General features: G+C 37.6%; 2 protein-coding genes and 1 pseudogene across 5 annotated transcripts; 2 read left to right on the top strand and 1 right to left on the bottom strand.

Moving 5' to 3' along the window:
• Positions 1-2,436: 2,436 nt before the first annotated feature.
• On the top strand, positions 2,437-5,394 carry LOC137711439 (uncharacterized). Of its 4 annotated transcripts, none has more exons than XR_011065057.2 (4): positions 2,437-3,279; positions 3,379-3,445; positions 3,537-3,636; positions 5,020-5,394. XR_011065057.2 is itself a non-coding variant. In XM_068450681.2 (3 exons), coding segments are annotated over exons 1-3 (675 nt in total). In that variant the 5' UTR covers positions 2,437-2,673; the 3' UTR covers positions 3,539-3,898. The 4 variants fall into 4 exon arrangements, 2 of the variants coding, with proteins under 2 accessions (XP_068306782.2, XP_068306781.2); XR_015963663.1 differs by having other exon boundaries at positions 3,379-3,450; XM_068450681.2 differs by lacking the exon at positions 5,020-5,394 and having other exon boundaries at positions 3,537-3,898.
• Positions 5,395-38,683: 33,289 nt separating this feature from the next.
• Positions 38,684-40,816, top strand: LOC137711054 (homeobox-leucine zipper protein HAT4). Its single transcript, XM_068450256.2, has 4 exons — positions 38,684-39,184; positions 39,504-39,820; positions 39,952-40,031; positions 40,125-40,816. Exons 1-4 carry the CDS (start codon positions 38,992-38,994, stop codon positions 40,468-40,470), a joined length of 936 nt encoding a protein of 311 aa, XP_068306357.2. The 5' UTR covers positions 38,684-38,991; the 3' UTR covers positions 40,471-40,816.
• An 18,678-nt stretch (positions 40,817-59,494) lies between these two features.
• On the bottom strand, positions 59,495-66,082 carry LOC148696406 (uncharacterized; annotated as a pseudogene).
• Positions 66,083-72,089: the final 6,007 nt, after the last annotated feature.

The raw sequence follows: 72,089 nt of genomic DNA, 5'->3' as shown, positions 1-72,089 counted from the left end.
CCGACGAGTTGGCATGCCCCGCATTCAACCGAATTACTTAGTTAGCTTATTAATTATTCGGCCTGCGCGCCGCGTAGACTTTGTAATTTTTAGGGTCAACAATGTGATATAAAAGCATATCTAACGCATTGAGCAAAATTTAGCCCCTCAAAATGATGATATAGCCTGCCAACATTGTTTTGGTTCCGATAGTGAATGGCTAGGGGCTAGGATTGTAAATCTATTATTCATTTTTTTATTATTTTATTCCTCACTGAAAATCGAATTTGGTGTCTCATTTGACTTTGTTATGTATGCCTCATACTTTTTACTTTTTCTAGTCGTCATGTGAAGCCAAAAATAATTCAGAAAATTTTGGAGTTAACATGTGAACTTCTACATACAAGAGACTGGAATGCCCCCTATAAAATTGGCCAGACCTACATTCGTTGCACGTGCAATTCAACTACCAAGAAGACCTGAACTGCTACTACAACCTTGTCAAGCTCCGCTGCCCTGACAAGGAGATAAGGTAAGAGAGTTAATGATATGATCAATAACTAATCCCTATCTGCTACTCAATACTACAGTCTGATGATATTCATCTTCACTTGGAAGTGAGATGTCTTAGATTCGAATCTTGTGGATAGCGAATTTGACACCAAATTAAGCTGCCCATTGTGTGGCTTTACGGAACTCCTCATCCCTCATCCCCTTACTGTAAACATATCGATGTACTCAAAAAAAAAAAAAAAAAAAAAAAAAACTAATCCCTATCTTTAAGCTTTCCTCATTAAAGACTAATTCTTTCGAGTAAGGAATCACGATCAAATCCAATAGATACTTCTAAAATATTATTAATTTATATCTTTGGGATAATTTTCTACTTTATCCAACGAATTACACACTTTAGCAAATTGGATGTCGACACATGGGGCAAGATTCCTCACCCACGGTTAACCCTAGCTCTTATAAATACATCTTTCTACACTTCTCAGTATGAGAGGATAAACTAATTCCTGGACATCTATCTGAGTATGCTCTTCTTTGAAAGGGTAACTGCTCGGATGGATTCGGCTGCCTAGCGGAATTGGACACACGACAACTTGCGATGGCATTTGCCCAAAATTAGCCACCATAGTCTTTATCAGGACTTAACTAACTAAAGGATTACGGCTCTTAACAAAATCAGTGGGACCCGAGCTTTTTTATTGAGAGAAGCATAATTGCAGTATGTTTCATGAACTGCTACCCACGAATTTTCACACAACTGGACACATCTGCTTTGACAAGTTAGCGATTTTCATGTCCACATGAAACTCAATTACGTTGTGCTATGGGCTATGCAACTCAAGGGATTCCTGGCGCTAAAAGTGCAAGTGTGCCTTTTGTTTTTGGGTTGGTTTGATTACATTGCGTTGCTCTCTGCAGATCCTCATTCGACTTGGTTTCTTCATGGTGTTTGCTTTGGTGGACATTAGCGAGAGACTTGTGGTGGCTGAGGGCTTTATTTCAGAGGAAATTTAACGAAAAAATTTCAATACTGTTCATTTTAACTAAAAATCACATTTTTACACTAAAAAGTCAATCTTGTTATTATTCACTTTACCCTTTATTTTGTGCTTATTGTTAAAACTCAAAATTTTCAAACTATTTTCATTAGTTTTCTTTAGTTTAGGGGATTAAGATCTCCTGTTTGATTATTTTATTTTATTGAATAAGCTTTTTGGCTTTCCCTCAACTTATCAGGGGGTGTTTGTCTCTTTTTATATTAGGCCTAATGTAATATTTGTTCTTGAGTAGTGTTATTCACAAACATATTTTTACTTTTCTCATATTCTTTTTAATTTTCAACCATCGAATCAATTGACAAAAATTAACAAAAATATGTGAAAAATAAATGTGAGTGTGAATAGCACTATCCTTTGTTGTATGATTGATCCTAGTTTGCAAGGATTATAAATCTTTTAAATTCCTCTACCCTTTTATTGAGTCAACCATACTACCGTATGCCTCCTTGCCCTAGATGAATTCGCCTTAAGTTAGTGGTATTTTTTTCACTTGTAAATGAGAGTTCAATTCTTGCTAAAAATGAATTTGAACCATATTACTATGGTTAGCCAAAAATGAATCGAAAACAAAAAAATAAATTAAAAAGCAAAGCCAAAATAGTAAATCCAAAACCGTAAAGTCGTATGTGGAAGACAGTTATAAAAAAGAAAAATTAATGAAAATGACTTAAAAACTTTGAATTTTAAAGATAAAGACAAAATAAAAGGTAAAGTAAATAATACCATAATTAATTTTTTAGTATAAAAATATAATCTTTCATTAAAATAAGCAGTACTGAAAACTTTCATTAAAATTCATTTAGAAAAAAACCGCAGCCCTTGCTCTCCGGTCTCCGTACTGTATTTGTACTCGTATAAATTAATAAGCAAGGTAAGCCTCCCCCGTCTCCTTTCCCTGTCATCACACACAACCTACTCTCTCTCTCTCTCTCTCTCTCTCTCTCTCCCCCTATCGCTCCCTCTCTCCTCCTCCACTTTCTCTCTCTAAAAACTTGAAGCACTAGCATACAAGATTGATAGATAGATAGATAGATATATATTATATATAGGTTGTTTTGTATGTATAGCCGCCTGGTGGGCTTGAAACTCTGAAGGCTTGAGCTCTGCGTGTTGATCAGGAATAATGGCGACAGCGCCAGAGAAGCCGCCGCTGCACAACTTCCCACTCACATTCTTGAAATGGGGGACTAAGAACGCCACTGCCAACAACCACAACCGCTACCGCCGACCCGCCTCCGAGCCAGACTCCGAATCAGACCGCTACAACCACGTCGGGTCCTCCCGCGCCGATCGCCGCCGATTATCGGTGATCCCGTGCTCGGAAAACAAGCGTCGCAGGAGCGAGGAGCGGGAGAGCGATCAAGAGGAGGAGGAAGCTGAGGTGCTACTTCAGAAGCCCTGGAATTTGAGGCCCAGAAGACCTCTGGCGACGGCGTCCTTTCAAAAGGCGAGTGGCCCGAACGCTGCGGCTACCGCAAACCGGGAAGCGCAGGAACCGGAGGGGCCAAACCGGAGTCAGAGCGAAATGATGCAGCAGCAGCAGCCGAAGTCGATGAGGTTGAGGGGTCTGGCGGAGGGGCAGAGTGTGGAGAAGAAGAAGAAGGTGAAGAGCAAGTTCTGGATCGCTTTGTCGAAGGAGGAGATTGAAGAGGACGTGTTCGTGATGACCGGGTCGAGGCCCCCCAGAAGGCCCAAGAAGCGGCCCAAGAATGTTCAGAAACAACTCGATGTACGTCCACTTTGCTCTCTTCCCTTTTGGTTGGTTTTAACATGATTTTTTTTTTTTTTTTTTTTATGTAATTTATTTCTGGGTTGAATGAATTTGCAGAGTATTTTTCCTGGGTTGTGGCTGGTTGGTGTCACTGCTGATGCTTATAAGTCTGCACATTCTCCATGTAAGGTGTATATTTTTTTATGTGTGAGTTTCTGCGAATTCATGTTTTGTGGGGTTTCTGGTGCTAATGGATGATTGGGTTTTTGTTGCAGAGGTAGATTTGTATGGTGACCCGAAGATTGTGATTTTCTCAAAACTGCGTAAATGGAAGTTGCTGCTGCACCTGTGGAGTGGAAGCCTCAATTTTTTGAGGTATAATGTGCTCAATTTTTACAGAAGAAGAATTATAATTTACCCTATACAAGGCTGAACAAAAATACATAAGAGGATAAAAAGAGAAAGGATATCTAATTTCCCTTTCTTTATGTTTAGTTTAGTTTACTCTTTTTCAGCCTTATTGTATTGCTCATTAGGGGGCAGGATGCAGGGTAAATCTAGTTGCTTTACATGGAAGTAGGTCTAATATGTATATGGAGTTTATATATATGTGCATGATATAGCGTCAATTTCACAACTTTCTCTAGTTAATGGTATTCAGCAATTAGGCTTGTGGGAGATTTGTTGTGCTTTCGTTTATTTTTTGAATGATTCTGATAGTTTTATTATTTGTAACATTTAACTGGCTTCCCTACATCGTTGGGGAGCAGAGTTTTGCATTGTTGTGCAAACCCTATTTCAATACGGGGTTTAGAGACTGCATCCTTCCTTGTTCTGGAAAAGCTCCGACAAGGCGAACCTTTTTTGACGTTGAATGTTAAGACATCTGCATGTTTCGTCTTTGAATTTTCGTTTCATGTTTTTACATACCGATGCCCGTACCCTTTGTAAGTTTTGCATTAAGGCAAGTAAATAGGTTATACATATAGGTTTGCACAATTAGTGTTCAGGCATGTGGGAAATTAATGTGTTTTATGCGTGTGTAGGAAATTTGATTCTTCTGATTCCTTCTTTAATGGCATGAATGAGTTTAATTATCTTGTTGTGCTTCAAGGTTAGGATCTTTTTTAGTATCTCCACGTCAGATTAATTAGTTAATGCTAATCATTGTACTCCTGATTTGTGTGTGATGTTAAATCTCTGGCGTGCGTGATTTCTGCCTCCTTTCTTACCAATCCCACCCCCCCCCCCCCCAACCACCCCTCCCTCCCTCCCTTTTTCTTCCTCTCCCCCTCCTTGGCATTGGCATTTGGCGTTATCTGAGAGATGAAGTAGGGAACTTGATTGGTTGCACATGAAAACGGTGTTTAAACAGGCCCTTGGCTCAATGGTACGACAGAATAACTTTGCCTTTAATTTGATAGTGGTATGAAACAGAAGTTTTGTGTAGCCTGGCTTTTTTGCCTAGTTTTATTCTCATGCTACAAAGGCATTGTATTACCATTCCTTGTGCTATTTTCAATTCGTTCTTAAAGTTTCTATGTCACAAAGAGTGTCATTAAAACCGATATCTGAGCGGAAGAGGCACTTGTGTTTTATTTAACTTGTTTTCTGTCATTGATTAATCAAGCTTATTTCTGCCTGACATTTGATATGCTATTCCTACTACAATTTATGATCTGATTAGTGACGGTTTGGTATTAATGCTTCTTCTATGAATACAAAGTATTTGACATTTATTTTGTGCTTCACAATCAGGATGGAAGTCAGCTTTAGCTGCTTCTTCAAGTATCAATAAACTGGTACAAATTATTCTGCAGAGTGTGACAGGTTTCACATCATAACAATTCCAAACCTTCGGAATCAAATGTTTTACTTTGCTGTTGTTCTTTGTGGCTGCAGCCTCACAGGGTGTTTGTCGACTGTTAAAATTGATTTAGTGTTCATATTTCTGTGCCAGTATGTAATTGCCTTCGTTTCAAAGGTAATATGATCGAAAAGTTAATCAGGTAGCAAGATTTTGCAGTATTTTAAGAACCTTGTTGCTTAATGTGTGAATTGTCAGCTTGAACTCTGTTCTGGAATAACAGGACTTGTTCTCTGATGAAGATAATAGATCTCGAAATTTTATGATCTTGGGTAACTTGATCTTTTATTTCCTTTTCCTTTTCGACCCGTTTTCTATTTATGTGTTAAACCGTGATTTGCATATAAGGAGAATGATTTCGTTTATTCGGTATATTCTTCTATTCATTTTTGAGACAAAAATATGAACATTGAGTTCCTGGTTGCTATATTCTGAGTTTCTCTTGGTTATTTATGGCCCAATAGAGGAAAAAGGTTGGTATCAATGGCTGTGCCTGAAATGTGATGATACCAACTTGAAAGGGACAAAAGGATGCATGATGATAGTATGAGGTGCTGTGGTTGTAAGCATGTTGGAGGAGAGGCGTCGAATTTTTATTTGAGTCGAAGTTAGGTAGAGTAATTTTTTAGACCAAATTTGCAAATCATTGTGATATGTCATTAATAAAAAAATAAAAACGTTAATCAAGACTTAAGTAATAATCTAATTATCATCAATTACGATATATGATTCACAAATATGGTTTAAATAGTTGGTTTCTTTGGCATTACCTTTTTTATATTCACCAAGTGACGTGTATGTAAACATGTCCAAGTCATATTAAAAGTAAACGAGGTCTAGGAGCATCTCTAGTGGAGTTTCTCAAGGGACAATCATGGTATAAAATGAGTACAAAGACAAAATGAATCTCTAATGGATCGGAGAGTGAGTGCCTAAAGTATATGGACTCATCGAAACCTAGCGTATGTACTCATTTATAGGGACACAACTTTGAGTGGAAAATAGGATCCCCAATCTTGATTGAAGCTTTTAATACTTTTAATTAATTAAAAAAAAGTTAACATAAACAAAAAATGTGCACCTAATCAAATTATCACATAAAATCATAAAAACTTCAAATTTAGGAATTCTACCATAAGAAATGTTCTATTGAAAGCAATATTCCACTAGGAGCACAAAAATTTCCTTTTAAGTCTTTAAACGAGTATTCAAAGGTGGTGGTGAAAGTCCCTAAATAGGAACTTCCATTGAAAATGCTCTAAGTGGCCTCAAATTTGAATAAATGATACACTGTCCCATTATTTGACGGAAAAATTCTCACATTATTTGACACTCCTAAGAACTTGAAGGACATCTGGGACACCAAGGATTGGAATTTAATCTTCTTTTAAACCTCCAAACAAAACTCCATTTCCACTCTAACAAAGTGGTAGTTAGTTTCTTTTTACCCAAAATAATCCAAAAAGGCTTCTAAAATTTGAATTTTGAAGTTTGCTCATTCATTTTAACAAGTTTTATGTTAAAGAACTTATTTTGAACAAGGAAGTTTTAGTGATTTCGACTAATGTGGATTAGTAAATAGCTTATTGAGAACTAATATCACTTATTTTAAAAATATAGATAATTTAGTAAACATCTTCAATAAATGTATGGATTTTGACTCATCAATTCGATTCCTTTTTGTTCATTATAGATAGATAACACATCTTACTGCATATGAAGTTTGTGTTAACTAATTCTTGGTAGATGTTAACTCCTTTTTTTTTTTTTTTTTTTCAAGTGTGGGTTCGATATCTCAAGTGCCTTCTTAACACAATAGATTTGAAGCTTAGTTCGTTAAAAAAATCACTATACATAAAAAGCTCACGTGCTCGATTCTCCTCTTCTCCGGTCTAACTTATAAAAAAAAAGTGCATGTGAAATAATTCCTTGATTTGTACTTGCCTCGGCATGCTTACCATGTCAATCCAAAATAAATATTGAAAAAGTCTAATGAACGACTTTAGGGTTTCTTTTCTTTTTGTTCTTTTTTCTTTCTAAAAGCCAATTCAAACATAACCATAATCCTAATATTTAAGCAGGACCTAATTAAAAAGTCACCTCAGCTAACACCTTAGCTCTGCTTTGGACTAAGTGGTCAAACATTTCAGCCTGCTCTAACTCGATATCGGGCCAAACCCTGTGTGGATGAAGCCCAACTGCCCATATACAAAAGCATTGTTATATTTTGACTTAATTGGATTACTAGTCCCGCGGTAATAGGATAGTTAGAAGTTAATTTATGTGATAAAAAAAAATCAGGATTTAAGCTCATTTGGTGAAGTCTGTTCAGATTTAGGTAAAAAATTAAAAATTTCATCAACTCTCCGTTAATTGTTAACACACGAGACTCATATGTGAACTAAAAATACAAAGTTAGCCTCACATATAACCCCACGTGCTAACAATTAACGGAGAGTTAACGGAATTTTCAATTTTGGGCCTAAATCCTAACAAACTTCACCACAGAAATTTAAATCCTAGTTTTTTTTTTTTTTTTTTTAACCACAAAGGCTATTTTCCAACTACTCTATCACCGCGAAGACTAATAATCTAATTAGTCCTTATAATTTAATAGTTAATTTGGGCTCTATTTGCACGAAATTAGCAATCTTCCTGACCAAACCAATATTTCACAAGCGAGGCCCAAATATACACAACTCCAGGCCAGTTCATTTGGGTCTTCAACAAAATCGTAGTTCATTAGCAAAATAGCAAACCATTTTCTCTAATTGAAGCGCGTTTTACAAAAAGAGAAAGCATGCTTTGGATAATACTTGGGCACTGACTATTCAATACTCAAAATTTACTGACCTCCTAATACCCCAATAAAATAAAGACACATGTCCATTTTTTAGTTTCTAATTCTTCTCCCACATCGAACACCGAATCCCCTCTCTTTTCCGGTGACCCCAATCCTTTTTTTCTATAGGACTGCGATCGTCGTCCTCCGTTATGGACGACGGCAATGATTGCAACTTGTCATCATTAATTCGAAGAGTCGTTTTTACCATTTGATCTCAACCTGTTGATGGTTGTGCGATGAGCAAGATCCTGAAGCTACATTTTGTGCCATTAATTAATATGGATCTACATAGTGGTTACAATCAGTGGGTGAAAAAGAACCTCAAGGAAGATTTGCAATGTTTTTGCTGGTCTGGAGAAAACTGTGGGCGGAGAGAGGGAGAAGAAGGATGTTTGCTTTGCAGAACTAGGGATGTTTGGTCGTGTGATAATTTCCTCAATACTCATTTGCAATGGCGGATCAATAGAGGTTGCGGTGGTGGATTTATAGAGGTGTATAAAGGGACCTAGGAGGTCTTAGTACTCATCGGCGACTCTGAATCCCTGCTTGAAATTTTTCGGGTACCCCTTGAACTCGAACATGAAAGCTTTGCTTTGTGGGCCTGCGATGGGCGGCTTCACGAAGAAGATGACCACGAAGTAGAAGAAAGGATTTGTTTTTCTTTTAGTACAATGAAGAAGGGAAATTTTTAAAAGACTTTGTCCAAAACGACACCGTTTTAGTCAAGTGGTTTAAAGCGCCCCCCCACCACCCCACAGTCCCAATGCCCAATCCCCCAATTCCCTAAACCCTAAATTCTCAATCCTAATCTCATATTTCAATCATACACCAATCTCATACCTCGATTTGTTTCAAAATTCTTCACTACACCACTGTTTGTTTCAAAATTCAAGTTAGTATTTTAGGATTCTAATCTAATCTCGATTGAATTATATTAGACATTGATGGAGATGTATAGTCTATTATTGATATGCTTTATGCTTGTATACTCATTAGATTTATTGGAATTCTTGTATACTTATTTGATTTATTGGAATTTGTATGAATATTTTTTGTTGGTTCGTAGGTATATTTTTTGTGTGTTTTTATTAATAGTGTAGTGTTGGAATAAGAATTACAGAAAGATTTTTCAAGTGAAAGCCAATAGTACCATCTATTAGTTCGGGTAGTTCAAGTTCAAGACAAAATCAGTGTCATATAGATTTGAATAATAAGAGAGACCTGAGAAAAATAATTCGAATGAAGGACTATCCTTCCAAGAAAGACCAAGCATCATTGTTACAAAGTGAAACTCTTTTTTGAGGTCATTGATTTTCAACTTACGGAATTAGATGATCATTTCATTGCAGGGAATACTAGATTGCATATTTGCTTGGCATGTTTGAATCTAAATGATTCGTTTTTAGTGCTCTTGACAAAGAAAAGCTAGCTCGTCTTTCTCCATTGTATTCTAAAGACTTCTAGGAACGAGATGGATTGGCACTTGAAGATCAACTTATTCCTTTTTTGCATTATGATAGTGATTTTTGTCAATTGTGGGGATTAGTGATATTTTTCGCAATTGCTTCAATGAAGAGGGCATTTTTTGCTATGAATATCATCAAGGGTCCACTCTACAATAAAATGAGAGATCAGTTGTTGAGTGATAGTTTAGTTGTTTACATTGAGAAAAATGTTTTTCTTATATTGGTAATGAATCTATGATGGAGATTTTTAGACTATGAAACCTAGTCGTGGAGGACTTGATTACGATTTGTAGATTGTAATGTTCTTTTGAGTATGATGATGAATGAAATGTATTATCATCAACTTTTCAATGTTACTTTTGTTTTCAAATTTTTCGGTCTTTATTATTGGGACCTCCCAATCTCAAAATCTTGGATCCTCCACTACTCATTTGATTCTTTGATTAACATGAATGATAAATTTAGCAACGGGGTCAAAACTTTATGCGTGAGAGGACCATAAGCAAAGCATATAAGAATAATGAACGATGTACAACTTGTGTAAATCAAGGAATGATGTAAACTTGCTCAAATGGTGCAAAGGAATCAAGGCGACCTGCAGTCCATGCATGGCTCCACTAAACCTGATGCGATGCATGCAACGCAACCAGTAGGAGCCTTCGTGATCAAGATTAAATGAATTATGCTACTTTTTCTTATTGCCAGCTTAAGACTGATTAACTAGTTATTATTTATAATTAATAATGCAAGTAGGCCATGTTTATGCTGAGATTAAAGCTGATCAACTCGACGTCTTAGCAACACATGCTCAGATTACAAAATGATGAAGGAACCCTAGAATTTATAAAAAGGGGAGATTCCATTTGTTCATTCAACTTGGCTGCTCTCATGCCCTAATCATTTTACCTTTTTTTTTTTCACTAAATCAAATCCCTTTAATAATTAATAATTGAACACTTTCATCATTTGAAGGAATGACGTGATTGAGTTGGAGAGCCAATTATTCGGAGTAAGATTCTTTTTCTTTTTATTTTCATCTCTTTTTCTTTTTTGTTCTCATAGTTTTTTTTTTTTTTTTTTTGGTTTTTTTTTTATTATAAAAAAATCAATATAAATGTTGACGTAACTTAATCATCATTGTTTAAATAAGAAGAGAGAAAATAAGAGAGATTAGAAAAAAAAGGAGAATCTTCCTGCGAGTTATATTTTATCAAAAGATTAATTAGTCTCAACTCAATCTTGTACCAAAACTAAAATAAAGTAAAATTAAAATTTAAAACGATTAAAACTATAATAGCCTAATATCCTCTGTCATTCCCAATTATTATATATAAGCCCCCACCAACAAAACATGCTTTTCCCAAACACAATCCTTTATAAAATCATATCCACTTTTCAAGTTTCCAATAGTGCCCTTTATTTATGCACGTAGACCACACCTCCAATTAAACGAAGTATGGGTATATTCGTTAATTCCGTTGTATTATAGCACTTCAGCATTATGATATTCGTATATCGTACGTGCGACGCACGTGCAGCCCCAACAGAAACATCGATTAACGGAAAAACCGAATTAAGCAACGATTCGTCCAACAGTTTAATCACATGGTGACCAACTCAGCAGGTCAGAGAACCGGACACATGGGACCCACCATAAATTTTCAAAGCCATCTTTGACGGCAACGGTCGCACGTGCAACATCGAACGGTTAGGGAGTGTTTGTGCGTGTAGGGGAACCCGCACGGCCGATCAAGAAGGTGAGAGGAGGTCGTGAGGGGCACGGTTGGGATATTAAAAAAATTGGAGGGGTGAGGAGGGATTTGACCGTTGACTAGATCCAGTAAAGACAGGGTAAGTTTGACCGGGATTGCACGTGTGGGTGGGCAGGTACACGTGTGCTTTGCTGTCCGTCGGCTCCATAGAAAACGCTGCGCCACATAGGATCCACATGAGAGGTAATAATAGAAGGCCAACCTATTCTGCTTTGCAAATTAATCAGTACAAGTGTAAAAGTAAAACGCATTAGGGGGAATATCTCGAGGAGGTTCGTAAAACTAAAAGGATTCATGCTATAAAATAAAGAAAAATTTTGGACAAGGTTTTGATAATTTTAAGAAAAACTAATGAAAAGAGTTTGAAAATTTTGAGTTTTAATGATAAGAATAAAATAAAAAGTAAAGTGAATAATACCAAGATTAACTTTTTAGTGTAAAAATGTGGTTTTTCGTTAAAATAAACAGTACCGGAAGCTTTTAGTTAAAGTTTCTTTAATTTTATCTAGTACTGGGCTGAACAGAGTGTGATCTGGCCAGAGACTACAACAACCTACACTAGTTAAAGAAAATCGGTCTCCCGACTAATGTGATCGAAAACCTTGTTTCCTTTAAATTCTTTTCTTCGTGTACAAATTTACATTTCGCACGAATAATGTCCCAAGTAAGCCCTGTAATTGCTAAACTAAGTATGTGAATGTGCATGTGTGTTGGTGCATTCATTTATAAAATGCACATTAATTTAATTGCGCAATAAAATCAGTTGTTCTTGTTTTCGTTGACAGTTAATCAAATATTTGATTCATTGATTCAAGAAATCATTTTTGGTTTCAGTATAATATCTATGGTCAGTTTAATATGAAATCAATCATTGATCGGAGCATGTTGATCTAACCAAAAAACTAAAATGATAGCTTGGAATCCATGAAGAGAGGCCCAACACGCTCAATTTATTGTTTTTGAACAACCTTCACTATGCAATTTAACTTATTTAAGAAAGAACATACACATTATAGGGCAAAAATTTTATTATGTTTCGGTGTACTTTATATATTTAATTTTTTTATTGTTAATTATTGGTCATTGATTAAATTATTATTTTTTACATAATATAGGGTAGTTTCCACTCTACTATTATTAAGTTTCGCAAAATTTGTACTTTACTGTATTTACTTTTTTCGTCTCACTTTCATACCTAAAGTTTAACTTTTATGTCACATTGGTACTTCAATTAACTTTTATGTTACATATTTTGTTAATTGATGACATGACATGTTTTGACACCTAAAATTGCGCCACATTAATTTTGACGTGGCTAAATGATTTTGCTCATATTAGTAAAATAAAAAAGAGTTTAACCTATAGAGACAAAAACACAAATTATATTCATGGAACTCCACTAGTTTTGAATGATTTCAAGGAAAGACAAAAGCCTAAATCCCAACAAACCTAGCCAAAAAACAAGTAAACAAAAATTTTAAAATTCCCTTTGTGCCCCCAATAGGTTACGTAACCAAAACTATAAACTGATTTTTTATCCTTAAAAATTAGTTCATGCACTTCTACAAGTTTAGTTTCACAATGCATGCACTAGTAATGCTAACTTTAGCAATTAAGAATGATTCGGGACATGATGACCAAAAGTCAACCCTCGGTCAAAGTGGTTTCCGCTAAAGTCAACAACCCTAATTATTCTATTCAAAAGATTCCCACATTGAATTTCCAGTCCACCAGTTCCTAAGAGCATCACATTACGTACACAACAACATAATAAAATTTCATAACGATTCAACACTTTGATCCCCTCCTACTACAAAGGTCAAATGGTCGTCCATTACGGAACTAGGCTAAAATGGTGCAATCTTAACAAACGTATATAAAAACGGATTCAGGGCATCAAAATTAGCTTAAGAAGCCAAGGTCTGGTCACTGGCCATGCAACGCGACGACCAAGCTTCGCTAAATTTTATGGCCAACGCCAAAATGGCTTAAATTTTACTAGAAGATGGCTTACAACAAGTAGAGTAACATTCATACCTTCACCAGAGCTTGATTATGGATGAAAGATGGTGAAAACCACCATGGAAGTCATGGATTGCTGGAACTTCGGGGCTTCGCACTGATGAGTGATTGGGACCCATAAATATCATCTTGGGTTCCTGTGATGTTGATTGGTAGTGGTGGTTGGCGTCGAGGTGGATAGAATGACGAGTTCGTCATCGAGAAACTCACAACAAGCGAGCTCAATTCGTCGTGAAATAGAAGCCAAACGGGGTCGATTTGGAGCGGGTTATGTTCATGATGGTGAGAGGAGTTAAGTAGTGGTAGTGGGGACGAACCTCGACAGGGATTGCTCAGTCCAGGATGTGCTTTGAATTTGTTCGAAAAATTATGCATGAGTCTTCTTCCGCATTTGTTGCGCCCTCATCTCATTTTCCATGACAGGGTTACGAGTAACATGCACTCGACCCTCAAGCAAAGTAAGGTCTGCCCTGATAAACCAATTTGCCTTCTCACTCATTTTTTATTTTTTTTTGGTAAAAGAAGATTTGGAAAGTGAACAATAAATATAGGAGATTGTAGTATAGGATAAAAAAAGAGGGTGAGGTATTTATAATGAAAAAAGAAAGTGTTATTGGCACTTCAAAAAAACTCATTATACACTTTTCACAAGTGTATTTTTCTTTCTAATTGTAGAAAGTTTGGAGTGCAAAATGAGATTTTTGGAGTGCCAATAACAATTCCCTAAAAAAATTTATTCTTTTTTTTTCCTCTTTTTCTACCCTTCGATTTGTTCATACCATACTTCACCAATCTTGAAACTACCGAGTACCAGTCAACTAATTACCTTCAAATACATACTGAAAGGTTTGTGTTGAGGCACCTTGCCGAAACACATGAGTTCCTCTCCAATTAAAAGACCAATCACAAGTGACACGTGTCAACACCAGAATAAAGCTCCTAGGGTCCTAAATCGACCGCGAATGAAAGTATGAGACTCTTCTCAACTATAAAATGAGTTATTCTCCCACAATTGATCCCTAATGCTATTATTCTAGTTAATCCATTATTAGAACTTAACGATGATGATTATGCTTAAACCTTTGCATCATGTAAACTCTACATTATTAATGAAAACTCCTCTACCATCATGGACGTAGCCCAACTTAAAGTGAACCATGTACATCTTGTGTTTGCTTCCTTATATTTATCTCTTTACATGATACCTTCATTTAGTGATCGAAGCAACCTTGTGAAGGTCACACCTTGACACTTTGCGTTGTTCTAAAGTCAACATAGTTTTGTGCACCAACATTATTAGTTTGTTGTTGATTTCTCTACTCTTCTGAAATTAGACGCACCTAAACTAGAGATGGCAACGGTTCAGTTTGGGGACGAAAATACTATATCCATCCCCATAACCATGAAAACTAACCATATCCATAACCGCAAATTAACCATCGAGTATTATCCATAACCATACCCACAAGGTAACGAATTCGCCATTGGTTAACAGTTATATCCATTTTCATCAATAAAAAAAATATATTCATTCAATTGATGCATGATAATTTAGTAAATATTAATTTCGTCATTAAATATTTGATGTATAAAATGATTTAATGAATGGATCTTGTGAAGCATAAAAATTAAAGCTAAACGTTGATAATGTTGGTTTGATCTTTTGATATCTCCCATAAGTACCATTGAATTCTCATAGATTTTGATTCATATTAAAATTTTTGAACTTTTCCACAAAATGCAACTCACACAATGCAATTTTTGTATTCTCAAGATAATGGATTTGGTGAATAATATATATATATATATATATATATATATATACATTTTTTTTATTTTAATACTTTAATATTATATATAATAAATATTATTCGGTTTGGATTTGGGGACGGATACGGATTGGGGACCCCTACAACCATATCCAAACCATAATCGAATAATAATCACGGTTTTTCCCCATACCCAAAATATACCCGGATTTTCATACCCAAATCCAATCCATTCGGGCGGTTATCCACGGTTATCAGGTTTAACGATTATAATTGCCATCCCTAACCTGAACGCCACATGGCACAACGGTAACTTTTTCAAATTATTTGAACCGTTGGAAATCTAACAGTTTAGATCATTAGGCCATTGTGACACGTCATAGAGGCATTTGGCTCTTCTTTAGAGCTATTGTAGTAGGGCCCATGACAACATATGTTGTCGACCAACTCTCCTCTCTTGCTCGTGTATTACACATGCCACACACAAAAAATATGAAATATGGCTGACGTCATCCGTGTCTGTTGGCACAAGATCGGGCTTAATTGCATGGGTAGTTAGGCGGGTTTTGCATGGCCCACCAATTGCCCTTGCCCCTTGGCAATGGGTGAAATTGCTCTAATGGAGTCGAGGAGGGAGAAGAAGAGAGAAGCGAGAGATTTTTTTTTTCCTCTCAATTTTAAGTTATTAAAAAATATTTAATTACCTATTAATATTTATTAATTAATTACTCCATGTGACATAAATTGGCAAGTCAAAAATTAAGAGCTACACCACGTCATCAGTTAACGTAGCATTTGACTGAAAAATTAAACTTTATATATAAAAGTGAGACAAAAAAATAGGTGTACTAAAGTGCAAATTTTGTGAAACTTGAAGGTATTAAATTGAAAATTACCTAAAACTGTAAGTATAGAAATGCAACATACAAAAATGGAAGGAGGAAACAATTGTGACGATGTGAAATGCAAAATATCATATCGGAGAATGACCAAATTTTGCAATAGCTTCTAAGAATTGATAACTCTTCATATTGTCAATCAGTTTTATGTTGTGACCTCAACATCTATCATCAACTAGGCTATACCATGGCAAACAAATTAATTTCTATATTTATTTTAATATTACTTCTTTGGGGCTATGTGTTTCTCCTTCTTGAAAGGAGAAACAAGTAATAGATTTTTTAATGTACACGAATCAAAATATCATTGTGAGGAATGTAGAAATTACTACTTCCAAGATAGGGAGTCAACATGAATGGAGGCAGCATAAGCATATTTCCCTGTGCATCGAGCCTACTTGGTAGTTTGGAGTGCGACATACCATGCATTCGTGTTTTAAGAAGGCAAGTCATATTCACAATTATTGAGTTGCCTCGCACTTGCTTATTTTGTTGGCATTCATTTTTTTTTAATTAATTTAATTCGACGGTCAAAAATTAAAAAATATGTTAAAAATAAAAATAAGTATGTGAATCACACTATCACTTAACGACAAGTTGAACTCAATTCGATTAGACTCGTACTATTATAGCGATAACGTTATAAAAATCAAATTATGTATGTCTAATTTATATATGGAGAGGAATGAAGCTTATCTAAACGACTTCTGAATTTGAGCCATCAAGAAAGCAACATCGATAAAAAAAGTATCGTCAATAAATAATTGAGATGAAATTCGGTCCGGTCATTTGATCTAGAAACTGACACAACATATCGTTTTGGGGCATGAAATCAGCAACATGACTAATCAATAAGTTTGTAGCAAACGGGAGAGGGGAGCAAACAAGCTCCTGCCACGTGGCCCAGATAGTTAGCTCAAATTATTGAGGAGCCAGATGGGTCCAGACCCCCGTTGCATCATAAACATCTGGAGGTCACCTTGCACATATTAATCAGGCAGACAAGACCAAAGGAAGGAGGGGGTCTCGCGTCACGTGCCATTCACATGGGGATAGAAACCTTGTACGGATAATATGAACAAAATGAAGCCAACCTATGATTCTTGCTCTTGCATCATTCCCATGTTTGCTAAAAACTGATATTGGAAAATACTTTTTGAACAAGGATATTGGAAAATATTAATATTATGACAAATTGCTAAAAACTTTACTCCTTAGTTTTCTCCTATATAATTTTTTTTTCAATTTCTAACTAATTTGTTGTTCAGCAACTTAGTACTACAATATAATAGTATTCATTTTCATTTGTAAGTAAAATGTTATAGGTTCGATTCTCGCAAAAAAAAAAATATTTAAACCGCATTATTATTGCTAGCCTATTTAATGGCTTACTTACTTTCACATCCCGGCCCGGGGCGGATCACATCCCGGCCCGGGGCGGATCACTTCCCGGGCCCGCTTAAACACCGTAGCACGATATTGTCTGCTTTGGGCTTACCATTCCCTCACGGTTTTGTTTTTGGGAACTCACGAGCAACTTCCCAGTGGGTCACCCATCATGGGATTGCTCTAGCCCCCTTCTCGCTTAACTTCGGAGTTCCTACGGAACCCAAAGCCAATGAGCTCCCAAAAGGCCTCGTGCTAGGTAAAGATGGGAATATACATTTAAGGATCACTCCCCTGGGCGATGTGGGATGTCACAATCCACCCCCCTTAGGGGCCTGACGTCCTCGTCGGCACACCACGGCCAGGGTTAGGCTTTGATACCAAATTGTCACATCCCGACCAGGGCGGATCACTTCCCGAGCCCGCTCCACCACCGTAGCACGATATTGTCCGCTTTGGGTTTACCATTCCCTCACAGTTTTGTTTTTGGGAACTCACGAGCAACTTCCCAGTGGGTCACCCATCATGGGATTGCTCAAGCCTCCTTCTCGCTTAACTTTGGAGTTCCTATGGAACCCGAAGCCAGTGAGCTCCCAAAAGGCCTCGTGCTAGGTAGGGATTGGAATATACATTTAAGGATCACTCCCCTAGGCGATGTGGGATGTCACAATCCACCCCCCTTAGGGGCCTGACGTCCTCGTCAGCACATTTTCGGCCAGGGATTGGCTCTGATACCAATTTGTCACATCCCGGCCCGGGGCGGATCACTTCCCAGGCCCGCTCCACCACCGTAGCACGATATTGTCCGCTTTGGGCTTACCATTCCCTCACGGTTTTGTTTTTTGGGAACTCACGAGCAACTTCCCAGTGGGTCACCCATCATGGGATTGCTCTAGCCTTTTTCTCGCTTAATTTCGGAGTTCCTACGGAACCCGAAGTCAGTGAGCTCCCAAAAGACCTCGTGCTAGGTAGGGATGAGAATATACATTTAAGGATCACTCCCCTGGGCGATTTGGGATGCCACAATCCACCCCCCTTAGGGGCCTGACGTCCTCGTCGGCACACACGCGACCAGGGTTAGGCTCTGATACCAAATTGTCACATCCCGGCCCGGGGCGGATCACTTCCCGGGCCCGCTTCACCACCGTAGCACGATATTGTCTGCTTTGGGCTTACCATTCCATCACGGTTTTGTTTTTGGGAACTCACGAGCAACTTCCCAGTGGGTCACCCATCATGGGATTGCTTTAGCCCCCTTCTCGCTTAACTTCGGAGTTCTTACGGAACCCGAAGCCAGTGAGTTCCCAAAATGCCTCGTGCTAGGTAGGGATGGGAATATACATATAAGGATCACTCCCCTGGGTGATGTGGGATATCACAATCCACCCCCCTTAGGGGCCCGACGTCCTCATCGGCACACCACAACCAGGGTTAGGCTCTTATACCAATTTGTCACATCCCGGCGGGGCCTGCTCCACCACTGTAGCACGATATTGTCCGCTTTGGGCTTACCATTCCCTCACGGTTTTGTTTTTGGGAACTCACGAGCAACTTCCCAGTGGGTCACCCATCATGGGATTGCTCAAGCCTCCTTCTCGCTTAACTTCGGAGTTCCTACGGAACCCGAAGCCAGTGAGCTCCCAAAAGGCCTCGTGCTAGGTAGGGATTGGAATATACATTTAAGGATCACTCCCCTGAGCGATGTGGGATGTCACACCTACCCATCCACCATCTTAGTGTATTATTAAAAAAAAAAGTGAATATGTTGACCATTTGAAAGAAGAAATCGTTGACAACCATTTGTAATTTTTTTTTTCTTCCGTGGTACGTTCTATTGTAGTTGAATTCTTTTATTAGATTATTGTATTCTGTTTATATTTTTTCAAAAACTGAAACTATATTGCAAACCAAAATTATACATGTTTATTTTGCAGATTGAAATAATCATTCATTATAAATTCTTTTCTTGAAGTCCCGAATTCATACAAGCACATGCACCAAGAAAGAAAAATAGTAAAATGAAAATAAAAATAAATGGTGTCGATGAAAGTTGATGTAGGTAATCAAATAATGAGGAAAGTTTGATGCAAACGATCAATAATATGAATTTAGTCAGAGTATTTTATGAACACATGTAACTTTTTTATTTAACATTTTCAACATTTTTTCTCCCAATTTGACGAAATTAAATTAAATTAAAATGAAAGGAAAAAAAAAGGCAAATAACATAGATAGGATTTCTCTTGTTCTTCTTGTCTTTGGGGCTTTCTCTTTCTAATTTATATTTTTGACTTAAAAATAGGCTTTAAGAAGAAAAATAGATGATTATTTTATAGAATAAAAGGGAATGAGGGATCAATCAATACTACGGTTTGGTGATATTCCTATTCATTTGTAAGTGAGAGATTTTAAGTTCGAATCTCGTAGATGGTGAATTCGATACTAAATTAGGTTGCCAATTATGGTTTAGTAGAACTTTTATTTCCCTTAGTATAAAATATATCGTTGTATTTAAAAAAATATAAATAAATAAATAAATAAAAGAAAGGGAGGGAGAGAAAGAGAGAGAAGGGGGGTGGGGTGGGTGGGTGGGTGTGTTGTTGTGAGGCGGGGAGGGACCTAGTTCACGTGAGAACCACATGAAGTAGGGGAAAGACCCTTGTACGGTCAAAGACTCTCCCAATCAAACCCAATGACTGGAAGGGCGCCCACACCCCGAAGGCCATTATGGGGATTTGTCGGCTAGTGGGCAATGCCTAATTAAATAAGTGACTCAAAAAATCAAAACCATGATGTTGGCTTTTAGGCTTTAGCGTAGATAATGATGATGAGGATGATGATGTGGGGCCCCACATCGCGTGTTGTGTGGGAGACACGTGGGACAGCTAGCACGCACTCGTGGGGACACCTTAATCATGACCCGACATGTTGTTGGACTAGAATTATTATATTATCCTCCTCTATTTACCACCCATCACTTCACACGCCCTACTCATTGCTCTGCTACCTTCTTCCACTTCGCCCTTAGATGTAAGGGTAGTTCGGTATTGGATACCGAACTGAAACATTAGCCTCAATTATCAAATCGAAATTATCGAGATTTTCAATTTCAAGACCGATTTCAAACTGAATTTTTAGAAATTTCAAAATAATTTCGATATTTCAGGACAATTGGAAATCCCGAAATATTTTTGAGCTTTTCGGCTTTATCAAAATTTGGCTGTGGCTGTGCAATGGAAAATCATGTATATATTGCAAATCTGCACAGCATATCTTGGCTGCGCAGTGGAAAATCATTTATATATTTTACAAATCTGCACTGCACATCAGGAAAAAGACAGCAACCTTGTTAATCTATGTTTCAAGCATCATTAAGAACATTCGATTTTGATAATTAAGGGGAAGAAGGCCCTTTCAATTTCATTATGCGATATCATTAAATTGTTAAATTCATTGGTTCAACCCAATCAATTGTGCTTAAGCTACTAAAATCATGTTAAGTGGAAAACGTTTAGAAATAGAGAAGAGGAATGTCTGCTCAACAGACTCCTGCATTATCTAATGTTTTCATGTTCAGCATAAATTGGCATGCATTCACCACTTCTCAATGGAACAAAGTTCCAAGAATCTGAAGGAATCAATAGAAATTCTAGGTTTGATTTATATTCAACGGTTGAGATTAAATCTCAACAGAATCCTGCGGCTATTAAAATTCTAAATATATATTTAAAAATTAAATAATATATATATATATTTTTCGGTTCAGATCAGGATTACCGAAATCCCAAAAACTTGAGACCAATTCCCGTACCGAAATTTCGGGATACGTTCGGTATTCGGTATTGGGTACCGAAATTTTCAGGATTTTCGATTTGGGATTTTTTCGGTTCGGTTTCTGGAATTTTTCGGTTCGGTTTGAGATTTTTGGTATTTTTTTCTAGCCCTACTTACATGTTGAAGATCATTTTCATCATTGAGAAAATTCTTCTTTACTTGTAAGTGTGAGATTTTATATTCGATTTTTATTAAAAACAAATTTGAACCATATTATTATTAGCTCATTATGAGGCTAAGTCCACTCCTCCTTTTAGTGTAAATAATATCGATTGTTCAAAAAATAATAATTAAATATGCAAGTTTTATTATGATGATAACTTTTTGACAAATAAATCCGCGTTGTTTTAATTTGTTAAATTAAATGGTAAAAAAAGTTTAAATTTCAATTTGACCCATTAAATTTATAGGTTACAAAATTACACATCTTCCTCGTGTCACCCATAAAAAATAGAGAGATGCTAAAAGAAGATTTTTCAAAAGTGGAATCCTTCATAACTGGGTCTCAAAAAGTGTGAGCTGAAAAGTCTCCTAAATGTAGCCCAAGTCATCAAAGAATTACATGGGCGAGAGGACTAACTTCCACCAATATCTCGTGTTCCCCTGAAGGAAGTAACCAGCGGTATTCGCTCATTCAAACGTTGGGCATCTCATACTCTCTAAGGTGTCATCTAGCTTCTCTAGCCAATCCTCAGCCTCTTCATAGGCTCCAACTACATTAAGCTCCGTAACGTGGCTACAAGCAATCTCCATATAAGTACGACTCGACCTGTTACTCCTAGGAAAAGCATTTCGCAAAGCGGAGGTCAACTACTGAATTCCACCCATTAGATTAGAACGAGGTCGCCGAGGTACATTCCCACCAGTAGGATCCATGATTCTGATAAGAGGCAAACAAGATTTAGAAGGACGAAAGATTATGGCCACAAGAAAGCTTAGGATTACCAAATGGAAGAAGGAAGTCCTAAGTATGCTCTGATACCAATCTGACATGCCCCAATCCTGATGTTCGGACAACGGGATAGCCACGTGCTAGCCGACACCCGAGGTGACATAAGTCATTTAATGAATGCATATGCCGAGAACATGTGAAACATGCGTATAAATTTCGCGCGAACTACACAATGTAATATTCAAATATAAACCTTACCAAAATAATATAATAATATTCCATCGTCAGATAAAATGATAGTGATAATGCATGACATATTCAGAGCATACATCTAATTCAGAATCCAAGCGGAAGGTATAACAGAAGGTGCTTGATGCGAAACTTATGTGACACACAAATTAAACCCTATTTGTGACAATTGTAGTAATGATGTAAGTATGGATCGTTCTAACCGGGGATTAACTAGGGGTGCTAATCTAATTTGAATTGACTTAAAAACACAAAAATTAAACTTAAAGACTCTTAACAAGACTACTATGACTCAAAACAGATTTGAAACACTCAAACTGCCTAAAACAATCAAATTGACTCAAACAGAAACTAGAACTTAATTTGGACGAATTTGAAAGTGTTTATGACTCCAAATGCTTAAGAACACAAAATAAACAGATTTGAATGACTAAGACTCAACAAAATATGGGGGGGATTGTGTTTGGACGAGATTAAATTAAATGGACAGATTATAATTAAAACAGATTGTAAAACAAACTGTGATGAATCAATGGATGATGGAATAGCTAAGGGGTTCTTCTCTACACATGTTACACTTGCATACAAGATGATTGTCAATTGGTCTTTCGATAAATTATGAAACTCAACACCCCAGGTTAATTAGGTCCGCTTAAATTAACCGTCAAGTTCTCCTTAAGTTAATGAATTGGATGGGTTTGCGCAACGCAATTCACAACATTCTCCAAAAGTCCTTTACGTGAAAAGCACAATAAAGGTACAATCAAAGATCATTAAGCATCATGAAAACTATAAGTGTTGACGAGGCCTTCGTTACTATGATGAGCATGAAACTAGTGCCAAGAATTCATTTAACGCGATTGTTTATAAGCAACCTCCACTACTTGTGAATATAAGTTCATAACTATTAGGTGAAACTCACTTATATTCTAGCGTCATATTCATGCATGAAAATTAAGCGTGCACTCTCAATAAACATACATAAATAAGTTATCAATCAAACGGTTAAACAAATTGAATCCACATCTTATGAAATTCCAACCAAAGGTAATCAATTCATATTGCAAGCATAAACATGGTTTCGAATCACCCCCTAGCTAAAGGGGGTTTAGTTCCTCATACGTACAAAACAAAGAGAATTGAAATTAAACATTGAAATCAAAGGAAAAGAAACACCTAAACATTCCAACAACTCAAACTTGAATTGTATGAACATTTAGGCCCTCTTCTCTTCCTCTTTGTTGCGGCACAAGGTCTAAGGATAGTGTTTTGGAGGGTATTTGTATGTGGAATGGAGTGGGGAGTTGTGGAAATGGAAGGGAAGATGCTGGAATTGGAAGTGGGGTGCACGGCAAAGGGGAGATTTTGATAGAATTTCTGTGGTGAATTGTGTATGAATGGGAATGAATGTTTTGTGGCTGCAATGGATGCTTATTTATAGGTAGATGAATGATTAAAAGAGGGAATATGACAGCTAGGAGAGAATGTGGCTGCCATCATGAAGAGTGAATGGATGTGCTGGAATTGGTAGGGGAAAAGCTGGAAATGGGATGGGTTATGCACGGCAATGGCTTCTTTGGTGCTGAAAATGCATGTGAAAGCATGTGAATTAAAGCTAGGGTGAATGATGATGAATGCATGTGGATTAAAGAGTGAATGGTGGCTGCAATAATGAAATGGAATGCTGGAAAAAGGATATGAAATGCACGGCAAGGTGAATGAATATGTGGCTGCATGTTTGAATGATTAAAGGGTGCATGTGGGTGAATGTGTGGCTGCATGGTTGGGATTGTGGTGCAATGATGAAATAATGAAGGGAATGCATGTGCAAAACAGCTAGGAAAAATTGTGGAAAGCTGGAAACGGGATGATAGTGTGCACGGCAAGGGTTTTGTATGAATGCATGTGGCTGATTTTAAGAAATGGGAAAGCATGTGGATTAGGTTGGAAAGGTGTGTGAGGTGTGGCTGAGATTAGGGTGAAAAGAAATGTGGTTTTAAGTAGTTAGAATAGGAAACAAAGCCCTTCCTTGCACGGCAAGGAAGGGAAACATAAGGGGACACACGACATGGCTTAAGGTTGCAAGTTTTGTAACTTAGAATACGTAGGATCCTTCGATATTAGGTCTTCAATTTCGTCTATTCCTTTTGCTCCAAACATAAGCTATCCATTCCAAGTCCAATTTTTCTCCAAAATGCTCCAAAATGCATCTTTTTGCTTCCTTAGCCATATGAACCTAAAAACACACGAAAATGGCTTAAACTACTAAAACAACTATGAATTAACAATATAAATGCACGAAAACAAGCTAAGTAAGTCGCCTAAATATGCTCCTATCAGTGTTATTACAAGTGATGTCAAAGGCAGAGTGGACGACATGAAATCACTAGTAGGGGAATGCCTCGTAGGTCGGATCGTATGCCTTGTTCCTATGTCCTGAGGGGGCGCAAAACAAAACATGAGTGGACCAAGTTGATATATAAGTAATACTGAAACAATTATTCATCAATGTACTAACCCCCAAAGTTTGATGAAAACTCAATAATATAATATGTAATAGGTTTTCCGAAAACCCTAGCATGTCATAAAACCTTCATAAAACATATATCATATAGTGTGCTTAAAAGTGGTGTCATATGTAAGTATCTTCCGGCCGAAGCGATCTACCAACACCCGGTCAAAGCTAATATAAATATCTTCCGGTCGTGGCCATCTACCAACGCCCAGCTGAAGCCAATATAAATATCTTCCGGTCGTGGCCATCTACCAACGCCCAGCTGAAGCCAATATAAATATCTTCCGGCCATAGCCATCTACCAACGCCCGGCCGAAGCCAATATAAGTATCATCGCCCGTAGGTAAAACAGTGACCATTAGATAAGTATAAAAATCATTGAACATAATGTTTCCCAACATAAGTACATATATGTTTTGATGATTGAACGTAGAAATCAATAAAGAATGGTACCTAAGCACATATAGGGTCCAATTAACTAAACTCTACCATAACGATTGAATTTCTGAAAATGGACGTCATAAACGGATTCAAGACATCGAAAAACATATAGGACCTCGGGTACCCCCACGCGTTGCAGCAAGGTGGCTGCCCCAACGGCCACGCGTCGATTTGGGTAGCCAGAAAAGTCGTTAGCGTTGCTGTGGATAGCCGCAGAGCATAGTACCTCTGATGAAGGCGCGTGTGCTCTATGTGCCAGCACAGCCCTTCACGCAGGCCCACACACTACTCACGCGCTACCTGGGTTCTGGGGTTCGATTGGGTCTGGTTTGGATCCTGGACTTGGGCTCCCTAAGGTTTGGGCTTGGGATTCATTGGGCCGAAGGCCCGAGTTGCACGGCCCGAAGGCCTGGATTGGGTTTTCGGGTTAAAGGGTTTAAGGCTAGGTTACATTGGGTTTAGGCTTGAAAGCCCAGCCCAAGTGCTTAGGTTGGTACAATGGGCTTTTGGGTTTGGGCTCAGGGTCATCGGGTCGGGTCGACCCGGTTTTAGGCTAAGGGTTGGCCGGTTTTTGGGCAAGTTTTCAAAGGCTCATAACTTCTCCGATATTCAACCAAATCAAGTGATTCAAAAACCAAAGTTGTAGTACTCAATGAGATGAAGAGATGGTACCTTGCACGACTCTAACTCACCGTGGTTTGGTAGAAAAACGCCTCGAAAGTGGCGATGCTCGCCGAAAAACTAGGAAAAGCTACCCCGAGCTATTTTATGAGATTAACATGTATGAACAACTTAAAAACAAGCTTTGATCTGCTCTTAAAACACATCTTAAGAGTTTCTAAAAGTTTATCTTTGTCGAAAAATTCATAAAAATAGCCAGAGTTCGTTGGGGGAGGGTGCACCGTAACTATCACGGTTGAGGTGCCATGTTTTTGGCTTGGGTTTCGAGGTTCAACATCCAAGTCTTGGGATCATTGTTGTGGTGAGAGTGAGTTCAGAGAGAGGGGAGTGAGATCGCAGAGAGAGTGAGAGAGAGCTCGGGGAGAGCTAGAGAGAAGAAGAGAAAGTGAGGGAGAAAGGAAAAGAAAGAGTCATTACAAAAATTAGAAAAAGAAAAATGAAGGGAAGGGTTCACTGATGGGAAAGAAAGGAGGGGACATGTGGGCCCTAGTGGCTCACATAATAAGGTCACTAAAGACGAAACACGAAAATATCTGAAAACGTTCGATGTTTCGAACGTAAAATCTTCGTTATAGTTTTGATTTCGAATCCGTTCGTGCCTACGTGTTTGTGGCGATAAGTACGATAAGAATAATTTAATAAAATTAAAACTACGTGTTTCAACGAGATGGTCAAACAAAGTCAACTCAAGGGTAATTCAGTAATTTCATAAATTTATTAATATGAAAATACACTAAATTTGGGACGAGGTTTCACACAATCTGCTAGAACAAATAAGAGCTTATTTCCTAGATCTAATATATAAAACAGCTTTACCTTTGTGCAATTTTACTTTGCATTAGATGGAAATATCTTCAGTCTTCACAAGAGAGCAGTTCTATCCATTGAGCTCATCTTTTTGTGGTACTAAGACCAACACGCTCAAAGTATAATAGTGTAATGCTGAAAATGATATGGTATGTGGATTAAAAAACAAGTTAGTTTCTCCAGTCAAAAGATAGAAAGAAGAAGTTAACGAGAATCCAAAAACTAGGTCTAAAAGAAGATTTGAAACTTAAAGATAGACCATGAAAACAAATGCAAACCTATTTCTCAATGATTAGGTGTTTAATGCATGAAAAAGTTTTGGTAGCTAGAGTTTCCTAAATGAGGAAAAGGGGAAGTTCACGACTTTGAATGCACTCTAACTCCCAAGTTTTTACAAATTGAACAATCAAAGAACAAATGAGACCTAGCTAGGGTTTCAACAAAAAAAACTTTTGTTTGTTTTTAGCTAGCAAGGAGAAGGACACTTGTCGAGCTATAAAATGATCTTAGCAGATAAGGGCTAAAAGCTACTCTCAACAAAAAAGGTGTAAGTTAGCTCATGTGGGCAGTTTTAAATTGCTGGCCAGCTCGCATGAAAATAGCAAGAAAAAATTGACGAGACAACTAACCTAGTTAGAATGTAACAAGAATTTAGACATATAAGGCATATGCATGAACAAACCTTTGAGGTGATGTGCCACAACCTTAAACACTTGTTTCCAGCAACATAAGACCGTCAAGGGTATATTCTAAAACCGAACTAGAGCATGTATAGTACAATTACAATATTGAAAAAGAAAGCCAAAACACTAAAGTCTAGATTTTACAATCTCCCCATTTGATTTTCCTTGACAAAATACCCAAACCAAAAGTTAATTTCACACACCCACACTTAAGCGAGTACCAAGGAAAGAATCCTGCATAAAACACCTCTTGACAAGAACAAGTGAGATTTATAATGGGTTATAAAGCATAAGACTTTAAAGGATACATACTTAAAAATTTCTCCCATTTATGTCACGGTAAGACAAAGAAGAAGGCGGAATATCTCCATAAATAGCATAAAACATATACTTATGGACATGGCAAGAAGATATATATGCATCATGACATTTGTAAGTAAAGAATAACACTAAGCAGTACAAGTAAACCAATGCACAAGAATAACCAACATTGTGCAAAAATTAGACAAGACCAAGAGGAGCACAACCAAAATACAACAGAAATGAGTGTCAATAACAAACAAAATAGGTCCAGAACCCCTAAGAAGAAATTGAACTTCTCCATAAATGGTGTACTTCTGATAATCGAAGTCCCCTATTATCCCAGAGGATTGCAGACTTAGAGAAAGCAACAGAGGAGAAAGGATAGCCATAAACAATAGTTTTTTCAATGCTGTCATTAGAGTCATCAGATGAAGACAAACCAAGTGTACAACATCATACCAATCCTCAAGAATATGCACACGTTTTCTTTTGGTCAAACAAATCATACCAGGCTTTAGGTAATTTTACACCTTTTCCTTTTGTTGCAAAAACAGCAGGCATTTAGGCGGTAATGAGGCCCGAGAGAACCAAGTAGGTGGCAATATGGAAGGATGAAGATGAGGCTGGTGCCTTAGATGAATAAGGTTAAGATGAGGGGTTTGGAATGTAGCTTAGATTCGACAATTCATTCTTTATGAGGCACAAATAGACAAGCTGGACATTAATTTTGTGATTTTTTTTTTTTTTCTGAGGTCATTTGACAACACATGACATTGCATGGGAGACCATTTTTATGGGTGTTTCTTGTTTTTAGGAAACATGAGATTCTTTTGACGCAAGCCCCCTCTCTTTTTTTGTTTATTTATGAAATTTGATGATACGAGAAGAACACATGACAAAGACATAGAAATTGATTCATGGTTCAAAATATAGAGTAAGTAAAGTCACTATTGTTCATTTAAGACCAAAGTAAACTTAACCTCTAAACCAACATAAGCTTTTGTTGGATGAAAAACTGATTTGTCAAAGACTATTTGACATAATAGGGAGAACCTTTGACATCACGGTGAATAAATATCCAAGGTTAATCAACAAATTACTAACAATGTATGGCAATCAAGAGATGCATACAGAGAGGAAAATGAAATTATCTGATGAATTAACTGTCTGAACAGAAACATACACAGAGACTGAACAAAATATTCAATGCTTGGAAGCATAGCTATTCAACCTATTTAATTAATAGCATAAAGACCAATAGACCATTGAAGACTTTTGTACCTTCGTTTGTCCAAGGCTTTACTGAAGATGTCAACTAGTTGTTTTTCAATCGGTACAAAGGTTAAGGCAATAACTTTACCTTCCACGAGATCTCTAATGAAGTGATGCCATATGTCAATATGTTTGCTTCTTGAAAGTTAGACAGGATACTTCAACATGTCAATTGCCCTTATGTTATCATAGTCAACGAGAAAGGTAGATTGAAAGATCCCATAGTCACTGAGCATTTGCTTCATCCATATCAACTAAGTGCAACAACTCCCATAAGCAATATATTCAGCTTAGGCGGTAGATTGGGAGACACAGTTTTTCTTTTTGCTATGCTAAGCAACCAAGTTATTTCCAACATAAAAGGCTCTCCCAAAGGTATTATTTATGTCATCAATACATCCAGCCCAATCGACATCACTAAAACCAACCAAATTTGTGTTGGTGTTATAAGTGTATTGTAACCTTAATCAGTAATCCCACCTACATATTTGATAACCCTTTTGACAACCAATAAGTGACTCCTTAGGACAACTTTGAAACCAAGCACATACCTTAAATGCAAAGGCAATATCGGGTCTACTTCCTTTCAGGTAGAGTAAGCTACCAATCATGATTATATAGAAGGTTTGATCAACATCCTTACCACTTGAGTCCTTGTGAATTTTGGTAGGCGTGCTTATTGGTGATGTAACAACTTTTGAACCTTCAAGACAAAACTTCTTCACAAAGTTCTTGGCACACTTAAGCTTGATAGATTAAAATGTCATCTTTTTCTTGTTTTACTTGAAGTCCGAGAAAATTGTTTAGTTCTCCGACCAAGCTCATTTTAAATTCACTTATCATATTGATAAACTGTTTCACAAGAGAATCTGAAATGGAACCAACAACAATATCATCCATGTACACATGAGCAATCATAACATGAGACTTCAACTTCTTAACAAACAATGTCTTATCAACAGACTCACATGTGTAGCCATGAGTAAGAAGATGAGACGACAATTTGTCATACCATGCACATGGAGCTTATTTAAGACCATAAAGGGCCTTTCTCAGTTTGTACGCACCATTAGGATTGTGAGGATCCTCAAAACCCTTTGGTTGTTCCACGTAGACTTCTTCATTGAAAAACTCATTAAGAAAGACGGTTTTGACATTCATTTGAAACAACTTGAACTTCAAATGACATGCAATGGCACAAAGGAGTTTAATAGATTCAAGTCGAGCAACATGAGCGAAGGTTTCATCAAAATCAACACTTTCAAGCTGTGAGTATCCTTGAGCAACAAGTCTGGGCTTATGTTTGATTGCATTTCCTGGCTCATCAGACTTGTTCTTGTATATCCATTTAGTACCAATGACGTTTGTGTTTGACGGACGATTGACAAGTAACCATACATCATTCTTCTCAAGCTGATTTAGCTCTTCTTGAATGGCTAAGATCCATTCTTCATCAGTCAAAGTATCATTGATATTTTTGGGCTCAATTGGGAGATATAACACACATGAGTAACTTCATTTGCAATTTTTCCTCGAGTTCTAACATCTATGTTAACATAATCCACTATTTCCTCTTCTCGATGACTTCTAGTCCACTTAGTCTTATCCTTGAACAAAACAGGAGGATCTTGGTTAGAGCATGGTCAAGAAAATGTTATAATTAGTTGGTTTGAACTAATTTCATGTAGTTATTGATCTTTGATTAAAAAAATATAATTAAAAAATCAACTTAAGGAACTATTGGTTTCATACATAGTCAAGAAATTTTGTTCGATACCTAGTCAAGAAATTTTAGGTTTTACTATTCTTAATTAGTTGCATGTAGTTATATATGGTTGGATTCAAATAAAATTTAGAATTTTAAATAAATTTAGAATTTTAAATAAATTTAAGAAACTATGTGATTTATATTTCACATTTTCTAGTTTTTTAAGATCAGTGATTTCGAGTCGTTGGTTTTTTTTTTTTTTTTTTTTTTTGACTTTTGTTGTCTCGAAGAAAAATATGTATTATACTTGTGGAAGTTTTTGAAGGTTTTTAAAAATGGAAATAGTGGGTTAAAGATGAAAATGGTAGTTTTTAGATCAAAATGTAGAGTGTAAAATGGTTGTTTTGCATTTGATTGGTAGAGGAATAGTTGGGGGGAAATATGGTATTGTATCCGTTGGGAGAATTGAAATGTGATTTTAATCAATTTTTTTATGTATTTAAGAATAATGATTTAGGCTTTGAGCTTTGAGCTTTGAGCTTTGAGCTTTAGTGGGGCAATGGCGTATTTGTAAATAAAGAGAAGTTTGAATTCTAACATAATTGGTTTAACGAAAACCCACATCTGTCAGGGCATAAGTTGGAATTAATTTTTTTATTTATTATTTAGCGCGCTGGCTTGTTTCTTAGTGTGTTAGGGTTATGTAAGGGTGGGCAAACAGGTCCTGGACACACAGATCAAGCTTGGTCCGAATGGTTCGGATGGGTCTGGGGCGGATCCAAATATTATAAACACAAAACGGGGTGAAGCAGGGGGAGTTCAAGAAGTTGTGGAAACGAGCCCCCATCCCAAAATGTTGATTTCCTACTGTTTGATTGAATATGTACCATTTTATAATTTCCTATGAATGTGATGCGTTCTTTGCTCTCAAATTCAACTTTTTCTTCTAGCTTTCTTCCCCAAAAACCCCTTTGGAATGACTCATTGCCTTCTTCAGTTTTGTTCTTTTTTTGTCTCTGTCTTGCATGTGGGTTTCTAGTTTTAGATCTTGATTGTCTGCTGAGGAAGGCGATGAAACAAACCCAAGAGGTGTGTCTATTGGGGAAGAAGTGGCCCACTGAATGACGATGCTCATGTTCTTGTCATAAAGAGGGCGAAGGTGGCAAAAAAGGAGTTTGATTAGGTTGAAAACGTCAAGGTCGATGAGGAGGCCGAGGACGAGTAGGGAGAGGATTAAGGGGGGAGGATTTAGGTTGGGTTTAGGGTTTTGAGGCAAGGAGGAGGGAGATGGAGAGAGGGAAGAAGAAGCAAAAGTCGGCGGGGAATTCAATGAGGAGGAGGAGGAGGAGGAGGGGGGGAGTGAGGGAGGAAGGGTTTGGAGAGGATGTAGAGATGTTGTTTGACAGTTGCCAATCAAAGAGTTTGAACTAGACTAAAATCTAGTGAATATAGTTTAGAGGCAAATACAAATTGAAAAAAGCTTCTTTTCTCATAGGACCTGTTTAGACCCGTAGGAACCAACTTGTAAAACATGCCGAGTTAGGGTCAATTCTAATTTTGAATTATTATCGCATCGCCTCGTCTCATTTTGTTTTCAAACTGGTTGGGTCTAGTCTCTCTAATTTTGGGCCCGGCCCGGCCTGTGCGTACCCCTAATGTTAAGTGATATAATTTTGGTCCTTACTCTTAAAAAAAAATTATGATGTGTTGTTTATTAACTTTTTATTTTAAAAGCTTTCCATTAAAACTCCTTTATTTATTTGTTGGTCAAATATTTTAACGTTTAATAAGTGTATGAGAATGAGAACATTGAGTAGATTGCCATTGCCAGAACAAAACTGGCAAATACGACCCCAATCGTAATATTTTAACTGAAAAATCATTCGACGCGACATGATATTATTCTTTCATTGAAGCCAAGAAAGTGACTTTCCCAGGAAACATTTAAACCCATATTATTATTATTGTTATTATTATTTATTTATTTATTTTTATTTTTTTATAGGCCAATGCTTTTAGATGTAGGAGACCTTTCTTTGGACAAGAATTGTCTGCCCTCCCACTTCCGGTGCCCTCCTGTGCTCTCCTGTTTTGTGTGATTATGGTTAAACCACATTAACATTTTATATTTTTTTTTATAGAGATAATAAGACAAAGATGAATAGTAATATAAAATGTTGACGTGGCTTAACCGTGACCACAGAAATGAGAGGGCACTGAAAGTGGAAGGGCAGACAATCTTTGTCCCCTTTCTTTGAACTTTCACTTGATTTTCTTTATTGTGTTGGTGGTTCCTTAATTAGCACTTGTCCAAAATTTACCCCTAATTCGATCCATAATTTACATGGAGAACATACACAAACACTCATTTATTTTTATTTGATTCTTTCGTGCATAAATTTATGCATTTTATTTTATCTAATACAAAATGCAATCATTTTGCCCTACCACAATATTTACTTGTATTCTTATTGATGGAGTTAAATTTAAAACCTGTTCTAATATTGAAAGAAAAAACACTAATTACCAAAATATTTAGAAGCCTGCTGAGTTGGCCTGTAAGGTTTTTTTACAATATACGTGTGTGGATACCGATACTTAATAAGTAAATAGAGATTGTAAGAATATTAGCCTGTAAATTTCTATCATCCAATGCAACTCTACATCTCATACACCTATGCATGGTATAATTTTGAGAAAGTTTGTTGTAAATTAAAGTTGATATTAAATTTTAAAAAAACCTGGATATTAAAATTAGGGGTGGATATTGTCATGCTCATGATCAGATAAATGCAGCTCACATTTTTAATTAAAAGAATCTATGGAAATAATGATAGGCTTATTATTATGGGATGATAGGCTTATTATTTTGGGACTCTTTTGTCATTTTCTGCGGACCAAGTTGCACGAGAGATATGATGGGTGAGAGAACCTGGAAACGCAGATACAACAAACACAGCTCCCACGCTCGACCGTGTCCCAAGACTCATCTAATTGGTGGGACCGAGAGGGTTTTTCCTACACGCGTGGGGATGAGGGTGGTGCAAAGGAAGGAGGGGCGTGGATTGATGAGTTCAAATGATTGTGATTAGGAGGTGTCGGGGAGTGGAGTGACAAGATGACACGAACGATTGTGTGGAAGGTGTGTGGGTGGGGTCCCACAAGTTGTAGCAGGAAAAGAGAGAAGCGTGTTAGAGCACGTGTCCCGAATGGGCCAGTCAGGACATGTTGGTCCACGTGAGTTTGGGGGAGGCAATGCTCTTTCTTCCACGCTTCCCTTATTTTTGCAAGCCCCTCCCTTCCCCCGTGAACTCCACTCTCCTGTGTCCCCTTCTGCTTCTCTCTCTCTCTCTCTCTCTCTCTCTTGTCCAGCTTCGGCTTGGCTGCATGGCTATTTGCTCAAACAGCTTCGGCCTACTTCTCCTTAATATTTAGCTAAACCAAACTTTTTAACTTAATCGTTCCATGTGTTAATCCATGTGTTCATGATCATTTACGTTTTTTTTTTTTTTTTTTTGTTAACAAACAATATTATTTACAGTAAAAGGGTGAGAGAGTGGACTAAGTCTCACAATGGGCTAACAATAATGTAGTTTAAGAGTGAGCTAAGTCTGACAATAGGCTAGCAATAATGTAGTTCAAATTAATTTTTGGTAAGAATCGAACATAAGACCTCTTAGTTATTAGTGACGAGGAATACTACTTGACCATAATACTAAGTGGCAATGATTAAGAAATTACTTTAGTATAAGCAAGAGAAAGTACGAATTTCAAAACAACAATAAATTGCACCAATAGTACAAACTCAATAATCACGAGGTTGCATTTACGACATGTTTGACTAATATTTGCACACATGTTATCTCATGGCCAAGTTAAAAATCAAAATATGCTAGTCATTTAATGCTACAGTTTGGTGATATGTTTCTTCATTTGTAAGTAAGAGATTTTGGATTCGATTCTCACCAAAAGAAAATTTAAACCATATTATTGCTAGTTCATTGTGAGATTTTGCCCACTCTCGCACACTCCCTAGTATAGATATAGTTAATAAAAATATATATGCTACATCATGTAATTAACACACTTTGACCAAAATACAAAAAATTCCTAGGTAAATTAGTGGCGGTGAATCTGGTAATGCAGCCACAAGATCCCAACCGTCCGAAAAGGCTCGGCTATCAGCCATCTCAGAAGATAAGTCACACAATTATTAGTTTAGTCATCTGTGAAACGCAGCGTATTCATGATAAGAAAAAGGCTGAGAAAGCGACGCTTTTGGTTGGAACCAGAGACTCCGTGCCCCCACTCCCCTCGTGGGAATCGCATGGTGGGGTTTACATGTATGTTACGAACATGAAAAGATTTTTCGGAAAATAAAGAAAAAAATAAAATTAATGAAAAATACTTGAAAATTTTGAGTTTTAACGATAACTATAAAATAAAAGGTAAAACGAATAGTACTAGGATTGATTTTTTAGTGTAAAAATGTGATTTTTCATTAAAGTGAATAGTATCAGGAGTTTTTGGTTAAAATTCCCTAAAGAAAAAGGAAAACTAAAGAAAATAGCTTGAAAACTTTGAGTTTTAACGATAAAGACAAAATAACGGGCAAATTGAATAGTATCAGGATTGATTTTTTAGTGTAAAAATATAATTTTTTATTAAAATAAACATTACCGGAAGTTTTTCGTTAAAATTTCTCAAAGAAAATCCATAGGATCCATATTGACGAGCTTCTTATCTGTGCAGGTTCCAATCATGGCTGTTCGTTCCAAGTGAACTGACAGTCGATGGTTGTTCAGCTTCGTAACAAAGTGTACAGGAGCGTACAAAGCCATGTGACTTGGTTGATCTCAGCCGTTGGTCTGACTCATCTCATCAATGATGGGATATGTGGCCCTCCACATTAATGCTAAAGATTCAGTGTGATTTTGCATCTGGATGTGATGGAAGCATTTTTACTCATCAATTATAAATTATGACGTATTTTTATCATATACTTAAGTATTTGTTACGTTTTGTTTCATTTAATTTTGTTTATTTTTTTTTAATTTGAAAAAAATAATATTTAAAGTGACAGTTAATTATAATTAGGCGAAAACACACGTGATAAATAATTAAATATATAATGAATGTATACCATAATTATGGTAGTAAGCAAAAATGCATGTGGATTTGATTGTTTTGCTTGTCAATGCCTATTTCCATGTTGGATATCATATGAGTGCAACCAAAACTTACATTAATTTTGTTCAGAGCAGAAAAGGGAAAAAACTGCATTAATTTGGGGCTGGTATTTCCTCATTAATGTTCTCAACATCCTGGTTAATTCACTTTTTTTAGAACATCTTTAAAAAAGATGTCAAAAAGTTAACATTAACAATAACAGTAAAAATGAATAATATTATTTTTTCTAACCGATATGCCAATTATTATGTTAAAATTGGACATATTGGGTGGAGAGTAAAACTTAAAAAAAAAAAAAATGTCAAAGTATACCACATTGTCTATCAAATTTAAATTTTATGCTTAAAATTTAACAGCTCCTTTGGGATGATCTTATTGCAGTGTAGATTGTTGTTGTTGTTTTTTTTTTTTTTTTTTTTTTTGTGAACAAACGATAGTACCAAGGGAGTGGAAGAGTGAACTAATCCTTATAATGAACTTGCCATAATAATGTGGTTCAACTTCATTTTTGACGAAAATCAAACCTAAGACCTCTCACTTACAAATGAAGAAGAATACTACTAGACCGTAAGTACTAAGTGAAAGTGTATGTTGTTTTTTTCTTTAAGAACAAACATTTAAAGTTTTTGAAATCTTTTGTGATCTATTAAATAAAAATGGAATATTACTCACCAAAAAGATGTGTTGAGAAGTATGGGATCAATTATCCCTCTTAATCAGATTAAATATCAATTTTCAGTATCATGAATTAAAATAAACACAAAATAATTGAAGTCAAGAATGAGAATAATACAACCACAGTAAGTTGTCTAGTGGTAAGGGTGCAGACTGCGGTTCTCCAATAAACAAAAAATGTGGGAGGTCTTGAGTTCGATGCTCTTAGCTGGTGAGCCTACTTGATTGTGACCACAGACAGAGTAAAATTCTCCATAATCTTTTTGCATCTGAAAGGGGTGAATAACTGTACCTTACGATCAGTTGTCCTCTTTTCAAATGATGTGGCTGTCGACATCAAATCCACCTAAGGTGATATAGAAATGTGGTATAAAAATATGGTATGAACAACATTACTCAATTGATAAACATAATCAAATGAAAAAAATGATTTTCAAATACCTTTTTTCTCCTCAATAATAACTCAACAAGCCAAATTAAATGGTTTTAATTTATATCCGTGTGGAACCTCATTAGTGGAAATGATGTTGGATTTCCACACCTGAGTCTCAGGTTTGAAACTCCGTTAAAGTTTCGAATTTAACCCCGTTGTTTTAAATGAATGGTTGTTGATATACTTGTGCAATGTGCCCCATTCTGCATCGTATAAGATTAAACTTGACTCTCGTGCATGTCACGCTCACATATCTGCTACTATGGTAGTTATTAGATTGATCAAGTTGGTCTTGTTGTTGGTTTTGAGTCTTTTTAGTTTAAGGACTCATTAAATTTTCCCCAGGATGCCCACCTTTTTTTTCCTTCTAGGTTGTAACTTGAGTCTCCTTAACATTTCTCCCATAATGTTATAATAATCGAGATCAAATCTTTTGCACCTAAAAGGGGTGTGGCTTCTCTGTGACCCCATCCATTGTTTGGCACGTGTTTATAAACTTAATTTCTTTTAACTTTGTTGTCATAAATTTAATATGTTTCAATTAATTACTGAAATAAAAAAAAGGCCACATATAAGATTTGATATCATAATCGACCAAATCGTTTTGCCAAAAAAAAAAATCCTGGCTTTTCCTAGTATCCTAATCTCTCTCACATCACTCAATTACGAACTTCATATGAATTGCTTAAATTAGCAGTGATTCATGAAGTTGGGTTGAAAGTAAATGAGATTTGCACGTTATATCATTTAATCGTAAAACATAAAAACATTAATTCTGATTTATTGATAAGCAAAAAAACCATTATCTTTTGTTATAAATTTAACAAAATAAGTAAGAGTAAATTGAATTCAAGTCCCCATCCCATCATTCAATTATGTCAAATAGTAGACAAATAATGAATCAATTAGTAACTGCTCTGATATTCTTCTTCTGTTTCTTTTTCTGTTCCTGTTTTTGTGTGTTTGGCATGGTCAAAGGTCAAAACACCGCAGTTATTAGAGCTCCACCATACCATGACAGCAAACTGTACAAAAAAAATAAACAATAAAACTGGCAAAACCTCAGTTGAAAGATGTGTCCCCCACCCCACCCCCCGGTCATTTAACACGGTTAAAAAGTAAAGAGAGTAAATAAGAGGATAAATGTGCCACTTAATACTACATTCTAGTAATATTCTTCTTCACATATAAATGAAAAGTCTTAGACCATCTTCAAAGGAAATAGCAACTTACAATTGATGGATGATGTGACAATCTGAAGTTTTATTTCAAATTTTGTACTTTTTTAATCGAATTATTAAATATTATTTTACTATTTAAATAGAGCTTTAAATGGTTATAATTATTAAAAAAATTTTTGAAACACAATTTCTATTGGTTGAAATGTTAGGAATAAGAGATCTATTATTAAAATGAATTAAAAATAAATTTGACATTGATGCTAAATTTGATTTCAAATCACAAAACTTTCAAATTAAGTCAGCAAATAATATTTTGGTTGGAGAGATTTTTGATGTCAAGCATGCATAATGGCATTTCAGTTAGGATTTTGACATTTCCTTTGGAGATGCGCTTAGGTTCAATTCTCGCTACAGTAGAATTTGAATCACATTATTGCTAACTTATTTTAAAACTAAACCTTCCCCTATCTTTTATTAAAAAAAATAAATAAAAAAAAAAAAAAAAAAAAATGGTGGTTGGGAGTGAGAGAGAGGGGGAGAGAGTTGGGCACATTATTTTGGGGAACAAGAACCATGATTGAGATAATTGGGGGGCTTCCCTTCCTGACACCTTAGTCATGATTGAACTTACACACCACTCCCTGTCTATCTCTCTCCCTCTCTATAAAACCACCCACAACTTCCCCACCACACTATTCCCAAACGTCTCCCTTCCCCTTTCCCTCTCTCTATCTTCAACCTCTCTCACGAGTCTTCTGTCCTGAAACTGAAATCAGGACTCAGAGTGAAATTCCCCCTCAAAAGGAAGGAAGTAAACTGAAATTACCCAAAAACCAAACCATGATGGTTGAAAGAGAAGATTTGGGTCTCAGTCTCAGCTTGAATTTTCCTCACACCCATAACAATCAAAGTAGCAGTCGCTTTCAATTGAATCTGATGCCTTCTCTCCTCCCAACTTCTGCTTCTGCTTCTTCTTCTCCTTCTGGCTTTCTTCCCCAAAAGCTCCTCTGGAATGATCCCTTGCCTTCTTCAGGTTTGTGCTTTTTCTCTATCTATCTTGCATGTACGTTTCTACTTTCAGATCTGGCTTTCCCACCAATTTTCCCACCTCTTTTTCCCGAGAAACGAACACCCTGGAAAATCCCCTTTTTTCCTTTTGGGTTGTCCCTCTTTTTAATTTTCGACATTTTTACAAAAAAAAAAATATAGCTTTTATGATTTTCTCAATGTCTGTCTTTCAGATCTAAAACTACAACAAACTTTTCACCAAATTTCAAACCTAACCATAACTTTTTTCCTTTTACGATCTAATTTATTGTTGTTTCCTAACTTCATCGCGATCCGACATGCAGATCTAAACTCTAACTCGGAGACGTGCCGGGGCGGGCCCCGATCGTTCCTGCGGGGCATCGACGTGAACCAGCTGCCACCGACGGGCGATTGCGAAGAAGAAGCGGGGGTGTCCTCCCCCAACAGCACCGTGTCGACCGTGAGTGGCAAGCGGAGCGAGAGAGACACCAATGGCGAAGATCTCGACCTCGAGAGGGACTGCTCTCGAGGCCTCAGCGACGAAGAGGACGGCGAGACCTCCAGAAAGAAGCTCAGGCTCTCTAAGGACCAGTCCGCCATTCTCGAAGAGAGCTTCAAGGAGCACAACACTCTCAACCCTGTAAGTGTTACTTGTCTGCCTGCCACTCCCTGCGATTAGTTCTGTTTGGTTGACGAGAAAATAGACAAAACTTTCTGTTTGGATGCTGATAAAGTCCACTGACACGTACGGTTTCATTTTTTCTGGTGCAGAAGCAAAAATTGGCGTTGGCGAAACAGCTTGGGCTTCGGCCTAGACAAGTGGAAGTCTGGTTTCAGAACAGAAGAGCAAGGTGGGTATTTTCGGCAAACAAAAAAATATACCTAATTTACAGTTATACCCCTGCGGTGCAGGCTTATTTACAGATTCTTTTGTGATTTTACAGAACAAAGCTGAAGCAAACAGAGGTGGACTGTGAGTTCTTGAAGAGGTGCTGTGAGAATCTGACGGAGCGGAACAGGCGGTTGCAAAAAGAGGTTCAGGAGCTGAGAGCACTGAAACTTTCCCCGCAGTTCTACATGCAGATGACCCCACCCACAACACTCACCATGTGCCCCTCGTGTGAGCGTGTCGGTGTCCCACCCAACTCCTCATCGTCCGCGGCCGTTCCCCGGCCCCACTCGCAGATGGGGCCCGTCCAGCCGCATCCGTTGCCCATCAACCCCTGGGCCTCCGCCACCACCGTCCCCCACCGGCCGTTGCCGTTCGATATCTTCCATCCCCGGTCGTAGTTTTTAAACCCGTAAACCGAGCGAGGGCAAGTTGGTCATTTTGCAAAAACAATATAAGAATCTCCTTTATATTTTAGCGCCAAAAAATAAAAAAAAAACAAAGAAGGAAAAAATCAGGGTGTTGATGTAATGTTATTATTTTTTGTCAAACTATAAATTTGTCAGATCAGATGGTAGACTAGAAAATCGATGAGGTTCGAACTCATGATGTATTACTCTTCTTTATCATTGTGATAAGGACTACTTGCAATGTAATGTTACTATTTAGAAAGTGTACGGATCAAGTGCAAAAAAGAAGCGGTTGTAATAGCGTACCAATTCTTATATAATGTAAAATTTTCCGAAACCTTATATGAGGTCGGTCGCTCTAAGATCTGGTGGGTGGGAATATGTGATCTGGTGGCCCTGCATGTTTTGTAGCATCCGGCCCATCATTTTCATCATCATCGTCCATCTTCTTGTGTAGATTAGGGTTTGGTGGTGGCGCTAATATTTCTTCCCCCTAATTCCTTGCTAGACCCAACAATTTTTTGGTAGGGAAAGGGAAGGAGGGCTTTGCCTGTAAAGTGTAATGTTTACTTAAATATTTTAACATTTGTTAACATTAGAGGTGTGTGCATTTCTTTTTCGATTTGAGCAATATTTTTAATACTTCTTAAGATTTGAGCGATATTCTAATATAATGTAAGTGACGAGGAAGTGATTCAAGCTTGGGGCGAGAGGTGATTCAAACTTTGAATACGCATGGGTGAGGATATTGTTCTAGCTAATATGGCTATGATGAGATCATATTTAATTATTTATGATTACATATAAACCTCTGCTTGTCTACATTTTGTTTAACATGTATGTACTAAGAGGCGATACAAACTTTGGGTGCGGAGATACGAATAAAGATTTAATTAATATGACTATGGTCAAGTCACTTAAATTAGGTGTTGTGTGTTAAATTAATTAGGATTAGATAGGAACCTCTCCTTGTCACCCCCTTGATTGTTTAAAATTTAAAGATCCTTAATTTGTGGGGAAATAATGCCTAATTCTAAGTGCGGATTATGATTAGGATTTTAGGGATTTAGTTTTGAATGGTTGACTGGTCTCATATTACATAATTCTTAGGGGATTTTACAATTGAATATTAAGATTATGATGGACCCAAATAAGTGTAATTTTAGTCATGAAACAGGTTCCTGATTCTTGGGGTTTGGGTGCGCGCGCACACACACATACATACTATATATATCTGTTTGGGCCCAAAATATTATTTTGGGCTGAGCCTGGGATTATTCTAGGCCCAATGACATTTATCTAGAATTTTCTTGTGGGCCGTCCAGTTAAGGCTGGCCGAATCCTGTTGTGAAGAGGATTAGTTTAGATAAAGGGTGAAGTAGTCGATTCTTAGTGGAACATGGAGTTTTGAAGCCGAAGGTGCTTGGGATCAAGAGATGAAGCTGGTTTGTTATGGAGCTTGGTTCAAAGTCCTATTGGAGTTAGGATTGGCCAAAACCTAATCAGATTAGGTTAAGGAGTTCTAATCCGAGTACGATTCTAGCTCGGCCTTGAAGGGGTTTGCTACTATAAATAGAGGAGGGAGTGCATCGTTCAAGCCCCTCAAATTCAACACGCAAATTGCCCTGCGCAAAGCTTCTCAACACCTTTTGAGATTTTATCCTTCTCCCCTTTCTTCCCGCCAACACATATTCAGTTTGGATAAACAGCACTGTGAAAGCAACCGACGACATCTTAAGTTTGGATAAACAACACTGGATCCGTAGAATTAGCCGATCAAGGAGCACTTTCAGTTTGGATAAGTAGCACTGCTTTGAGACCGCTTGGTTATTTATCCAAGTCTCGGTCGATAAGGATTTTCGAGTCCTTGTTGGTAAAGGTCATCTTATCAGCTTTCTCAGCAAAGTGAGGTGTTACAGGTTATTAGGCTCGACACATTGAATGCCGGGTCGTTTTATGATTGGATACTCATATGCACACTTTAGAGTTTGGCATTCCGACAGCCAAACCACATTTACCATCAAGACATACATCTCTTTTGAGTATTTGTATCCATATAGTCTGGTGCCAGTTCGGCGTGCTTATACTTTAATGAATATAATCACCGTGATCGAACCCAGTGCCGACGATTTGTGAACTTCGCAAAACTAGCAGCCTTGTCTTCAGGCTTTAGAATTCGAAAGCTGAGGCGTGTTCCTTCCTCAGCTATAGTGGCTAGATCAAGAAGTCAGTGACGCTTTTAACGCAACATCATCATATTTTACACCTCGACCAAACTTTGTCGACTAATTAGCACGCCTTGTACACAACTGAATAACCTAGTTGGCTCATTAGTTACTTGGCCTGTGCACCATGTAGGATTGGTAGTTTTTAGGGTCAACATTTTGGCACACCCAGTGGTACCTAGTGCTAAAGCTACAAAGTTCATGACCATTGAGACATGGTTAGTAAAGAAGAAAACAGTCATGGGTAAGTCAATGATTAATCTTCCAGTCCAAAACCCAGGACAAGATGGCTTACCATATGCACAGAATCCTTCTGTTGCCACGACACCTGAAGCTACAAGTGCGACACATTGAGATAAGGAAGTAAATCTCGGCGGTCAGCTTCGTGATGCAAAAATCCCCACCAAAATGACAAAAGGAATTTGTTGAAGGATTAATGGATGATTGTGACGAGGATGATGGTGAGGCATCTGATCCACTGACTAGGTCATTTATTTGACGACGACTTGAAGAGTAATCTTGGGCAAACTTCCGAGAAGTCGAGTTCGTTAGGCTTGCCTTAAACGGCCTGAATGTGGAATACAAAAAGAAATTCTTACGGAAAACTTCTGAGACATGCACGAACTGGCTCAACATGTCGAACAATATGATTATTTGCTCCGAGAAGAAAAGATATTGAAGTCCCTATCCCGAGGAACGATCTACAAGAACCTTATGGTCAGTTATGCATTGGCCGAAGGTGAAGAATACCAATATGCCAGTATTGATGCGGTCGAGATAATGATCGACAAGCCATACATATGCAAAGCATTAGCTCATGCTAACTCCAAGGATGCCAAAACCCATTCGGCCTTTGAAGAAGCTACCATCAAAATGTCGAAAGTTTGTACTTTGACATCACCAAGGCCAATGCCATCTTCGACTAGTTGTTGCTCGTGAAAATTGTCAAGTTTCGGCCAGGGCATAACATTCCCAAGGTTAATGATTTAAAAGGCAAGACATATTGCAAATACCACAATTCGAACAAGCATACGACAAATAATTGTGCCTTATTTCGCGATGCCAGTCAAAGTTGGATCGACAATGGTAAGCTCAAGTTTCTCGAGAAACAAATGGGCATTAACATCGATCTTTTCCCTGAGGCGACAGTAACAATGATAAATGCTCATCTACCTAGGGATAAAGGAAAATGAAAGGCTGAGTTCGTTCCAATGCAATTTGTCCCAAAGCAGAACTATCAGCCATAATTGAAGATTTATTTATTTTCAAATGAGCCACCCTAAGATTTGACCGGACCAGCTATTATCGAGTCAATGTCGGACTCTATCGCAAAGGAAACTGACGGGCCAATGGTTTTATGTAGTCGATGCCAAGCGAGCGTTGTCTTAGCTAAGCCAAAGGAAAAGCCACGTCAGGTCGAAATAGCGCAACAAGTGCTCACAGCCGCATTAACATCCTAAAAGGTGATTGGTACAGGCCAATGCCATAAAGTTTTTGATATGCTTGGCCCTCAAGTACAAGATAACAAGCTATCTTTGGCCAGACGACGCCTTGATTTCGACGCGCCATTTTACAACGAGGATTATTATGCGCGCAACTCTGGCAATCCAAGTTCACCTACAAACTAGCGCATATTCAGACTTCCTGAGCCACACTATCAGCGCTGGTATACTTATAACTCCCTTACCAGTATATATACTACGTTGTCTAAATCACAGAAATGTTGACGCCAAAGAATGGACTGTATGGCCCGCCGACGAGTAGCTCATGATACCTCGACTACCAAATGGCAGCTGAAGGAAATGGTTGGTAATGAAGATGACCGACAACCTCCGGTGATCATGACCGAGCTGCTCCAAGGGAAGAAGATGATCGATCGTGACTTTGAATGAAGGAAAAATTTTGTCCTAGCTAAGAACATGTGAGAACATTTGAACACATAAGCAAACTATTAACACTTTAATGTAGGAGCGCATTCAAAAAAAATTCTAAAACCCATAATTTTCAAAGCCTAGTGAATGGTGAAACACAAGACTCTGTAACAACATTAAAGAAAAGAAAGGACTTTGAGATTCATTACCCTTGAAGCTCATCCTTGTTTACATAAGGGGCCTTCAAGTCACCTCCTCGCTCCTTGAATCTTCCTTGTGATTTTTCTTCCTTTTGAATCTCCTTTGCGCCTTAAGGATGTGAGGAAAGGAACTCCAAAAGTACCTAAGGTTTGGTACCTTAAATCTCCACACCAAAGATGTAGTGTGAAGAGAAGATGGATGACTTAGAGAGATTTTGATGCTAGTAAAATACTCCCTAAGTGGTCGGCCTTTTTAGAGAAAAAGAAAGAAAAGGTTTCTCTTCTTTGCCTCAAGAAAATCTTAGTGAGAGAATGGCTATAAAGTTGCCTTTATACCACCTCACATGTGAGTGCAAACTTGCAATTAACCCAAGTTTGCTACCACTCACCCTTGGCCGGTTTTGACTTTGTTTTTGGGTTAATTTCCATTTAGTCTTAGTTGTCACACAACCTAAACTCAATGGGCCTTGTGGACCAAAAACCGTTTTGGGCCCCGAAACCCGAAACTAACTTAAAAGCCCAATACGAACCTTTCGTATAATTAATTAACTAATTAATTAATCTTGACCATTCTCAATTAAACTATTTAATTGCTTATCCATCTCATTTATATTTCTTCACTTTCATCCTTACTCGGTGTACGATCCATTTGTTTCCAATTAGCAAGACAGTGGGCGATTGTGACTCTTAACGATCGATTGTGAATTGAAACTATATTTCAATTCTTCCTTTGATGAAGATTAGTGTTTGCTAATCTTTAGGGCTTCCACAAACCACGAGTGACACCTAGCAGTATGTCATAGTTACCCAAGCTAAGTAGAAGTGGTTGGAGAACCTATCCAATTACAATTACAATGCAATACGGTTATTCTCTAATACAATACTCTTAATCACATTGTTTGAGTGATAGTTTGTTTCATGTTTACCATCCAATGTGATACTTCTCTATATGATTCAATTGAATATGATTTGAAACAAACTTCCTAAGTCATATTTGTATGCTTTGGCCAAAGACTCCCGAATCATATCTCAGAGTATTCTCCCTCTACCATGGAAGGTTAGAGATCCCTTGTTGTGCATTCATATGCCTACATGACTAGATAGCTTGACCCCAACAATGTCGTGGACACTTGATAGGAGCATATATATGCGACTTAGTTAGCTTGTTTTCTTGCATTTATGTTGTTAGTTCCTAGTTATTTTCGTATTTTAAGCTATTTTCGTGTGTTTGTAGGTCCAAAGGGCTAAAGTAGCAAGAAAGTGCAATTTGGAGCAGTTTTGGGCTTGGAATAGATAACACATGCTTGGAGCAAGGTGGATGGGCGAATTTGAAGTTCAAAGGAGGCTAGGAATGAGCAAAGAAATGAAGGAAATAAATTCAAGACAAAAGAAATCAAGGAATCCAGCAAGAAAGAAGGAATGTTAGTCAAAGTTACCTTATTTTGTCCTTTGGCTTTCCTAATCCTTCACCACCTAGGTTTCAGCTGCAAAAGAGGATCCCTAATTAATTTAGGACACTTAAATAATGATTTTAGAAGACCTAGTCCTATCTCATTTCCTTGCCGCACCCTTGTTACCCTTTTCCTTTTGGATTCTAACATTTAATTACCCTTTTTCTTTGAGGATTTGGTGTACAAATCTGTCTCCAAAATTAATTAGGGTTTTAGCTATCTTTCTCTTTAAATATAACATTGTGCCGCACCATACAAAGGACCCCCATCATTCATCATACTTGACACCAATCATCCAATCCACATAACCATTCATTCACACCCTTGTGCTGCAATTTTGCAAGGAAGGAGATGATAACTTGGAGCTGTGCCTGCCATTCAAGATTGTTGGATTGCTGGAACATTTTTAGGTGTAATCCATCTTTTATTTTCGATGTTTAATTTAAGTTATCTTTGTTTAATTGTGAACATGAGGAGCTAAACTCGTTTTAGCTAGAGGAGAATTCAAAACCATGAACATATTTGCAATATGAATTGATTACTTCTAGTTGTGATTTCATAAATCGTGAATGCAATTTACTTAACTGTTTGATTCAGAACTTATTCTTGTTTTTTGATTAAGGATGCATACTTAGTTTGCATGCATGAATTTGATGCTAGAATATAAGGGAGTTTCACCTAATTGTTATGAACTTATATTCATAAGTAGTGGAGGTTGCTAGTCACAATCGTGTTAAGTAAATTCCTGGCAGGAGTATCATGCTGTTCATAGTTACGAATGCCTTGTCAATGCTTATGATTTTCACAAAGCTTAATGATCTTTGATTGTATATCTATTATGTCGTTCATGTAGGGAACTATTGAAGAATAATTTGGTTGCCGATGCATTATCCATCCAATTCAATGACTCAAGGAAAATATGAGGGTTAATTAGTGCTGTTCACGGTTATTCTGGGGCGTTGAGGTTCATGGTTTATTGGAAAAGCAACTGGAAATCGATTTGTATACAAGTGTGTTATGTGTGGAGAAGGACCCTCTAACTAGCCAATCACCCATAATTTCCCCCAATTTTGTGCCAAACTTGTTTAAGTCTTTAATCTACTTGTGTTTACTTTAAATTCGTCAAAAACCCAATCCCCTTTACTTTGTTGTGTCAAATTAGTTAGAATCTGTCCAAACTTGTGTTTTTAAGTGTTTTGAGTCAAGTTAAAATTAATTTTCATCCAAATCACCCTTTAGTGTCTAGTTTGAGTCTATTTGATTATTTTATGCTGTTTTGAGTCTCTTTAGTTTGTTTCAAGTTCTTTGAGTCTAGTTAAGTGTTTTCAAGCCTAGTTTGTGTGTTTTGAGTTAGTTTTAAGTGGATTAGCAATCCCTCATAATCCCCGGCCTAGAATGATCCTTACTTACATCTTACTACAATTGTCAATAAGAGGGTTTAATTTGAGTGCTAGTTTATAACACATCAAATTTTTAGCGCTGTTGCTGGGGATTATCAACTTTGCTAATCCCCCATGTTTCTTTTTCATGTATTTTGTTTTAGTTTCTGACTTTGTTTTGTTTTCTTGTTTTTAGGTACTAGTTTATGACTTAAAGTTCTCAACCAGTTCGTGAGCATATCTTTGATTTTGACGACGATTTTGAATGAACTTTGAGAAGAAAGAGGAATCAGCAGGAGTCTAACCCACCTAACCCTGAACCCAAGCTTGAAGAAGAAAAAGTAGAAGAGGGAGAAGAGGCCACAACTCAGAAATTAGAGGAAGCACAAGTCATGGCTGCATACTATCGAACAATCAAGGAACTCTCAGCTTCGGGATTGGACAATGTCGTGCCCTTATGCATTCAATATCCCACGGCAGCTCAAGGCAAGACCGAAGAGTTCGAGTTAAAGTCCAGTTTGCTGCATCACATTCCAAAGTACCATGGGCTGTCCACGGAGGATCCAAACAAGCACTTGAAGGAATTCGAAGTGGTATGTTCAAGCATGACCCCAATCAACGTGGATGGCAACATTTTGAAGATGAAAGCTTTTCTATTCTCTCTTTTGGAAAAGGCTAAGGATTGGTTGTATGAATTGGCACCTAGAACCATCACCTCTTGGGAAAGCATGAAGAGAGCATTCTTAGAGAAAATTTTCCCAACTTTGAGAGTCATTCTTTTGAGGAAGAAGATTAGTGAAATTCAACAAAACCAAGGAGAATCCTTTCCAGCATATTATGAGCGTTTCAAGACTCTAGTTACATCATGCCCTCAAATTAAATGAAAGAAGATGTTATCATTCATGGATGGCCATGCTGGTTACAACCAGATTTTCATTGCTGAGGCCGATGTCCACAAAACTATATTTCGTTGCCCGGGCACTCGGGACTTACGAATGGGTTGTCATGCCGTTCGGCCTTAAAAATGCCGGTGCCACATACTAACACGCTATGAATACTATTTTTCATGATTTAATTGGTACCATCGTCGAGGTCTATATTGATGATGTTGTAGTCAAATCGAAACGTCGCCGAACACATTTAGATGATCTTTGGCAGCCTTTCTTTCGTATGCGCCAACATAACCTTAAAATAAATCCTGCCAAATACGCCTTTGGTGTATTGGCTGGCAACTTCTTAGGTTTCCTTGTACATCATTGTGGCATCAAGGTGGAGCAAATAAAGCTCGAGCGATCATTGATGCCCCACGCTCGACAACCAAGAAGCAATTACAATCACTCCTCGGTAAAATTAATTTCCTCCGCCGCTTCATTTCTAATTCGGCTAGGAAGATGAAAGCTTTCTCCACGCTTTTGAAACTTAAGGATTCTAACAAATTCGAATGGCGTGCGGAGCACCAAGATGCGTTCACACAAATTAGGTCTCCCTCACTACCCCATCTGTCCTTACAGCGCGGTAAACCCCTCAAGTTGTATATCTTGACCACCGAGGAGTTTGTTGGCTGTTTTCTTGCACAAGACAATGACACAGGGCTAGAGCAGGCCATTTTTTATCTTAGTTGGAATCTTAACTCGGCCGAGATAAATTATTCAGCTGTCGAGAAACTTTGTTTGGCTTTGTTCTTCGCTGTGTCCAAGCACTGGCATTACATGCTCCATTCCGTTATGCTGGTCATCGCCCAAACAGACGTTGTTCGATATATTCTTACTCGGCTTATAGTGAAAGGCCGCATCGAAAAATGGCACTGTTCGAATTTAGTTTGCAATACGTGCCCCAGAAAGCTGTAAAAGGATAGGCGCTGGCTGATTTCTTGGCTCAACATCTCTCTCTATACGGTTTTAGGGGTAACGATGTCGAAATTGGCATGGTGGAAATACGTGATAATTATTGGACGTAGTATTTTGATGGCTCTAGTACCTCGACCTTAGCTGGTGTTGGAATCGTAATCCAATCCCGGGATCATTACCGATGGTATTTTTCTCTCAAGTTGGATTTCGATTGTATGAATAATCAGGTCGAATACGAAGCCTTTATCATCGGCCTTAACGTCCTTCACAACTTGAGGGCAGCCCGCATGCTCGTCCTTGGTGATTCAGAACTTGTGATCAACCAACTCAATGGAACTTTTCGTTGCATGAGTTGTACTCTGGCGCCCTATCACATGGTTGCCAGCTGTTTAGTTGTACTCTGACGTCTCACATTTACGTGTGTTTGGGTGCACATTCTATATTCTAATAGCGTTGCCACAATGTTCCAAAATGGGTCATCAGAGAAAAATAGGAATCTATGTCGGTTATGATTCACCATCAATTATTCGCTATTTAAAGCCTTTGACAAGAGATCTCTTTACTGCATGTTTTGTGGATTGTCACTTTGATGAGACAATCTTCCCGTTGTTAGGGGGAGATAAGCATGCCAACGTTCTTGAAGAACGCTGCGCATTGTCGTTGTATGCTCCTACTATGTCTCATTTAGATCCCCGCACTGCTCAGTTTGAAACTGAGGTGCAACAAATTATAGATCTTCAGAGCATTGCTTAAAGCATGTTGGATGCTTTTATTGATTTAGCTAAGGTGACAAGATCACATATACCTGCTGCAAACACTTCTGTAGGGATAGACTTACCTCGAGTACGCCATAATACCACTTAGGATGACTGAACTGTGCCTGAAGGTGGGGAGGCTTTGCCGTCCACGCAGATCAGTACATTAGTGGTTAGCCAATCATCTGCTCCGACCTTAAAGCGTGGCAGACCTTCTGGTTTAAAGGATTCTCAACCTCGGAAGAGGAAAACGACATAAACTAGTGACCCTAGTCTGAATCCGACCATCGCTTACTTATCTATTCCAACGCATGAGGTTATTCTAGATTATGATGATGTCTTAGATGAGACAACCCAACCTCCCGGGAAACAAAATGAGATTTGGAATCAAAATGAGATGATCGTCACAATGCATTTATGTACATAGTAGCTACTGACATCATGCTTAATGATGACATTGAACCACGTTGATGAATGTCAACTTAGAATTGATTGGTCAAACTAGAAACAAGCAATTCAGGTGGAACTCGATTTGCTTGCGAAATGTAAGGTCTTTGGACTTATAGCTCATACTCCACCACATGTGAAGCTTGCGGGCTACAAGTGGGTTTTTGTGAGGAAGCGTAATGAGAAGAATGAAATAGTGCGATACAAAGCACGCCTCATAGCGCAAGGCTTCTCTCAACACCCTGTGATTGATTACGAGGAGATGTATTCCCCTGTAATAGACGTCATAACGTTCTGCGACCTTATCAGTTTGGTAGTTTTTGAAAAACTAAATGTGTAGCTTATGGACATGGTAACCGCGTGTCTCTATGGGGATCTAGATACTAAAATCTACATGAAAAATTCTAGAAGAACTTCCATTGACTGGTTCAAATAGTTTTAGACCACGAAACACTCTTTCTATTAGATTAAGGAGATCACTTTATAGATTGAAACAATTCGGGTGGATATGGTATAACAATCTAAGTGAATATTTGACAAGTCAGGGTTATGTGAACAACGAATTATGCCCATGCGTGTTCATAAGAAGTCACATTTCGAATTTGCAATCGTTGTGGTTTATGTTGACAACATGAACCTTATCGGAACTTCCGCAGAGCCTAAGGAAATTTCCGTTCACTTGAAATCGAAATTTGAGATGAAAGATCTTGGAAAAACTCAATATTGTCTCGGCCTGGAGATTGAGCATTGTTCAGATGGAATCTTAGTACATCAATTGAACTACACCCAAAAGGTGTTGTGACGTTTTAATGAGGATAAAGTGAAGCCTTCGAGTACTCATATGGTCGTTCGGACTCTAGATGCTAAACAAGATCCCTTCAGTCCCAATGAGGATGAGGAAAAATTTTTGGAGCCTGAAGTTCCATACCTAAGTGTAATTAGGGCTTTCTTGTACTTGGCTCAATGCATTAGACCTGATATCTCATTCGCTGTTAATCTTTTGGCTAGATACAGTAACACGCCCACATGCAGACATTGGAATGGTGTTAAAGAAATTTTTTGCTACCTAAAGGGTACGACGGATTTGGGCTTGTTTAACACCCATAAATCCTCAAAAGGAGCCGCTGCCCCAATCAGTTCTCGGGTTAATTCCCGCCTTGTTGGTTAAGCAGATGCTGGATATTTGTCTGACTCACATAAGGCACGTTCTCAAATGGGCTATGTCTTTGTTGTTGGAGACATCGCTATATCTTGAGGTCTACTAAGCAAATGCTAGTTGTGACTTCTTCGAACCTTGCTGAAATCCTCACCTTGCATGAAGCATCGCATGAGTGCTTTTGGTTGAGAGCAGTCATGGAACATATTCGAAGCACTAGTGGTCTTACTTCCATCGTTGACCTTCCTACGACGATCTTTGAAGACAATGCAGCATGTATCGACCAGTTAAATAAGGGATACATCAAGGGAGACAACACCAAGCACATAACACCAATGTTCTTTTATTCTCACCAGCAACAATAACATCAGAACATTGAAGTCAAGCAATTCCATTATGAGGAAAACCTGGCCGATCTTTTTACCAAGTCATTGCGCAAGTCTTCTTTTCAGAACCTCATCCAAGGAATTGGTATGTGTAAATTATCTGAGTTGAATTGCTTGTAGTTCTCTTATTTGGAAGTTATGTCTAACTCAGAGGGAGTATCCCGACGCATACTCACTTGATCTTAATGTACTCTTTCTCCTATGATTAGAAGCATTTTTCCCACTGGGTTTTTGCTACCTAACGAGGTTTTGATAAGGCACCCATCTTGGGATGATCATACTCCGTTGAGTTCACTACTTTCTCCTTAGTAGTTAATATCCTATTAGAGTTGTAATCCTATAAGGGTAAGGATTTAACCTATCCTACTACTATAAATAAAGGCACAATAGGGTGATACAACACACACCTCACAATTCAATCTCTTTCTTCTCTTTCTCTTGCCGCCAGCCTCTCTTCCTCTCTAGTCCTAAATATAGTTCATTCAAATAGGCCTACAACAATTATAACTTATTAGGTGTCTTAAAATTTTTCCTTTTGTATTATCTCTTTATTATAAAGAAGTTCTACTAACCTCTAAACAAAAAATGAGAAATTTATCTCAATCCAACAATTAGCTTTGACGTTTTTTTATTTTTATTTTTTATTGTTTTTTAAATCAAAACACCCACTATTGCAAAGTTAGAATAAAGAATGCTCATTTTTTTGTAAAAATAAAAAAAATAAAAAAAATAAAAAAATTACTCACACTTTCAATACCTAAAAATCCCACTTTTTAGTGTCATTCCAAATTGGTCTCAACATTTGTAAACATTGTAACTAAACACCAACCCTTTGGCATGTGGTGCAATATCCTAGTGGATAGGGTGTTAAGTTTGCACTCATGTGTCCTGAGTTCGAAACTTCCATCTCCCCTAAAGTATTGAAATAGTTTCGAAACTTCCCCCTCTTATACTTGCAATAATTTAAAAAAAAAAAAAAAACCCAACCTATTGACAAAAAAAAAAAAAAACTTCCCCCTCTTACTGAACTATAAAAATGACAAAGAGAGAGGGGGTGCGGTAATAATAGAGAGAAAGAGAGAGATGTATAATTGTGAGGTGTGTGTTATCTCACCTCATTGTGCCTTTATTTATAGTAGTAAGGAAGGTAAATTCCTTACCCCAATAGGATTACAACTCTAATAGGATAATATCTAGTCTAAGAGATATAGTAGAATCCGATAAGGATATCCTAGATATGATAGGATTTATACGATCACATTCCTAATCTAATAAGACTGCAACAATCATCCTTGAGTGTGTAAATACTAAAAAAAATGGAGCATCAGGTCTTCAACGATGAAGTAAGTTCAGTTGATGAAGTCATCGGCACAATGAGCGAATACGAGTCTCAAAACAATGGAAGAATGCATAAAGGTAAAACTCAGAAAACCTCGCTATGGTAAAACCCAATGTGGAATAAAAACCCATAGATCAAGGAGAAAAGTGAGAAGTTGCATTAAGTCAAAACTATATGTCTTCTGGACGCAAGTACAAGAGCTCACAAAGGTATGACAAGGCCAGGATGGGTGCCTTGTCAAAACCTAGTTAGGTAGCAAAAACTCAGTGGGAAAAACGCTCCTAATCGTAAGGGAAAAAAGTACATTAAGATCAAGTGAGTATACTTCTGGATACTCCCCTTAAGTTTGACAGAACTTCCAAATGAGAACTACAAGTATTGCATATGAATAGTTAGGCATACCCATTCCTTGGACAAGCTTCTGGAAGGTTGACTTCGGTAGTGATGTCATGTAGAGGTCGGTAAGGTTGTCTGAGATCGGCTTGCATGACTTGAATCTCCTGATTCTTTGCTGATGTAGACGCAATATGTCATGGCGTTGATTTTGTTGATGTATCATATCTTGTTTGGGTGGATACATATGGCATAGTTTTCATGGATAGTCGTTGGGACTCAACGATGGATAAAAATAGCAAGTACTTCGAATATGCTCAACAAGAACTCTCAACCATGTCTCACATGTGGCGTAGTGAAGTAAGGTGAGTCATGGAATGGTTCGAAGATTTCGTAACTAAGGTTATATCGTGGACTTCCAAGATATTGCGATATCCTTAACGGTAAAAACATAACCATTCAAGGATATGCCTTGTGCGGGTTTGATAAGTAACTAGCATCAACATAACAAATAAGGCAAGCATCATTTTGATGGTTAAGGGGGTCAGATCCGCTCGATATACATTGGGATTAACCCAATATGTAGTACCTTCAAGTAGCAGAAAACGTCTTTAATACCAATTTAGTGGTTGTGTGTAGGCGCAGTATCTTTACCAATAGATCAACAGCGAAAGAGATATCATGTCTAATACAATGAGCTAAGTGCAACAAAACGCAAAGTTGAACTTAGATATGGAACTTCGGATTCCATAACCTCTTCAAGGCTCTCATTTGCATATAGCGTATGGAAGATCATAGGTATACTAAAAAGGTAACACTTCGGGGTGTACTTCGACTAGTAGACCAAAGTACTGTCAGAACAATGCTTGAACTTCAGGTCAAGGCATAAACAAGTTTTCCCAAGATCCATCATCTCAAATTCTGTCTTCAGGTATGAGGCAGTTTTCTCAAGATCTTCTAGAGTCTTAGTGAGATTCATGTCATTTGACATAAACTATAACTCTAGCAATTCGAAATAAGACTTTATAGTTTAATATGCAAGGGCATAATTCATATCCATAATTGATCAAATAATCACTTAGACGGGTATACCACATCCGTTGGATTGCTTAAATTCGTAAGTGAACGCCTCAAACAAGTTAAGAGAGTGTTCCATGGTTTGGAACTATTTGAACTAGTCCATGTAATTCTTTGGGAACTTACATGTAAATCTCCATATCTATATTCCTATGGAGAAACACTAACCACATTTCATAATGCTGCAGTCAATCATAAGGCATTTGAGAGAAACCTTGCGCCCTAAGGTGTGCATCATATCACAGTATTTCATTCATCTCATTACACTTCATTTCCCACTAGTAACACAGCAGGGTTACCTTGGGCAGTGTGGGAACTACGGGTCCAAAACACACTTTGGTAAGGAATTTAATCTGGATTGCGATTTTGGTTGTCTAATCAGTTCTACGCTGTCACTAATCAACGGAACACGGTTCAATATCGTCGCTTTGCATTTAAGTCAATAGCTACCATATAAGTGAAAACATCATCAAAGATAATCTTATTCTAATTCCATTATCTCATCTAAACTAGTATACTAGACCAAAAACTTCAAGTCTTGGGAGTAATCCAGATTAATCTCATGAGATGGAAATGATTTGAGACAACGATCAAGTATAGATGCATTTTGTGCTGTGACCTTTTTCTTCTAGGGAAGGGAATCTTATGAACCAAGTGATTTGTTATGCTTCAGGCCGAGATAGATTGATTGGCTATTCACCGAAGTACCAGATCGTCCAACATGGGCAACCAAACTGTCATTTAGAATCGGCACACTCTTCAGGGATGTTGACTCGATGTCTGTTAAGTACGTCTATCTTTGCAGGCATGTTTGCAGTTGGTATATGATCTCGTCACTTTAGCTAGATTAGAGGAATGCATTTAGAGCAACATTCTGAAAGTTAGAATTCATTGCACTTGCTTATCACACTTATACGGTATGGGGATTGAGATGATACACAGTGGGCAATGTCCATGGAAATTCGCGTCGTTCTACAGGAACATTGGCTTTCTTATTTCCCTATAATGGCGAGAAGACTATCTCATTGAAGTGACAATCTGCAAAATGAGCGGTAAAGATATCGCGTACAAGTGATCTAAAGAGCTAGTGTCAAGGAGAATCATGATCGACAAAGATTCACATCCTTCTTTGAGGACCCATATTGGTACGTTGTGGCGGCGCAACTTGGCACATATAATGCACACCCAAATGCGTAAGTACGATACATGAAGTTTGTACCCAGTAACCAACTGTAACATCGAATAGGTTGGGAGGCAATAGGCTTTATGGTGGACTAACATAGTTGCATACAATATTGCATAACCCAAGGAAAAAACTGAAAGCTTGGTGCATGTACTAAGGTCCGGGCAATCATTTAAATTACACTTTATGATCACTCTGTGAGGCTATTTGGGGTGAACATGGAAATTCAATGTCTAATTATAAACCCAAAAGACATGCAATACTTATCGAAAACCTTCGATATAAACTCTCTGGAATTATCCAGTCTTCCAGACTTTATGGGATAATTAGGGTGGTGAACCCTTATAATCGGCCAGGAGGTTTAGCAACAATGTGTGTGGACAAACATGTGACCAGTTTGTCGATTCATCAACCAAAACCATAAAGTATTTATATGGTTCGCATTTTGGTTGGATGAGTCCACATATATTCCCTTGAATCCATTGTGAAAAAGGGTCGTTTCGTATCTTTGATAGGGATGATGTAGAAAATCAATTTCCCCAACAAGTAGGCTTGGCAAATTGTGCTTACTTCGGGTAAGGACATGCGTAATGGCATCATTGTTCGACATAAGTGTCCTAAATGGTCGTGCTAAAGCAAGTAAACTATTCAATCACCCGGCTCCAGACCCGTCATATGTGGCGTATTCCCATATGGAAGACAACCTATTGGTCCTAAAAGAAAGCTTTAGGCTTATTTTTGGAGGTGGTGCAAAGATTTTCTACTATATTTTCCATCAGTGGTTTCATTCATGACTATTTTCATCTTGAATATCCTTAAGAGTCAACGACATTCTTCTGGAATAGGAGAATATAAGGTCTCTGAAATGGTAATTTAGTACCATTCATACAACGTGGAGCATGCCAATGCTCTTAATCAGGTTGGATAGACTTGAAGTCGTTGCTAGAGATATGATTTAGGTATAAAGCTAGTGTGTGTAGTATCACATTCATCCAAACAACTAACTTTCCCACATTTGTACCTAATCACGTGTTTAATTGAATTCGGTCACATGTATACAAGAAACATGATTCAATTAACTTATATTCGAGGGCCAAACTTGAATCCAAGAACATAGAGAAATGTTCACAAAGTAGACCAAAGTTACTAAGGGGATTCGGCCAATAAGGCCATTCATGTCAAAATTCTGCTATTCCAATGATGTTAGGTGGAGCAAAATTAATCTTACATTTTGACTACTAGAATGGTACTCCTCAATGACATTGGAAGGGGCATAAACAGGTGCATAACCAATGTTCTATTTTATTGAGATGGAAATAGATTCTGTAGGGTTGAGGTTTGGGAACAATATCCCTAATTCTTGAAGTTTTAGGTCTTAGGTGTCAAGGATCACACTTCTGGCATGATGCCTGGCAGGCCCTAATTCTACCATGTGTTGTAAAAACAAAGTCGAAATTGGTTTGTGAGAAAGACAGACCCAGACTTGGGTTCGGAAGGCTCCAGCTAAAGCTGGAGGAGTCTGTTCAATAGGCCTCTGCTGAAGCAGAGCAGTACCGTTTGGTGCACCTCTACCAAAGCAGAGCATGCCCTTCGGTGATCTCTACCGAAGCAATGCACCACCATTCGATAGACTCCAGTTGAAACTGGGTCTATACTGTTCGGTACCTCTTAGCCAAATGAACATAAGCCCAAAAGAGAAAAATGTTAGGCGGGTTGGCCTGTGATAGGGCCCAACTGATGCATGCCTGTTCTGAAAACAATCCCCAACAAGGCAAGAGGGTTTGCCAGAAAACATGGTAGAAACAGCTGTGCGTGCAGCTGCTAGTGGAAGCCGGAAGCGTTGCAGAGGAAGGCAGCTAGCATCAAAGACCATAACGATAGCACCATGGGTGTCCAAAAACTTGAAGATTCAAATTGAATCTTCAAAATTCCTGACGAGATCGCAACTGGAATCTCGTGATTTTGTCATTGAAAGCGACTGACATCACCAAAGATGACGGCTGCAAGCCGTTGATGGTCTGCAAAAAGGTGCAGATGGCGGTGGGATTTGACTTTGGGCTTCGCAGACGGCGACCTAATTTTGTTTTGGGAAGACAACGGCAAAGTCATCGCTCTGGAGGTCTGTTGCTGACCAGTGGAGGCTTTTGCTTAATTGGCGCGGTTTCAGGCTGCGACTCAACCATATTTTCCCTTTTTTTTTTTTTTTTTTTTTTTTTTTTTTAGATTTTTATTATTTAGGGTTTTCAGAACCCATAAAGTTAATAAAATCATGCTTCTATTTTATTTAGATTCTTTGACTTGCAAATTCCACATAGCGAATTTATAATTGCGTTATGCATGAACATATATATGTTGACAAATATATGAACATATACAATATATGTATCGGAAGAAAAATATAAATGTAGGGGGTTCATGCATCAAGGGGAATGATTTCATACTTCATGGTCGTTTCAAATATCTTACTTTATTTTAAAAGAACCTGATTGGCAGAAAACAACCGAGCCTTTGAATTTGTAAAAGATCTTTCTTTGAAAGCAGGAATTGCATCTCCAATGCGTTGTATCACATTCACCAAGGAAAAATTAAATTGAACCAATAGCATGTAGATCAATTAAAAAAAGAATAAATTAATCATAAAAAGAATGATTAAAACGTAATACTCTCCTGATTGAAGATCAAACTCTCTTTAGAACAGTGTCAAGAACGTGCTAATAACGTGTTGTAGGCCTAATTTACTGAACTATAAAAAGGACAGAGAGAAGGGGTGCGGCAATAGTAGAGAGAATGAGAGAGTCTCGTTAACATTTCTCAAACCTTGGAATAAGATGTAGGAATATTCAATTATTTGTGAACTTGGTTTTAGGATAATATAGTGATTAGGATCTCTTTGGATTAAAACTAGAACATGCCTTGGGAAACACTTCATGTATTGTCTCAAGGCTTAACCTAATCCCCAAGTCCACGTTGTTATACAAAAATGAATTTATTTCTTCCGGTCTCTAGTTTGTTCTCAACCCAGAACCTACTTTCAATATGCACATTTACATAAAAATCTTGCACGTATAATATCGGGTCCGGCTTCAATATTACATAAAAGTATACCGACATAAGTCGTTATAGTTTCTTGCCTTACTACACAAAATTTACCTACGGAAGGCATACTTTCAAGAGTCGCTGCAGAAACTGAAAACTATATATAACAATGATTTTAAAGTTTTAATAACATGAACCCAGTGCAACTGGTGTACTGTCTATACAAAAAACATGTAAAATCTTTGTATAGCATGATCATAATTTTGAAACAGAAGCTAAAATACCAAGTCAATTACAACATAAAACCCAAGGAAGGCAAACGTAAAAGTTTTACCTTGATAAGTTTTTACTAATCTGAGCACTCGATCGCTTGATCAAATCTATTCTCATCAGCCTAATTTTCTCCCTGAATTTCGCTATGAACTCATCAGCCTTCTTATCCACATCTGGCCCTGCATCACAAACATTGCCTGAAATAGACACATAATTGTTTGGAGTTGTCTTTGGGATCTCCCTAATGTCTTTCCAGATCAATTTTCGTCAAAGCTATCATCTTCGTTTTCAGTTTCTTCATCCGATTCCATACCCACCTTGTTGAGAAAATGTTTTTTCTCTTCCTCTGAAAATTCATTGAAAGAAGTAGACCTTGACATGTCGTGGAAACTTTCAGGTCGCATTTTCTTAGCCCTAGAAGAAGTTTCATCAAACCCTTCTTTCTTTCGTACCACTTTCTCCACCAAACTTGTTTCAACTTCCTTTGAGCTTTTCTCCATTACCTTCCAAGCCCTTGCTGCGCTCTTACCAGCTCTGGTTGTTCGAACTGATTTACTCATTGATAAACTATCAACGTAGCTTCTTTGCTTGGTTTCGATCCCTGAATTCACTTTGCCGGTCACAAATTCTCCATTGCTCTTATTCATGTTGTTTGTTCCACTACTGAAACTTCTCCTCAAATCTTTCTCATATGAAGCCCCATCTTTGATCAGTCTTGTTGATGATGATTTGTAAAACATTGTTGGAGGTAGCGGAGGTAGGGGAGGTGAAGATTTGTACAAGCTCTTCTTCCTCCCCAAATCCTTTGCATTATTTGTTTGAGATTCTGATGATGACAATGAAGGTGAAGGAGAAGACTTCTTCGCAGATGAAAGTGATGGTGAAGGAGACACATTTGGGGATGAAGAAATGGAATTTAATTGAGAAGAATGAGAACCTTGGGACCTCGAACCCCATGACTCTTGGCGGCTAAGCACAGATTCCTCCATTGGAGGAGTATTATTATCAACTTCCTCCTTCACATCCAATCTTCTTTACCTCGATCTCCATGGAATTGGAGAAGAAAGCACAACACTGTCGTTCAACTTCTCCTCCAATTCTTGATGATCCAACCCTCCAAAATCTCCACATTTAGCCTTGTTCGATTTACTCGAAAACCTTTTTGAACCAGACCTTGAATTTGACCTATTTAGAGAGCTAGAATCCCCACTAGATTCTTTAACAGACTTTATGGTATCCCTATTTTTGGGAACATGTTGTTTCAAGCTCCTGACCGGCAAAAACAGTGTTTTTTCACCGATTTGTGAAAACGGTACCTTTTTGTTCATTAAGAGCAGAGTGTTCCTGAGCCACAACCACCACCGGCTCGTTACGATAGTATTGGCTACTCCATGTTTGGATCTTGTTGTCACCAGAACTAGGTAAGGTTTCAGTCTTGTCACTAAAAACTAACACCTGAAGAAATCTAGACACGTATTGTAGATTTTTTGGTTTAAAGTTTCCATATATATTTCATAATGTTCAATGTACAAGAGACCGGCTATATATGAGAAGAGAGAGGAATGAGAGATAGGAGGGATGGCTGCTGTAAGCTGCTAATAAGAAGGAAGAAGGCATGTTGCCTACCTAATATATTCCTTACATAAAAACTTTACACCAATTAGTCACCTCCCTTAATTTAAGGGAAAACTGATTTACAATAATACATTAAGCCTTACCCTAGAGATTACATTGAGCCTTACCGTAGAGATTTACCCTAGAAATCACCTTTGGTAGCTGACTATAGAAGCCGGGAGAGGACACTTCAACAACACTCCCCCTCAAGCTGGATCGAGGAGATTAATTGAGCCAAGCTTGCCCAAAAAAAAAAAAGATGAAATGAAGCGGATGCCTAGGCCTTGGTAAAAAGATCTGCCAGTTGATCATGGCTTCGCATGAAGATAGTCCTAATGACTTGAGTTTGCACTTGAGCTCTAACGAAATGACAGTCTACTTCAATATGTTTTGTTCTTTCATGGAACACAGGATTAGTAGCGATGTGCATGGCTACTTGATTGTCACACATAAGAGATATGAGAGTAGTAATATGAAGCCCTAAGTCTGAAAGGAGCCCTTTAAGCCAAATAAGTTCACAGGTAATGGCTACAATGGCTCAATACTCAGCCTCTGCGCTGGAGTAAGCAATTACATGTTACTTCTTGCTCTTCCAAGTGACAAGATTTCCACCAACAAACGTGCAATAGCCTATGGTAGATTTCCTATCAAGAGCATTTCCTGCCCAATCTGCATTTGTGTAGCCACTGATGCAGTGGACTGATTGTTACGCATGATGACTCCTTGCCCTATCGAACCCTTGAGATAACGTAGGACTTTCTTAACCATGTTAAGATGATCAACAGTGGGAGAATGCATAAATTGACTTGCCAAGCTTACTGCATATGTGATATCTGGACGTGTGATGGTGAGATATGTAAGCTTGTCCACCAATCATTGATAGTGACTCACATCATACATGGCTTTTCCATCTGTGTTGAGCCTTAGTTTACAATCCACGAGAGTGATGGCAGGTTTGCAATCAAGCATTTTTGCTTCCTGAAGAAGGTTAAATACATATTTTCGTTGATGTAAAAACAGCCCCTTTGAAGAGGTTGCCATTTCGACGCCCAAAAAATACTTTAGCTTCTCGAGATCTTTTATAGCAAATGTTTGACGTAGTGAGAGCTTTAGTTCCTCAATTTTAGTATCATTATCTCCTGTGATGATGAGATTGTCCACATAGATGAGCACTACCAACTTCCCACTGGTACCAGTTCTTTCAAACAGTAAGGAATCAACATTACTTTGTAGGAATCCAGCCTTTTCTAGAACTGAACTGACCTTGGCATACCAAGCTCATGGGGATTGTTTCAATCCAAATATTTGGGTGAAACCTCGAGCAACAAGCCTGACCTTGTGTCTCTCAATAGAACCATCAGCCTTGAATTTAATCTTGTAAATCCAATGACTTCCAACAACCTTTTTTCCTGGTGGTAGTTGGACCAAGCTCCAAGTTTTATTTTCTTCTAGAGCAAGAAGCTTATCTGCCATGGCTTGATTCCATTGTGGGAGAATAAATGCCTCTTGAAAGCTTATAGGTTCGCTGTGTTTATCAATTTCACAGAGAAATACATCATGAGATGTTGAGAATTCACCAAGGTTGATACATTCAGTGATAGGACACCGTGAGGCATAAGTAACATAGTCTCGCAACCTAGTTGGAGGTTTTCTGATTCGAGGAAGATGTCTTCTACTCACTTGAGACTCTGTAGGGGATTGGGAATGATCAGAGTGTGACTCCTCGTCTCTCTCATTTGCAGGAATAAAACTAGTAGTGATTGAGTTAGTTTGTACTTCTTCAATATCTGGTATCACAGTAACTGAGCTTTCTTCCAACACTGGATTATTAATGCTCTAAGGGAGTGGAAACATTTCAAACAGCTCATCCCCTTAACTTGTAGTATTCCCCTTGTGAGTAAAATAAGGGCAATCTTCTTCAAACTTCACATCCCTTGACACGATGAACTTCTTAGTGGCTAGATTGTAGCCTTGTATCCCTTTTGGGTGGAAGAATACACCACAAACACACACTTGGTTGCCCATGCATCTAATTTGTCACAGTTCATGGCTTGAATGTGAACAAAGCAAACACATCCAAATACCTTGAGGTGTGTCAACTCAATTTCTACCCTTGAGAACTTCATAGGGAGATTTAAACCCTAGCACACAACTTAGGAGTCGGTTGATGAGATAAGTGGCAGTGAGGATAGAAAATGACCAAAATTTCTTTGGAACATGCATGTGAAGCATGAGTGCATAAGTCTTCTCCAAGATATCTCTATTTTTTCTCTCGGTTACTTTATTTTGTTGGGGAGTCTCTACCCAGCTAGTTTGATGTATTATGCCCTGAGAACTTATGTATTGAAGCATGTTGTTGGAAAGAAATTCAGTGGCATTATCAGATCTTAACACCTTAATGTCTGATTGAAATTGTGTTTTAACATGCATATGAAAATCTTTGAAAATAGTTTGGACTTCATTATTTGATTTCATAAAGTACACAAAACTCATTCGAGAGAAATCATCAACAAATTAGACAAAGTACTTAAAACCCTTCTATTGATTTAGTTGCTGGTCCCCATACGTACATTTCAAAAAGTTTACTTGTCCTAGACATTAAATTACCAAAACATAGTCTAGTAAACTTAGAAAGTTGAAAAGTATCAAAAGTAACATGAGATTTACAAAAAATTGGACACAATTTAGACAAGATAACTTTAGAGGGGTGAGCTAATATCTTATGCCAAAGTAGTTTTCATCTATGGACTTCGATTGAGCTTGAAAGGCCTGAGTAAAACAGACATTCTTGTACAGGTACTAAAGTCCATTTATGAAGACCCCTTCACCAATCATCTTCATGGTGAGAACATCCTGAAACATCACATTATCTAGTGAGAAAATGGCACAACAATTTAGGGTGTTTGTGATGTTTCCAATTGACAGAAGTTGGAAAGGAAAGGTTGGTACATATAAGGTAGTGGAAGGTGTTTTGTGTGAGAGTAAGTTTATTTCTCCTTTCCCAAAACTAAGACATTTTTTCCATTTGCAACAGACACGTGTGAGGGATTTGAAAAACGTTTAAAATGATTTAAATTTGTGATTTTGTTTGTCATATGATATGTGGCTCTTGAATCAATTATCCAACAATCATTTTCAGTACTAGTTAATAAAGCAGTAGTGAAGGCTTTGAGTATACTTGGTGCTTCATCCCTTAAGACTTTCTCATTTCCAGCCATAAAGTCGGCAAACTATCTTAACATGGCTGTATGATTGCTCTCTTCATTGCCTTGAGCTCGTGAACCTCCTTTGTGTCCCTTACTTTGAAGGTAAGCTACAAACTTATTGATAAGTGATAATGGGTTGGTAGTGAACTCCATGGATCATTGTGAGATAGTAGAGGGATGAGCATTGGCAAGTTGAGCCTTGTAATGAGGTCGAAATTATTGTGAGGACCTTGGTATCATTTTTCCATCTTTGTTGAACTTAGGCTTAAGTTCAGGATGAAGTTCCCAATACTTGTCTTCCACATGGCCAACGCCATTGCAATATTTGCATTTCAGGTGTGTATTCCTACCCTTGTACACTTTAGTCTCCGAGGTCTTATAGTTTGAGGCATATGCCCGAGTCTCAATCAATCTTAAGCTGTGCTTAGCATTCATCACTTTCTTCCTTGCTTCTTCTCATTGGATAGTTGCACATACATTGTTGAAGGTGGGAAGATCTTGACTCATCAAGATGTAACTCCTTAGATCCTCGTACTCAGAGTTCAAACTCCCCAACAGCTGATAAATTCTGTCTTCTTCGGCTTATTTTAGGAGAATGGTATGATCTGTGGTATGTGGAAGGTATACATCCAACTCATTCCACATGGCCTTGAGGCTTCCAAGGTGATGAACAAATGCTTTCCCTTCTTGTTGGGCACTGGCAAAGTCCTTCTTAAGTTGAAAGAAACGTGCATAGTTGTTTTGATATCTATACATATCCTGCAAGGCTTTCCAAAGGTCACATGAAGAATTGTAGTAGCTAAAAATCTCAGTAACATGTTTCTTCATGGTGTTGAGCAGCAAAGACATGACAAGTTGATCCTTGCAAAGCCATGCACCATATGTAGAGGAGGAGATGACTGGATCTTCCACGCTTCCATTTACAAACCCTAATTTCCCTTTGCCTCCGAGAGCTAGTGACACAGCTCGAGACCAAGGGAGATAATTAAACTCGTTCAAGAGAACTGGACACAAATGTTGATTGGTGTTAACCTTGACATCTGAGAAATTTGAAGGAGAGGTGTGCGAGATGTCACCCTCAATGTTTACTGAATCTTCTTCAGCTATGGCTTATGGTTGAAGGAAAGATGCAGTGGAAAAAATGGCCAGAGGCAAGTTACAAAACTTGCTTTGATACCATGTAGGTTTTCTGGTTAAAGTTTCCATGAATATTTCATAATGTTCAATGTACAAGAGACCGGCTATATATGACAAGAGAGAAGAATGAGAGATATGAGGGATGGTTGCTACAAGCAGCCGACAAGAAAGAAGAAGGCATGCTGCCTACGTAATCTAATCCTTACATAAAGACTTTACACCAATCAGTCACCTCCCTTAATTCTAGGGAAAACTGATTTACAATAATACATTGAGCCTTACCCTAGCGATTACATTGAATTTACCCTAGAGATCACCTTTGGTAGCTGACTCTAGAGGTTGGGATAGGACACTTCAACAACACGTATGAATGAGCATTATCAAATTTTGTGTGATTGTTGCCCATGTATGTTTTCTCATTTCTTCTGCTAAAAAGGCCATAAGAGAATGCTATGGCAACAAGAAGAAGGTACAGAAGCTCCTAGCTTCTGGTGGCAACACTTTGGTTGAAGAACTCAGGAGCTTGTGATGGAAAAAGTGAGAGAATAACAAAGAAAATGGCAACTAGAGCAATTTTGTAAAGAAAATGATTGTAAAACTTACTTGGGGTTTCATAGTTTCGTTGTTTTGAGACCAACTTTTGGTGTTTAGCGCAATTAGACTCTGGCTCATTCTTTGCCATTGAAGAACAGAGAGAGACAGAGAGAGAGAGATAGATAGAGAGAGAGAGAGAGAGAGAGAGAGAGAGAGAGAGAGAGAGAGAGAGTAAGAGAGACTAGCTTCAATGTTGTTTTGTGTTTAGCAGAACAATTTGGAAAGAAAGAAGAAGAAGAAGAAGAAGAAGGAGGAGGAGGAGGATGAGGAGGAGGAGGAAGGTAAAGAAGACTTAGTGACGAAGGAGAAGTGTAGAGAGAGGAAAGTAGAGAGGCAGTGGAGAGGGAAGTTACAGGAGAGGGGTGAGAAATTGTGTCTTTTGCCTTTACCCTTTCTTTCCAATTGACATTTTAAGGCTTTTATCTACTAAATTTCCCCTAAATGTTTGCTTTCAATAATTCCCCCCCCTGCTTTCAATAATTACCGCCCCTCCCCAGCATTCTCGACAATTGGTGAAGAGGGTTTTGTTCAAGTGGTGTACAACTAAGATACCTACCTAATGAAAGAATTCTTCAAGAACTAACGAGTTAAAAAGGAGTCAAGCTTAAGCCTACATTTGGCTATTGAACTATATAAATGGCTTCCCATCATTCCCTTTTCTTCAAGAAAAAGATGCTTCGTAACATTCTTTGAGAACATAATACCACTTAGTCCACTTGGAATCCACAATTTTGTTGAATATTTATGAAAAGAAGCAGCCTTTGCACATTATGCCGTTGAACCTCGCATGCTAGGAAAAAGTGATAATGGTTTTCTTTTTAGATATTGCTATTCTCAATTCTAAATTGTCGTCTTATGCTCTCAAATTAATATTTTATAAAAAAAAATATAACATAAAAAACTGAAGGTGTGAACAACATTTCTTCCCATTTATATAGAGAGGGACTCGAGCTAGTGACCTCTGCTAATATTGTGAAAAACAAAAAAATCACTAAACTGATGGTAATGGCTAATTTTTCTTTTTGCAGTGTACCTTTTACATTAGGAAATTACAGAAAAACTGGGTGCACCGAATTTTTTGTTGTGTGCATGCAGCTGCTTCTTAATTTTGTATAGAGAAAAGTAAAAAAAAAAAAAATGTCAAAGAGTTGAGTCAGATAACCGTAATACTAACATGAAGATTGAAGATAAGGTTTTGCTCAGCTGGAAGTCGCTCTTTGTACATCAAAAACTTGTTCTTCTTTTCAGCTTTTGAATAAGAATTAGATAAAGCAATGAAGTGGAAAGGTAACCACTGCGAGTATAACAGGGTTTGTTAAACATAATATCATTAAACCATTAGATATAAGAAAATGAAACAAGGGTATTTTGGGGATGAGGTAAAATGGAAGGGGCAAATAGGTTGTGTGGAATGTGGTGGGATTCTTCTTTGGGATTGCCTACGTTAGCTTTTTTGTGGGGGTAATAGGATATATACATTCAGCAGAAGAAAAGGAAAAGCAAAGAAATATGCATTTATTTGCAACTTTTGGTGGGAATGCTTTTCTCGTATATTTTGCTTTCAACAGCTATAATCGGATGAAGATGTTCTTCCCAGATGCTCTTAAGGGGCACACAGTCGGACTCAGTTGGGTAATTCTCTAATTGAATACACATAATTTATACCAGTTTGATTGAAAATGAGAAGTAATTAAAGGAAAACTACCATTTGCTAGGGTTTTCTGAGTTGATGTAAAGGTGGAAGAGTGAGCTCCTGATCCAAGAAAAAAAAAATTGATTCACTGGTAAACTTTCTAGATTTTGTGCATGCCACCCATGGAGTTTGTTAAGAATATTTATTGAGAAAATGGGGGCATCTGGCCATGATTTTATTCCATAATTAGGGGACTTATCAAATCAAACTGTGTATATTGACCAGCAAGCATTCAGCTCGGTATTCTAGACTCCCTAGTTACTAAATAGAGAGAGAGAGAGAGAGAGAGAGAGAGAGAGAGAGAGAGAGAGAGAGAGAGAGAGAGGGAGAGAGTACATATTGTCAGTGACAGTTTTGCATTGCCTTGAATTACATTTCATAACTGATTATATAAAAGTTGGAAGAATTATGAGACGTTTTATAATAATTTTGTTGGCCCTTTAACATATATGTGTTTGCTTAAACACATATAGATCGTTAACGACACTACTTATGAACTACGCATCGTAATAAATGCATGCAACATTACTAACCCTAATTCCGGCTAATGTATCAAGTTATAATCAATGAATGGAAGGGACTCACTCGAAGGTGAAGCCATGATGTTTGAGATATGATTAAGACCTTCCCTTCTTTTGGAAACGTATTGGAACTCTTGATCTCGATAGAACAAGCATTCACATTATGAAAGCCTTGTAACTTACCCGAGAAAAGGGGAACGAAACCCTTGTTATAAGGATGCAACTGCTCCACCTAACATGGTGGCAGTTGCTATCAGTTTTCCAACTCCTTATAACTGTCCTCTACATTATTTTGTACAATACTTACAGTTTTCTCACTTTATATTATACATTGATCAACATGTATAAGATTCATTACTTTATATCTCCTTTTAGTTATGTTATTTCATATCTTTATTAGATGGTTTGATTCACTTCTCACATATGAGTTCTAACATTCTCCCACATGAGAATTATCAAAACATCTAAATGAAATAACTAATAAGTGAACACTGAGATAAAGGTGTTGAAATAAGTCTTTCAATCATACTCAAAGAAGCATTAGTTGAACTTTAGACAGTATAATACAATTTAGAGTACCATTTGTACTAAAATCACAAACTATCGAATTCAAATGAGATCATATTTGAGAATAAAACATTTGGATTAGAGAACTCTTTATTACAAGCATTACTCCCACATTGCTTGCCAAGTAAGTAATGGCACTGCAGCTGCCACTCTTTCTTTATTGCCGCAAAATTACAAACATCATCATAAGTCTGATTAGTATTGAGCTTTCACAAAGGTATTAGATCGTCATGTAATATAATTTGTATTCATCATAAGCACAAATTCTAATCAAAACACATACTTAAAGTTGGGAAAAATTACCTTACTCCCACATTCAAACATGAATAGTTGTTTGCAGTCCCAAGTTTGGTAGATGCCTTTGAATTGCAGTTACATGTAATGCCTTGGTTAATGGATCTACAACCATGTTAAATGTACTAATATGCTCCAAATCAACAGTTCCATTTCTTATTTAATCTTAGAGCTTTAAGTATTTGATGTCCATGAGCCTCGAAGCCTCAGACCTTCTATTGTTCTTAGCAAAGAACACAACTGTGGTATTATCACAGTAAATCTTGATTGGCTCTTTAATGCTTTTAACTATCTTCATATCATAGATCAAAATTTTCAGCCATACACCATGCCTCATTGCTTCAAAACACCCTATATATTTTGACTCCAATGTAGAAACAACCCTTGTGGTTTGCTTTCTGCTTCTCCATGAAACTGCACCTCCAACCATTATGAAAACATACCCACTCGTGGACATTCTATCTTCAATGCAGCCTCCCAAATCAACATCATTATAACAAACAACTTCCAAGTTTTGGACTCGATGATAGCTTAATACATAGCTTTGTGTCTTCTTTAAATACCTCAGTACCTTTTTACTTGCATTCCAGTGTGCAATACTAAGATTTGATTGAAACTTTCCTAGTACACTTAATGCAAAAGTTAAATCAGGTATGGTGCATACTTATGCATACATTACACTGCCAACTAGAGATGCATATGGCTTCTCCTTTATAGCTTGAATGTCACGTTCAATTATAGGGCACTATTAAAGGGAGAACTCATCTCCTTTACCAATGGAAATATCACCGTTACTGCAAGTTTCCTTATTGAATCTCTTCAAGACTTTGTAACTTTTTTGAGATAGCCCTAAGGTTCTATGCTGCCAGTTTTTCACAATCTCAATACCCAAAACATAATAAGCCTCTCCTCAAGGTTCCATATTGAATGTCATGTTCATGTCAAAGCTGTTAAAGAGCATTTGCTTGGTTTCGTTGAGCAGCTGCATATGTGAACTTGCTGACAATGTGTCATCCACATATAAAAGCATGAAAATGAATTAAGACTTGTGTTGCTTCATGTAGATACAATTATTAATTTTGTTTTCCACAAAACCAAAAGATTGCACAACTTGATCAAAATGCTTATACCACTGCCTAGAAGCCTATTTTAAACCATAAATAGACTTATTTAGCTTGCATACCAGATGTTCTTTCACCATTTCAACAAATCATGGGGGTTGTACCATGTAAATGTCCTCATCAAGACTGCCATTAAGAAAGGCAATCTTGGCATTCATTTGGTGAAGCTCTAAGTCAAAGTGAGTTGTTAGTGCCATGATGACTCTAAAGGAGTCTTTTGTAGAAATTGGAGAGAATGTCTCTGTGTAATCCAACCCTTCCTTCTGTGTAAAACCTTTAGCTACAAGCCGCGCTTTAAGCCTCTCAATCTTCCCATGAACATCCCTCTTTTTTTTAAATACCCATTTACATCCAATTTCCATCTTAGTGTTTGAACCATGAACCAATGTCCAAACATTATTACTGGCCAAGGAAGCAAGTTCTTCAGTCATTGCAGCCTGCCACAAATCACTTTTAGTACTCTCCACTGCCTGTTTGTAAGTTACTGGATCATCTTCATCACCAAGATTATACTCAATCACTTGTAGATAACATAAGTAATCATTTGGTATAACAAGCTTCTTATTTCTCATTGATTTCCTCAATGAAGGTGCAAGAGACTATGTAGATGATTCTGGTACTTCTGTAATTGCTGCAGATGAGTGCATTGGATCATTAAAAGCCATTGTATCATGATTTTGAGGTGTTATAGCTGCTGTAACAGGTTCAGAGATATCTGATGAAGTCATAAATGGAAATGGTGTCTCCGCACCAGATAAATATAATGAAATTGTAACAGTGTTGGTCATTGTAGGATCTTGAGATAGAGGTGGAGGTTCTGCATGCTCTTCAAATACATATGGCTGCCTGGAATGTGCTTGTGATAAACTAAAGTCTTCAATAAACTTTGCATTGTGACTCTCAACTATCCTTTTATGTGCACTAGGACAATAAAATTTAAACCCTTTGCATTTTTCTAGATAACCAACAAAGTAGCAGCTAGTAGTCTTCATATCCAATTTTCTTTCATTTGGATTATATAGCCTAGCTTCACATCTATAATCCCAAGTATGAAAATGATTGAAGCTAGGTTTTCGACCTGTCCATGTCTTAAAAGGAGTGGTTTGAACTGCTTTGGTGGGAACTCGATTAAGTATATAATTAGCTGTTTTAATTGCTTTTGCCCATAAGAACTCAAATAATTGTGACTGTGACAACATACTCCTCACCATGTCTTTAAGAGTCATATTTCTTCTTTCTACAACACCATTATGTGATGGAGTACCAGGAGTGGTGTATTGAGCAACAATGCCCTCTTGTTCAAGATACAATGTAAATGGACCTTTGTGTTGACCACTTCCAGTGTATCTGCCAAAATATTCACCTCCCTTATCTGATTTCGCTATCTTAATATGCTTATTGAACTGTTTTTCAACTTCAAGTTTGAAAATTTTAAAACAATTTAACACTTGAGACTTTTTTGAGATTAAAAATAGAAGTGTATCGAGAAAAATCATCAATAAAGAGAACAAAATAGGAATTTCCACATAGTGTTCTTGTTGGAAATGGTCCACATACATCAGTGTGAATGATTTGTAGCAGATCATCACTTCCTTTGGCACTTGTTTTCTTAACTAAATTGGTTGTTCTTCCTTTAAAACAGTCAATGCAATTCTCAATATCATTAAGTTCCAACTATGCCAACACACCATCTTTCATTAGTCTTAACATTCGATCTTTGGAGATGTGTCCGAGCCTTCTGTGCCAAAGAATTGAAGAACTACCAACAATATGCATTCTTTTTGAAGCAGTATGTTCTATATTAAAACATTCTTGAAAGTAGGTGCACTTAATTTTCCTTAAGTCACCATTGAGAAAAGCATAACCAAGCAAGTTGTCATATTAATTATGAATGAAAAAACGAAT

Source organism: Pyrus communis, chromosome 6, assembly GCF_041283825.1.
Source record: "Pyrus communis isolate YQ-2024b chromosome 6, ASM4128382v1, whole genome shotgun sequence".
In the NCBI taxonomy this organism is placed as follows: domain Eukaryota; kingdom Viridiplantae; phylum Streptophyta; class Magnoliopsida; order Rosales; family Rosaceae; genus Pyrus; species Pyrus communis.
This window is presented reverse-complemented; position numbering and strand designations above follow the sequence as displayed.

What these genes read in the sequence shown, in the direction of transcription:
- LOC137711439 (XM_068450680.2), top strand. Translation starts at nt 2,674, where the DNA reads ATGGCGACAGCGCCAGAGAAGCCGCCGCTGCACAACTTCCCACTCACA. An exon ending in ATGTTCAGAAACAACTCGAT is followed by an intron (nt 3,280 to 3,378) that starts GTACGTCCACTT and finishes ATGAATTTGCAG; the next exon opens with AGTATTTTTCCTGGGTTGTG.
- LOC137711054 (XM_068450256.2), top strand. Translation starts at nt 38,992, where the DNA reads ATGATGGTTGAAAGAGAAGATTTGGGTCTCAGTCTCAGCTTGAATTTT. An exon ending in AGCACAACACTCTCAACCCT is followed by an intron (nt 39,821 to 39,951) that starts GTAAGTGTTACT and finishes TTTCTGGTGCAG; the next exon opens with AAGCAAAAATTGGCGTTGGC. An exon ending in TTTCAGAACAGAAGAGCAAG is followed by an intron (nt 40,032 to 40,124) that starts GTGGGTATTTTC and finishes GTGATTTTACAG; the next exon opens with AACAAAGCTGAAGCAAACAG.